Source organism: Mesocricetus auratus, unplaced genomic scaffold (assembly GCF_017639785.1).
Source record: "Mesocricetus auratus isolate SY011 unplaced genomic scaffold, BCM_Maur_2.0 Super-Scaffold_100001, whole genome shotgun sequence".
NCBI lineage: Eukaryota > Metazoa > Chordata > Mammalia > Rodentia > Cricetidae > Mesocricetus > Mesocricetus auratus.
The window spans coordinates 5,055,083-5,127,171 of NW_024429187.1; positions in this window are offsets into that span (position 1 = coordinate 5,055,083).

Consider the following 72,089-nt stretch of genomic DNA (forward strand, 5'->3'; position numbering starts at 1 on the left):
TCTTAATGTTGATATTATGTGATGAGGGCATAGGAAACTATTGCTTTGTAGTGGTCCTGAGGAATCTATCTGCCTAGTGTTAAAGTATCTGACCCTGTACAGACACAGTGGACTCCACACTTGGAGTGGGAAAAGGAGTCTCAATTCAAACGCTGTACAAGGACAGAGGCACTTGCTTGCTCTGCTCAATAGTTAGCATAGAAAGTTACCACGGAGTCGTTATGGAAGACCAGGGACTTTATTCCTTATCCAGCAATGTGTTGATATCTTGTTTATGCTGTAACGAATAAAGAGTGCCTGAAGATCAGAGTGCAGAGCTAGCTACTAGTTAGCCATAGAGGTCAGGTAATGTGGCACACACCTTTAATCCCAGCACTCGGGAGGCAGAGGCAGGTGGATCTCTGTGAGTTCCAGGACACACTGGTCTACATGAGATTGATCCAGTCTAAAAGAGAAACAGAACCAGGCAGTGGTGGCTCACACCTTTAATCCCAGCACTTGGGAGTCACACGCCTTTAATCCAAGCACTGGGGAGGTGGGGACAGGAGTGACATGGCTGGGAGAGGACTATAAGGCTGGAGGAGACAGGAGCTCATGGCATTCAGTCTGAGGATTCGTAGGAACAGGATCTCCCCTTTGGTCTGAGGATTCAGTAGAGGTGAGAACTAGTGGCTGGCTGCTCTGCTTCTCTGATCTTTTAGCATTTACTCCAATACTCCATTTACTCTGACTCGGAGTTTTTATTATTAAGACCAATTAGAATTCTCGTAACACAGCAACACCAGCTTCTGGTCTCCTGTTCTCATGTCTAACTTGATTGGGCCAGATGACGCCATCACACACAAAAGGACTGTCTTATAGCACTTGGAAAGTGGCAACAGGAGGATCAGAAGTTCAAGGCCGTCCTCAGCTACATAGAGTTCTAGACCAGCTGCGAATCCCTAAGATCTTGCACCCAAAAATATATAAATATTAATTACAATGTGTGGCACCTGGAGCCAAGGCTGCCTCCCACCAGCCATTTCAACTGTTTTTACTGAGTTAGGAACTAACTTTAACCCCAGCTATTTAGGAGGCTAAGGCAGGAGAATTAGGAGTTCAAAGCTCACTTGGAACCATCTAGATCCTGTCTGACTTTTCATTCTTATATTTGTTAGAATATGCCCTTTCACTAGACAGCTATGTACCTGGATATTACTCTGTCCTTTATAGAAATGTCTCCAGAAACTGTATTTTAATACTGTGCTTCACTTTCTATCAGAAATGTGTTCACATGATACAAAAGAGCACCTTATTTTGTTAAAGGCATATTCACCGTCTTGGCCAACAGCCCTGAAAATTCACATTTTTCCCCTTAGGGTTAAACTGCAGGAACACATTTGTCTGCTATTCTTCTTCATTTTAGGGGTCAGAACTTTGTGACCCAGTATGATTCATTCTGGAGCCTGGCTAAAAGGAAACCCAGAATTACCTCTTGTCGCTAAAAACAGACATTTTCACCAGGGGTGGTGTGGCGCCTTCAATCCCAGCACCCGGAAGGCAAGAGGCAGGTCTAACTCTATTTTGAGGCCAGTCTGGTCTATACAGTGAGTTATAGTCATTGCACATATACATATAATCTACAAAAGATCTAGGATGAGGCTGGGTGGTGATGGTTCATGCCTTCAATCTGGGTACTCTTGAAACAGAGAGAGGCAGATCTCTGTGAGTTCGAAGCCAGCCTGGTCTACAGAGCTTCCAGGACAGCTAGGGCTATTACAGAGAGGAATGCTGTCTTAGAAGACTGAAGGAAAAGAAATTAGGATGAGTCTGGAAGTTCAGATGTGGGTCATGAGGCCTCCGGGGTAGGCAAGGGGCACTTCTACATGCAGACCCATAACTTTTTGCCCAGCTCTGTCTTCATGAGTCAAAACCACAAACGATTGCCTGTTCAGTGAAAACTTTGATCCTCCAAGACTCACAATCTCATCCAATGCTACACACTGAATCCCTGCCTGGAAATTTAAAAAGTAATAATAATTTGTTTTCTTCAACCCAGGTTTGTAGAAACAATTACTCAATATCCTTCATTACTTCATCTTTACTGGTATTCTTCTTCTGGGGTTTTAAAGAATCATGGTACACTGTCTCAAATCATGTTTTAGAAAAAAAGGAAAAATAATAAATATGTGAATAAGCAAAACTACCCAAAGATTGTGTTTTTATCTCATTTGCTATTGTTAATATTTTGCCAAAGTACCCAGAAAGCTTTTTCATTTGAAGACATAAACCTCAAATTAGTTTTAGACTCACAAAATATAAATCAAGATCCCAATAGTTAGTTTGTGTGCCTTATGAGTTCTCCTGATGATGCTGTTACTGAGGTTTAATCAGAGAGCATTGTAAGGCTTTCTAATCTGAGTTCTAAGCGTTTGACATTATTAAACAGCTGAATGAGAGGGAACAGAGGAGCTGCAAAGTAGAAATACGTTTATTTTTAAATTGAATAACATTATAAATGCAATAACGCTGAATGCTAAGAAGCATTAGGAGATGCTGTCGGCCTCTGCTTCATAAAGCGGACATGAAAATGGAGAGCACTTCCGAGACGCCAGGAGGCAGGGGTCTGGCGTCTACACAGGGCAGAGATTCCTAGGTACCAATGAAAGTCGGTGGAAAGGTTGTGTTGTTGATGCCTGACGCTGCCCAGTGTGACAGACTAGCCACGGGCAGGTTACTGCGCAGACACACATCATCTACAGAAGCCCTAGAGTGTGTCTGGAAGTTGGGCATGAGTCATGAAGGCCCTTGGAGGGCCACAGCCAGCCCAGGACATTTTGTCCAGCTCTGTCTTCAGTAAGTGAAAACAGCAAATGATTGTTGGTCTGCTCAATGAACACTCAAATCCTCCAAAACACGCAATCTCCTCCTGAGACCTCTTGTCCCCATCTGTCTGCAAGTGTCCTAAGTGGGGGTGCCGACTCGTCAACCACAAATGAAAGACAACAATCACAGTTTTCCAGACAGAAAGACACCCACCACTTGTTTATGCTGTCTGAATCTCAAGCTCTATTTGAGAACTTAAACGAGAAGTATTTTAATACTTCCCTCCCAAATTAAGCATTGGACCCCACCTATAGCCAAGGAGGTATTAGCCAATGGCAGGGGGTGGAGGGGATTCTTTTTCTTCAGTGGTGAAGGACACTAGTAACTTGTCTATGCCCCAGAAAATAAACACAAGTACCACAGAGGGAAAAATGAAAACAGATGGTATATGGGTTGCACTGTGCAGCAGACCAGAAGACCAAACCACAATTTTTAAACACCAGTAGCCTGGCGAAGGTCAGCTGTTAGAGGACTTGTCTAAGGAAGCCCTGGGAGGACTGTGGTGCTGCAACCCTGTAGTCACCACACTCTGGCCGTGTAGCAGGAGGACAAGAGCAGAGCGTGAAGTCAGAGCTGGCTGCAGGCTTGCAGCAGCTGAGCTCAGAGCACCGGGTCAGGCAGTCCTCTCTTCCAAGCGATGCATTCACCTCCACCTCAAACACAGCTTCAGTCTGCCAGGAATTTGCTTGCTCCGTAGCTCTTCCTGCTGAAGATGGGTCTTGTAAAGTGTCGGCAGGGGGGTGGGGGCAAGTTGTAGCCCTTTCGTGGAGAGATCTGGATTCCAAAGGAATCCTCTTGAGAACTAAGATGTTTTTCAAGCCTCCAGTGAGTAAGGGTTAGTTAGGGTTTATCCCCTCCCATGAGACAGAGGTGTTTTGGGTGCACTCCAGAGGAGGGGCTTTCAAATGGTTCTACCCAAGCTTGGGGCTACTCAAGGCACAACAGGTAACTGTGTGCGATAGGATTTTTCCTAAGAATCTTTGCCACTAGGAAGAGAGTACTTTCACCTAATAGTCAAGTTAGCATCAAGAGTTGGCTGGTTTAGGGCTGGAGAGATGGCTCGGCGATTACTAGCATCTGTTACTCCTGAAGAGGACCCGGGGATAGATTCCCGGCACCCCACATGATGGTTCACAAACATCTATAACAGACGTTCTAGTGGATCTGACTCCCCTATCTAACCTCAGTAGGCACCAGGCAGGAAAGTTGTACACAGACGTAAATGTAGGCAAAACATACATACACATAAAACATAATGAGAAAGAATTATAAAAAGAGAGCCTGTCTCCAGAAACACACAAGAACAAAAAGAATGGCTGGTTCAGTTTGACAAATATCCAAGGACATCTTCTTGGGAACTTTGGCATGAGACAGCAGAGCACACGAAAGTGAGTGGGACACAAAGCCAGCCCTCAGGGGAGGCAGTCACATAAACAATAACTTAATACAGCCACGTTGTGACGGCTGTGTGTGCCTGTGCCACTATCAAAGACGGAGCAGTGGATGAGGCCGCTCCCAGCATCAGCCACCACAGGCCAAATGTCTCCATTCTGGAGGGACTAAGGTCTCACACAAGCTGAAGGAAGAAAAGGCAGGGAATGCAAATTAAGCCTATCCTATGGCAAAGGCTTCTGCTTTTCAAACTGGAGTTCATGTCAGTTACAGACTTATTAACTAGATCACAAAAATGAGAAAGTAAATAGAGCACACACAATGACTGTGCATGTTAATAGTCAAACTTAGTGTCACAGAAATCTTAGCCATTGAGTGTGTTTAGGGTTAGAACTAAGGAACCAGAAAGTGAACAGAAAGAAAATTGCAACGTGGTGGGAAAGGCAGATGAAGGAAACCAAGGCAGAGACACAAAAGGCAGGACGCAGGGGCAGGTGACTTACTAGCAGAGCTGCCCAATTCAGTGCCGTGGATAACTCCAGGTTACAAAGGCAGAGTAGCAACGGTGAAGTGAAAACACAGAGGATCAGGGCTCAAAGACCAGATGTTAGCTACAGACACACGCCTGACAGCCAAGGAGACCTCTGTGAAGAGCTGAGGGACACTCCTGACCCTTTTAAGTTCTTTTCCACATCAGGAGGAAAAATAAGATTGGAAAGAGCCAAGTCCGACGGCACATGCCTCTAGTCCCAGCACTCAGGAGACTAAACCAGGAAGATTGCCATGAGTTTGAGAATAGCCTGGGCTACATAGTAAGACTTGTCACAAAGAATTAGTCTCTCTGTCTCTCTGTGCCTGTGTCTTTTTCTGTGTCTCTCTCTGCCTCTGTGTGTGTGTATGTGTGTGTGTGTGTGTGTGTGTGTGTGTGTGTGTGTGTGTTAGTGCTACTCCATGTTGTATATATATACTCCATGTCATATATATATAAGACAGTGGTTTTTCAGCCTGGGCCTTTCTCTCAAAGACTCCATTTTACAAACAGTGGTGACCTCCGTTGTGAGTCCAAATGCAAAGGCAGGATAATTCCACACTGGTAAGTGATAGGGGATGTCCTTCTGTATGCTGTGAATATATGTTTCTCTGATTGGTTGATGAATAAAGCTGTTTCAGGAAATGGACAGGTGGGATTTGGCCAGGCAGGAAATTCAAACAGGGATAGAGAAAGGTTGTAGGAGGAGTCAAGGAGACACCATGTAGCTGCTGAGGAAATGCGTTAATAATTAAGAGAGAGCTGGCCAATGAGAAACCTGAGCCATCAGCCAAACAGTTTATAATTAATATAAGCCTCTGTGTGTTTATTTTGGACTAAACAGCCATGGGACCTGGAGGGACAGAAACTCTGTCTACAGGTGAGCAACATTTGGCTCGGTCTGCCCAGCGCCCCCATGACACACAGAGCGATGGGTAACTTATCCAAAAAGTAAAAAGGTGCCACACTATCAAAGTCATTCCAGGCCATATGAGCTCATGGGGATGTTAAAATCATACCAGGAAAAACAGGCCTGTGAACTTATCAAACATATACTGAAAGGGTACAACCTTGTGATGGTGATGGCCCCAGCAGACACATCATCTGGCATGGACATGCCTGCAGAGGGCGATCACCCCACCGCACTGGGAACTTCAGCTTGAACTGCTGAGTCAGACGACTTGAACTGCTGTCTGTGCATTTGCCTATCCCTCCATCTGGACTGACCACCCATTCATCCGCCCATTCATCTGCCTGGCCCAGTCTTCTCCTTCATCTCGACCTCCCTCATTTGCCTAACTTGGCTTAAACGCTGAGGTTCAGCCCTTACACACACACACACACACACACACACACACACACACACACACACACACCTCCCTTCTGCCACTCAGCTCTCCCCTGAGGTTCACCTCACCTCGACCCTGCAGCCTGACTTCACAGCTAAGGCTGCATCAGAGCTCCAACAAGGTCCCTTGTCAAGTACTCTCGGAGACTCCCTGAACACTGCTTAGACCTCTTTAACTCCCAGTAGCCATTCTGTAACCTACACGTATATAGTTACTGTGTGATATGTAATGAGTGTAACTTAGTTGTCAGGTCAAGAAATTTAAATTTATTTTCATAATGGCTAAGAGGTTTATTTTTAAGCTGAGGATATGGTGGAAATAAGAATTGAGGTTTCAGAGGCAAAATTATGTCAGCAGCCACAGGTGCATGTCAGTACATATCGGTAGGACAGTGTTGGAACCTGTGACAGTCATGGACACTCCATTCTGTGAGTTGGAGGGATGGACACTAGGTTACTGAGCTACCATCATACCAGCCTGCTATTTTCTCTCATTTCTGCTCTTGAGAGCACCCTCTTACGTCCTTGGATAGGAGGCAGTCAAGGAATGCGGGGCGCTGGGAGTGAGGAAGGAACAGAAGATCAGCACTTGGCAGGACTTGACTGACAAGTACTTTCGTGCATGGCTATGCTAAGTCATCTTCATTACTATACATAAAATACCTAAGGTGGGATGCTGTTAATGAAACAAAATGTCTTTGGCTCATTGTTTCAGAGGAGGGGATGATAAACAGCATCACGAAGCCTCTGAAAGGCCCCAGCCGTCCCACCCGGAGTTAGAAGCCCACGTCAACACCACTCTGTGTGATCTCTTCAATCCATATAAAAATAATCATGAGGGCTCCACTGCCTGAAAGACTCACATCTAAATACCTTGTCTGGACTGCATATCCGCTCTCTTACCACCATCAACAACACTTGAGCGGACACCAGGGTAGGGTGGTCCATGACTGTACCTCAGCACTTGGGGGACTAAGAATGGGGGATCAAGAGTTTGAAGACAGCCTGGATGGACTACACAGTGAGTTTCAGGTCAGCCTGTATGCACAGCAAGACCTATCTCAAAAGCAAAAGAGAAGTCTTAACTACTTTAAGGCTGCTGAGTACTTCAGGAGGATAAATGGTACTCCAACCACAGTGCTGACTTTCAGGCACCCTGCCGTGTGCTGGGGAAGAGTCAGAGAGACAGCGGTGGGCATCTTAAGATCAGTAAAGCCCCAGGTTCTTGTTGTTTCTTGCTGTTCAACCCCACTGTCATGAAGTCACAACACAGATACCAGATACTCTGTATTTCTCCACTCAAGAGTATGTCCATATTCAAAGGGGATCCTCACCCAGGGAAGGGGAAATAGATGAGATCTCCTGGGTAAACTGGGGCTGGAAGGGTATGGAGATGGGAACATGAGGGAACAGAATGGTAGAGTTAGAATAGGGACAGAGCAGGAGAGCAATGAAAGAGATACCTTGATAGAGAGAGCCATTATGGGGTTAGGGAGAAATCTGGTGCTAAGGAAACTGCCAGGAATCCACAAGGATGACCCCTGATAAGACTCTAGCAACAGTAGGGAGGGTGCCTGACCTGACCTTCCCCTGTAATCACATTGGTGAATATCCTAACTGTCATCATAGACCCTTCATTCAGTAACTGATGGAAGCAGAAACAGATTCATAGTCAAGCATCAGGCCAATCTCCAGGAATCCAAACAAAGAAAGGGAAGAGGGATTACATGAGCAAGGGGGAGTCAAGACCATGACAGGGAACGCTACAGAGACAGCTGAACCAAGCTTGTGGGAACTCATGAACTCTAGACCCACAGTTGTAGAGCCTGCATGGGACTGAACTAGGCTCTCTGTGTGTGGGTGACAGTTGTGTAGCTTGTGAGGGGCCCCTAGCAGTGAGACCAGGAGATGGCTTTTTGGAGCCCATTCCTAATGGTGGGGTGCCTTGCTCGGCCTTGATGCGAGGGGGTGGGGTGCTTGGTCCTGCCTCAATATGCCAGGCTTTGTTGACTCCCCATAGGAGGTCTTACCCTTTTGGAAGAGTGGATGGGGTGGGTAAAATGTAAATGAATAAAAACTAAAACACAAACAAAGAGGATCATGAGGGGAAAACTGTGGTGGTAAATGGGACAGATTCTAGACAGCATTGGAAAAGAATATTTGGTTTTGATTTTGTTATCAGGAGTAGGGGCTGCTTTGAGACGGGGCCTCTCTATGTAGTCCTGGCTGTCCTGAAACTCACTGTGTAGACCAGGGTGATCTGTAACTCAAGAACATTTGCCCCGTCTCTGCCTCTCAAGAGCTGGGATTAAAGGTATATACCGCCATGCCCAGTTTAAGAAATATATATATATATAGTGACACACACCTTTAATCTCAAAACTCAGGAGGCAGAGGTGGTCTGATCTCTGTGAGTTCCAGGCCAGCCTGGTCTACAGAGCAAGTTCCAAGACAGCCAAAGCTATACAAAAAAAAAAAAAAAACTTGTCTCAAAAAAATTTCTCTCTCTCTCTCTCTCTCTCTCTCTCTCTCTCTCTCTCTCTCTCACACACACACACACACACACACACACACACACACACACTTGAAAAATTCTTTTAAGTAAATTAGAAAAAAAGGTTTACTTTGGCTGGCAGTTTGAAGGCACTGTGCAGCCAGGAAGGCAGGGCGGCAGGAATATGGAGTGGCTGGTCACATCATATCAGCAGTCAGGAAGCACAGGGATGAGGGCTGGTGCTCAGCACATTTTTCTCCTGTTTACTAAGCCCAGTACCCCAGCCCATGGATGGGTGCCACCCACGTTTAGGGTGGGTCTTCCCATGTCAATTATTCTAGAAACCCTTCACAGATCTGCTCACAAGTTTGTTTCCATGGTGATTTAAATCTATCAAATCAAGACCAACCATCACATTATGTCATTTGTTCCCTCCGTGGTATTACTTCCTACTGGAGCATTCTGTAACAGGCTGAATGATGCCACCACCAAGCTGCTTGAGCTAGGGGCAATGAGCCTATCTCTCCCTGTCCCCAAGCCCAACCAGTCACTGCACTGTCTGTGCTATCTCATGAACAATGCTCCAAGCAGGGTGGTCCCTTCCATCGTCACTATCCCAGTCCTGGCACACTTCTGTCTGTTACCTGTATCCTGGACCAAGCAGGATGCTTGCAGTGAACGCTGTTTTGCCATGACTGTGTCCAAGTCCTCGCAGGAAGCAGGCTGTGCACTCCAAGGTGCCGACTGAAGACACTTAGCTGGTAGGTTTATCACACAGATCCGGGCAGGTGAAGGGGATGGACAAGGACGGTGATACCCCTTCAATCTGTAGGAAGCGGCTAGTTATTGCACTCGTTGAGTCTGATGGAATGGGAAGAAAAGAGAACTGGACCCCAGAATAAGTTGTAGCCATGGAAACCGGGTCACCTGTTCCCACCACAAAATAACTTGTGAGGTATCAACTGTGATTTATGCAATACACACACACTTCAAAACAACATGTTATACTTGCAATTATGGGTAATTTTTACCTGTCAGGTTGAAGAATGAAAAATTAATAATGAATGAGAAAAAGAAGCTCCTAGTAAAATGAGCTCAGGGAGAGCCATGGGCAACCTGAGGCCTAGTCAGAGAGGGGGTCACAGACTTCCTGCCCCTTATCTTCCTGTCCTCTGACCCATGTAGCGGTACCCTACTTTGGGATAAACCTAACAAGAAACAGAAAGTAAGGGCACCTCAAGAGGAAATTTCTAGAAAGCCAGCCTCCTGAGGCCAGGCTATAGGTCCATGGACAAAAGAAAGCCTACCGGCCAGTGACATCCCCCTGCACTTATTTGAACAGCAAGTATTTTTAAGAGACCTCTGAAGAAGGAAAAAATCCCTTCAGATTTGTTTTCCTGGCTGTTTTCCTGATCTCTCTGAATTGAATCTTGCCCAGCTGCATCTGCTTCCTAATTGCAGCCATATATAACTCCTTAAAGCACAAATCTTTACAAGTTAAATCTTTGCAAGTTACTCCTCTGCTTATAAATCTGTCAACAGCTCCCCTTTATCCAGAGGACTGCGTCTCCTAATCTTTACACTTGGAACCTGTTCCAACACGCACAGAGACCATGCTTCCATATACCATCCCTGCCTCCAGCCACTGAGCCGCAGGCTCGCTGACCTCCTCATATGTCCTGATCCGTGACCCGATGCTGCCCTTCCGTCTGCAATCACCCACAGTAACACACGGACTCTCTCCGTGATACTGCTAACACGTGTCCACAGCCACCAGCCATCCCTTCAACAGTTTTAATGCTTTGTGTGATGTGTGTATTTGACCCAGTGTTTAAACTAGAGGGTCTGGGGGTTATGAAGGGGAATGAATGTGCATGTTCATACGTGTGTGCACACTTGCATAGGGTAAACATGCACATTTGTGTACATACAGAGACCAGATGTCAACACCAGCTAGCTTCCAACAACACTCTCCACCTTGTTTTTTTTGGGGGGGGGGGGGTTGCTGATTTCCTATTTAATTAGTCTGTTGTTGTTGTTGTTGTTGTTGTTATACATGTGCGGTATGAATTAAAGTGTGCACAGTATAGGGGTGTACATGTGTGTCCTTGTTTGTAGAGGCCCAGAGTTAACACTGGGGTGTCTTCCTCAGCCCCTCACTATTGAAGGAGAGTCTTTCACTGAACCCAGGGCTCACCAATTCTGAACAGTCTAGCTACCCACCTTACCCTGAGGAGCCCCCTGCCTGCTTTTGAAGGGTGGGGACTAAAGAGAGCCCCCATACCTGCCAAGTTTTTACATGGTTTAGGGATCCCAAACTCTTGTGTGGCAGTCCCTTACCCACTGAGTCCTCTCCCCACCCGCCACTTTATTTTTTGAGATGAGGCCTCTCGTTAAATCTGGAGCCAATTAATTTGGCTAGGCTGACCAGACAGTGAATGCCAGCGATTACATGTCCCTCCCCTACCCCCAGCACTTACCAAGCAAGTGTTTTAGATGGGTGTTAGTGACCTGAACACAGGTCCCTGCGCTTGTGTGGCTGCTGACATTTTCCTGGCTAAACCATCTCCCCACCACCACCCCATCCCTTTAATTTAATCTATTTATTTTTCTTCAGAAAGGGTCTTGTCTATATAGCCCAGGCTGACCTCAAGCTTATGGTGACCCTCCTGCCCTAGACTGTCTACTGCTGGGATTACCAGCATGAGCTACCCCCCCAGCTGAGATTTCTTGACACTGGTGGCTATGGCTGATGGTTCTCTAACCCTGGTATCCACTGGATGGCAAGGAATAACAGCTGCCCAGAATTCCTCCTCCAGGTAACAACCACAGAGCATGATGTTAGAAATGCCTGGCAATGCCTTGATTTATAGGGAACTTCCCAATAACTACATGGGTTTTCCTAGCCCTGAAAAATCTGGAGACCCAACCCTGGGCCTCACACAAGCCAGGAAAATGATCTTCCATGAGCTACACTCCAAGTCCAGGAATTTTTATCCCTTGAATAGCTCCTAACTCTCTGTCTGTAAATCCCTGTACCAGAATCTATGGAAGGGGCTCTCTGCTCAAGGGGTCAGACCCAAGAGTGGTGAGGAGCTACTGGGCTCCCAGCAGACTCCACCCTTTTCCCAGTTCCTTGAACTAATCGACTTAAAGATGCACATTTTCCCATGTAGATCTGGGCCATGAAGCAACCAGCCCGCAGGAGCAGAAAGGGAACCAAACTCTTCCAGTTATCCTAGGAGCTTGGAACACGGCTCAGTCAGTAAAGTGCTCACTGCCCAAGGATAAGGACCTGAGTTCAAATCCCCAGCACCCACATAAAAGCTGGCGTGCCTGTAACCCCGTACTGTGCAGATGGAGACAGGAAGATCCCTGGGGTTTTGTGGCCAGGCAATCTAGTTGAATCAGTGAGCTCCAGGTTTCTCAAGAAAGCCTGTCTCATAAGTGGCATAGGCACAACGCTCAGTCGTCAAGAGCACTTCCAGAGGACATGACTTTGGTTCCAAGTACTCACAATGGACAGCTCATGACCACCTGTAACTCCAGTTCCAGGGGCATTCGGTAACTCTGTTCTCCACAGGGACCGGTACTCACAAGCATAACCCCCACACAGACACACAAGCATACGTGTAATTCAAAATAATAAGAATAAGTGTTTTAAAGGGTGACAGCCACAGAGGAAGACATGATTTCAACCTCTAGCTTCTGCAAGAGAGTATATACCTATGAGTGTAGACCTATGGACATATTAAACAAGTACACACACAGATTTGAGGCGGGGAGAGAAAGACTGAGAGAAAGAGAACTGCCTGCCACAGACATGACCCCAGACACCTCAGAAGGGTGGGAGTTGTTACCCAGCACACTGCTGGTCTACATCTCACTGTGGTGGAGTAGATGGACCAGGTATTTCTGGATTACAGGCCGGATAAGATGGCAACAGCAAGGGATGAGGGTGATTCAGTCCTGACTCTGCCTGCACTGGCTGTGTGACCTTGACCAACCTACCTGATGTGGTGACCGCCAGCATTGCCAGAGCTCAGGCCTGAGAGAGACCGCTAACAACTAAGTGTCTCCCTCCCCTGCGCTTACCTTAGCTACTTCTTCTTTTGAGGCCATCTGGCTAATTTTAGAAGGAGACAGGTGATTTGGATGGGTACAGTGAGGCAGGCTACCTTGTTTGTTTAAAAAAGAAGGAAAAAGAAAGAAGGGAAACTTAATTTCAAAGCTTCCTTATGGCAATCCTGTGACAGAAATAAAACCAGGCAGTTGCTGCTATGCAACGTCAGTAGCTTGCCCAGGGACTAGATACATCTTTGCTGTTACTTATCTTTAGTTGAATCTTGAGTGATATTTTTCTGACTACCCAGCATTAGCCTGCTCTCATTACATAAAGGCACCGTGAAGAAGGAATGTCTGGGAGGGAGTCCTGCCCTGAGGTCCGCTGAGGTCCGCTGTCCCTTGGAACCAGATTTCTGAGTCCTCTTCTCATTTCTGGTTCTTTTTCCTTATTTTTTTTTCTCCCACTTTCTTTACTGTAGTTAAAGTGAAGATTACAAGTAGCCAGGTGTGGTGCAGGCCTGCTGTCCCAGGACTCAGGAGGCTGAGGCAGGGGAATTGAGGGTTTCAGGTCGGCCTATGCTACAAAGCAAGAGCCTGACTTAAAAACTAAGAGAAGGGTCACTGGGTACAGGTGCCCACCAAGCCTGAGACCTGAGTTCGATCCCCAGGACCCACATGGTGAAGGAGAGAACCAGCTCTAGTTGTCCTCTGATCTCTACACGCGCACAAGAGCAGAGAGAGACAGAGAGAAAAAATAAATAGCAAAATGGAAAGATGTGAAAAGAAAGAGACTGTTTCTCTTAGCCCTTTCCTTGACGTCTGCCTTCTTAGTCACGGGTGACTAGTAAACTGTTCACTTTGCATAGTTTGAGTGGGTTTTTTTGTTTTGTTTTGCTTTGATAGTCTTGCAAGGCTTTGGCCTGGAAAGTACTCTATAGCTAAGACTGGCTTCCCACCAGTGTTTCAAATGGATTCTGTTGGCTGTTGCCTCCCTCAGCTCTCCTGGTACTGGCTGCATCGAAGAGAAATGACTAGAACCAGAAGGGATCCCCAGAATGTCTGCTCCAACTCCCAGGCACTGCACAACCCGAAGCCCCAAACCTAAGAGAGGCCGGCTGCTGCCACACGGCTTGATCCCCTCCCTGGGCCTCTGTCTATCTGTGTGCTCTCTTCCTTGCTCATTCCTGAGTCTGATCTGTCTGTGTGCTCCCTTCCTCACTCATTTTAACTGTTCGGCCAGTGAGCCACATTCCCAACTTGTTTCTTCTAACTTGAGACAAATTCTCCTGCAGCCCAGGCTGGCCTCAAACTCACAGTGTATCTGAGAATGACCTGGAACATCTGATCCTCCTGCCTCCACCTCCAGAGCGCTGGAATGGAATTGCAGACGCATGTCACCATGCCTGGTTTACACAGTGACGGTGATGGCACCCCACACATGCCAAGCAAGCCTTTAACAAACTGAGCTACAGCCCTAGGCCAGCCCTAGCCAATTAGGACAGAAAACCGCCACTCAGTGTTGTAGACCCGACCTTGAGAGGGCTCAGTTTAAATAAAGGCCACCTTATGGCCTAACTCATGGCTAATTAGTTAACCAGTTAACCTCAGAGAGAGGGCAAAGAAGATCCAAAGGAAGAATGGGTGTGGTTTCAGGCTATGGAGACCGTTGATAAACTGAGGTACAAGGCAAGCAGGTTCTCCTCTCTCTCTCTCTCTCTCTCTCTCTCTCTCTCTCTCTCTCTCTCTCTCTCTCTCTCTCTCTCTCTCTCTCTCTCTCTCTCTCTCTCTCTCTCTCTCTCTCTCTCTCTCTCTCTCCTTGGTGTGCCTTGTCCCTGGTGTGTCTTGTCACACTCAGGTGACAATACAGGTTAAACACCTACTGTCACCACATCTGGCCCCAGACAGTGGGGTGTGGGTGAAAAAGCTCTGTCCAGTCCCCAAAATACTTGCAGATCCCTGGCAAGGTCAAATCTCACATGAAGCAGAACAAAGACAGAACTATGGGGGAAATTCCTGAGAAAGAGAGACAGAGACAGAGACAGAGACAGAGACAGAGACAGAGACAGAGGCAGAGGCAGAGGCAGAGACAGAAAACGATTAAGTCTCCCTGGGAAGAGGAAGGTAGTCTAACAGAGGTGAGGTTTGAGGTCTTAAAACGTGAATGGCAGAGGTGAGGAGAGTGTTCTGTGATGACCAAGATGGGGGGGAGGGTGTGGGGCAGAGCTCAGGAGGATGGGGTGAGAGGGGAAAGCATGGGAGACAGCTGGGAGCGACGACAAGGGTTTGATTACTAGATTTATTTGCACACTTTGATTACTAGATTCATTTGCACATTTATAGTGCACTTGAGTAAGAGAAAGATTTTAAGGTATGACAGTTGGGCTTCTCCCGAGAGCCACGGGGAGTGAAAGGGTCTTAGTGATGGGTGCAGCACCATGCGATCTGCACTTGCATGGCAAAGCCTTTCAGAGTCTCAAGACTGACCCTTCAGACGCTCAGGGAGATGAGCAAATCTTGCATCTCTCCATGGGAGAACAGACTAAAGCCTCAGCTGCATTTACAAAGTGGGGGATGTTTCTAAAGACAGGGCTTCCTCGGTCTGTTAAATTCTAAATACCGAGGGTCATGAGTAGGATAAGAAGGAAGGGTGGAGAATGTGACACCTGAGACTCTCCGGGAGCCCCTGAAGCTTCCGACCATGTAAAGCTTATATACATATATATCACAGAGTGTCCCCTTAGCTACCCAGATAGATAATAGCAACCACCAACGTTTGTAAAGCTCTCCACATCAACAAAAGGTATGCATTGCATTGTCCCTCTAGGTTCATACAACTGCATAGAACAATGCTCCCATCTTACAGGTAGGAAGACTGAGCTTCAGGAAGACAAACTGACTTGGGGATTGGCTCTGGGGTCTCCGGGGTCTCTCGCTCTGATTGTCTTTCTTTTGCATCCTGCTGCTGACAGCAGTGTGACTGTTAGTTACCTTCTTCCTTGCTGTGACCAAACCCCAGGTAAAAGCAACTTAAAGAATTAATTTAGCTTAGAGTGCAAGGACATACAGTTCCTCATGGCGGGGAGGGGCTCACAGTTTGAAGAGTCACAGTCCATCGTGAATGGGAAGACACGGAGCAGGAAGATGTGGCAACCGGCCTCACAGCATCCACAACCAGGAGGCAGAGAGTAGTGAAGCTGGTGTGTAACTTCCCCAGGACCTCAGTCCCTGGACAGGCACCTCTCACATTTAGGGTGAGCGTTCTCACCTCAGTTGACAATATACAGATAGCATACAACAACATAGCCTTCGTAGAGAAGCCTAGAGGTTTGTCTCCTCTGTTACCATCTGTCATCCCATCAGGATGACAGGATTAGCCATCACAGGGACAAATGTAACAGTCAAGTCACCTGCATGGAGCTGAGACAGTATTCTGTACCGAGAGCTGCCTCACCTGACCATAGTGATAACTAACCATGGCTCTGTCCCACAGAAAGTGTAACTCCTGCTGGCTGATGCCAGAATGTTGTAAAGCCCGTATTCCCCTCTGCAATGTGCAGAGCAAATGATGAGCTTGTCTGTACCCATTCGGCAACAGTGCCTGTCCCTCCCCCAAAGCCTAGACAGTCATCGGCATATTAAACTTGATGACAAACTATTTTCACCTTGAACTTGCCACTGTTGTGAAGAAAGAGAGAAAAGGAGGTCTTACCTCCACGGAGTGCCTCTTCCAGGTGACAAAAACACAAGTGTGTGCTTTTACAGCCAGTCACAGTGGCGTACACTGCAGGAATTTTATTTTAATTTGTATTTGTCTATTCTTGGTTTGCTGAGACGGTGTCTCACATAGTCCAGGCCTGCTTCCAATTCACCATTCCCCCTGCCTTCACCTCCCATTGCTGGGATTACAGGTACACATTGTCATGCCTGCCTCTAAATTGGAAACTTGAAAACGTCATTTAAAGCTGGAATATTAATGGTTGAAGTTACTTTACCTTGCAGGCCCTGAGAGACCTCATCTACAAAAGAATGGAGCTGAACCTGTGAACTCTAGAGTTCTTTTCTGTTCACAGGGAGAATTATTGTTTGCATAAGTGAAATAGATATGAATTTGGTGAGACAGATTGGTTTTTTGAGTGGGATATCTTGACACATGCCTGCAGTCCTGTCACTGGAGTCCAAAGCAAGAGAATTGTCTATTCCAAGCCAGCCTGAACCACATAGTGAGAGCCTGTCTCAAAACCACACACAGACATATGCACAGCCTCCAGGGGGGTTACTGGGAACAATTTTGTCTGTCTGTCTGTCTGTCTGCCTGCCTGTTCATTGTGGGTTTGGTTTTTATTCTTGTTTGCCTTTTAAGAAAGTGTCTAAGTAGCCCAGGCTGTCTTCAAGTGCATGGCAATCTTCTTACCTCATCCCCTTGAGTACCCAGATTAATGCCTATTTCTGCATTTCTTCCTCTGAACCTTGACCCACTACTTCCTACCTCCAAGAGCAAGAAGGCCTGAGCTGATTCACCCACAAGCAGCCATAAGAGGAAGGTCAGAAGTAGAGGTGGTCTCTTGAATGGTGCAGCTGCAGGAAGAGAAGCCCTGTTCCCGCTTCTGTCGGTGACAACTGGGGGAGAAAAAAAAAAGGAAGTGGCAGAGATAGGCACACTGATTGAAATGTGAGTAAAGAACTTCAGTAGACATTTCTCCAAAGAACAGACCTAAATGGCCAATCAGCCTATGAAAAGGTGCTCAGCACCATTAGTCATCAGAGAAATGCAAATCAAAAGATATGTCACACAATGTCACACCTGCTGTGACCAAAAATACTGGGGATGTAGCGGGGTTAGTACAGTGTTTTCCTGACATGCAAAAAACAAACAAACAAACAAACAAACAAGCAAGAACCTGTTTGGCCTCCAGCGTCACACAAAAGGAGACATGAAGGCACATACCGTGGACGTCTGCACTCAGAAGGTAGACGCAGCCTCATTAGGGAATTCATGGTCATCCCAGGCCCCAAAGCAAAAGCAAATTCCAAGCCAGTCTAGGCTACCCTGTCTCCAAAGTGCCAGTGCCACCCACCAAAACTAACAAGCAGTAAGTGCCACGAGGTCACAGAGAAACTGGACTGGTCAGCCGCTGTGACTAGCTAAAGTGGTGAAATGACCAGAAGAAGGTAGGGACGTGCCACCATGTTTCCCAACAGCTTTGTGTCTGACTCGGTCACTGGGAGACATGGAGAAGTTGTTCTTTCCATCTAGATGCATGGACCGCCGACCTAAGATGAGTCATGGGGCGGGGGGGGGGGGGGGAGGTTGGACCTTTAAATTGATGTGTCTAGTGTCTGAACCCTTGTGTCCCTCAGAACTACATGCTGGCACCACTAACTGATGGGATTAGAAGACACTATCATTTGTATCTACTAAAGGGATTGAAGGAGTGATTCAAATCCTCAGTCCCTTCCACTGTGTGAGGACACAGCTTCCAATTTCTCCAGAAGACACTACAAGACACCGTCATGAAAACAGGGTAAACCCTCCCCAGCTTCATCCTGGACTCACAAGCTTCCACCTCAGTGAGAGATACATTCCCATTCTTTGGGAATTACCCAGGCTGGGGTAGCTTGTTGGAGCAGCAGGAATAAGCTAAGATACAGCTTTTAGAACTGGAAGGAGATTATTCTGAATAGACCAGAGTATGAGGAATTAGCGAGTGGCTCACCACGACGGGAAGCAGTTCTTAAGTGGCTCCGCAAAGACAAGTCGGTGGGTGTTATCAAACAAATAAATCACTCATATTTATACAGTAGTGAGTTCAGTTGGTCTAATAAACAACGTTAGAGGAAATGTGTGCCAGGGTTCCCCCATACCCATTCTCCAATGTCTTCCTTAGTAAGAAACTTGTTATTGTCAGCTAAGCAGCTGTCCATTCAGACTGGCTGGCGCCTCCACTTGCATCATAATTTCAAGTAAAGCAGATACAAGTTATAATGTCACAACCAGCTGCAAGTGCAAATAGAAAAAAGGGACCTGTTCACCAATGTGTGTGGAGGGAGACCTTATGCAAGAAACTTTACCAATGACTTCTGGGAAGTTTCTTTTGACTTCACAACAGCAACCCCTCATGCATCAGTCTTATTTCCACATTATGAAGATGAGAACCTGGGCCCAGCTTTTAAAAGTTAAGGAACTTGTCCAAGGTCACACTGCCAGTATTTGTACCTGAGAAAAGTCTGTCTTGTTTCAAAGCCATGTTATTTGCTTTTTAATTTGTTTGGATGTGTCTTCGTTAGGGTTTCTACTGCTGTGAAGAGACACCACGACCATGGCAAGTCTTATAAAGGAAAATATTTAATTGGGGGGCTTACAGCTTCAGAGGTTTAGTCCATCGCCATCATAGCAGGGTATGGTGGCGTGCAGGCAGCCATGGTGCTGGAGAAGAAGCTGAGATTAGAGAAGGAGCCACATCTTGATCCCACAGGCAACAGGAAGTGAACTGTCTCACTGGGTGTAGCTTGAGCATAGGATACCTTGAAGCCCAGCCCCACAGTGACACACTTCCTCCAACAAGGCCACACCTCTCATCAGTAACACTCCCTTTGGGGGCCATTTTCTTTCAAACTACCTCTGACTGTATGCGTGACATATGTATGGTTGGTTATGCTCATGTGTGTGAGTATGGATACAAGCATGTCACAGTGCATGTGTGGTGGTCAAAGGAAAAATTCAAGCATACTACCACCTTGCTTAAGGCAGGATCTCTGTGTCGTTTGTCAGTGTGCAGAAGACTAGCTGGCTGGTGAGCTTCCAGGAAGCCTCCTGTCTCCATTTCCCATGCCACCGTAGGAACAATGGATTACAGATGCACTTGGACTTATGTGACTTATGGGGTTCCAAACTCAGGTCTTCATTCTTGCACAGCCAGCACTTCACCTACAGAAACATCTCCCCAGCCTCAGTGTTATATTCTTACCCACTACACACCACAGTCTGTTTGTGTGGCTGAACTGTACAAAGTCTCTTTGAATTATTCTAGTGTACAGAGGATGGATCTGTTAGTGTTGGGTGATGAAGATGACAACAGAACACTATCAGATTTGCTGTCTTTGCTGCCACCACTCACAACCCAGGTCTATCATAATGTTTCTAAATAAGATGTAGGTGATTCATCCTCAGGTTGCTTATAAATTCATAATGCTGCACTCTGATGTGAACCTAAGATCCTGTTGGGCAATATCCACTGAACGATGGAGAAATTCTAGATGTGATTTGCGATAGTCTAATGAAGTGGGTTGCTGGAGCTTAGTCTCCATTGTAACCGTATTAGGTAGGATCACTGGGAGAATGTATGAAGACAGTTTTATGTTGGATAGGAAGCCCATCCCAGGAGCTCTGAAAGAGTTTTCCAGCTGAATTGCACTGAATTTCATCGGTGAACAAACATCGGTATTGTCCTCACTGGTCCTGCAGAGAACATCACCGCGACCATTATCCCTTTGCTTCTCCCACAACCCTTGCCTTTCTGTTCGCCCGAGACCCCCTTGTCTCCCACCCAAAGACTGGATGAAGCCACTCTCTCTCCACTGTTACAGCTCTGGTAAGGGTACCTCTCCTCTCAGCTTCCTGCCAGTTCCCCACTTAGAGTATGTTTTGAATAAGCTCTCTTGCTGTTAAATTTTAGGGTATCAGAGTGATTCTCCAAGAGCCCAAATACTAGTTCCAAGGTCATGCCACCATTTCTTCCAGCTGATACAGTATGGGGTTTGTGGCCAGTACTCAGAAGCAGCAGGGATCTGCTCCCTGTCAAAAGATCTGTCTCCCCTTACCTTCAAATCGAACCCTTCATGGAGCTGTTTTTGTAGAATTCATTGAAGAAACTGTTCTGTGTATGAGAGGGGGGAGGGAGAGAGGAGAGACAGAGAGGAGAGAGAGAGAGAGAGAGAGAGAGAGAGGGAGAGGGAGAGGGAGAGGGAGAGGGAGAGGGAGAGGGAGAGGGAGAGGGAGAGGGAGAGGGAGAGGGAGAGGGAGAGGGAGAGGGAGAGGGAGAGGGAGAGGGAGAGAGATTTCTTGCTTTGGAGGCTGGCCTTGAACTCACACCCCTCTGGCCCCCACCTCCCAAGTGCTCAGATTACAAGCACACATCAACACACCTAGCTTGTGTGTGTGTGACTCTGAAGTGATTTATGCCTCAGAAATCTCAATTTGCAGAGAGCACAAATCCACTCTGTAGGGCCTGATAGAGTCTCCTCAGACAGCGAAGCAACACTACTAAGCCTGGGGCTCACGGGAGCCTAAGTCCTGATTACTTTCCTCCCACGGCTTGCTACATGGATGTAGCAGAGGCTTTTCGTCTCTGCTTCCCCAGAAAAGGCCTGGACTTCAATATCCACATATTTTCCTCCAGTCTTAACCATTGCTTCACTGGACATTGACATTTTCCCTGGAGCTGTTAAGACACATGATGTCATTACTGCTGCGCTTTTTTTTCTGTTTTAGCTTCATGTAAGCAACACTGGATGGCGTCAAACTTACTATGTAACCAAGGATGACTTTGAACTACTGATGTCAAACTTACTATGTAACCAAGGATGACTTTGAACTTCTGATTCCAAATTTACTATGTAACCAAGGATGACTTTGAACTTCTGATGTCAAACTTACTATGTAACCAAGGATGACTTTGAACTTCTGATGTCAAACTTACTATGTAACCAAGGATGACTTTGAACTTCTGATGTCAAACTTACTATGTAACCAAGGATGACTTTGAACTTCTGATCCTCCTGCCTGCACCTGTTGAATACTAGTATTACAGGAGTATACAACCACATGCAATTTTTTAGGTGTTGGAGGCTCACACCCAGGGCTCCATGCATGCTAGGCAAGCATTCTAGCTGTGTCCCCAGCCCCATACTGTACTTTCACATGGTGTCACATGATGCAGTACAGGATGAGCAGGGCTGAGTTTGGGCCTCCGTGCTCTCATTAAGCAACCCTGTGATCCTGAAGTCATTTCATTCTTCTATGCTCCCATCTGCTGCTAAAATGCGGAAATCCATACACAGTATCCCTGGGGACCCTTTTAAAAATAGCACTCAATAAGCCTCTTAGGTGGACGGTACTTTATTCAACGCACACTTTTCTAAGTTTTTCTACAGAAAAGAAATATCGGCTCTACCTTACAATTATAATATAGACTGAGAGCACTGGAAGCCAAGCATAGATATGTATTTTTTAACACCTAGATCCCCAGCACTCAGGGATTCTTAAAGGGAAGATCACAACTTTGAGGTTTATCTGGGGCTACTTCAAAAGAGCAAAATGAAACAAAATGGCTTGCGTAGGGACTGAAAAGATGGCTCTGCTGTTTAGGAGCACTTGCTGCCTTGCAGGGGCCCTGGGTTCAGTTCCCAGCATCCACAAAGTAGCCTACAACCATCTGTAATTTCAGTTTCAGAGGATTGGATGCCCTCTTCTGGCCTCTACAGGCAACTACACATTTGTGGTACAAATACACACATGCAGGCAAGCATTTGTACTCATAAAATAAAAACAAATAAGTCTCTTTAAATACTTGTGTTAGACCATTTTAATTATGTGAGTGATCACTGTCCACTCATCACCATCAGGACAGGAGAGCACGAGTGGAGGCTGAGATGAACATCTCCACGCCCTGGTGGAGACAGCAAAAAAAGCAACTCTCAGGGTCTGGCAGGGAATTCGCTGCGTTTCTGAGAGTCCGTTTTATGTGTCAATTTAGCTAGGCCACAATACTCGGGCATTTTGTCAAGCACGTCTTCCTGTGTCTGTGAAGATGTTTTAAAATAAGATTAGCACTTAAATCAATAGACTTGCAGTGGAGGACACTGCCCTCTGGAAGGAGGGTAGCCTCATCTAATTAGCTGAACACCTTAAGAAAACGTCCGGGATTTCTCAAAGAAGAGGCATTTTGCCAGCAGGCTGCCCTCAGACTCAAGCTGAAGCATCAAGTGGACCCTGGCACTTGCCAGTTTCCATAATAGATAAGAGAAGGGAGAGAGGACAGACAGACAGACAATAGAGAGATGATAGATACATACATACATACAAGAAATAGTTAAATATGACATGTGAGAGATCAATAATAAATAAATAGATGGATAATTATATAATTATAGAGAGACAGGTAACAGATACATGGATGGTATAATAGATATGGAAAGCACAGATGGAGAGATCACAGGAAAGGAGAGGGAGAGGGAGAGGGAGGGGGAGAGAGCCTGACTCATGGAGGAAGGGTGATCCAACCACACTGCCCTGATCGCCTGTCCTTATCCTACATTCTTTGACTCAGGAAGGTCTGTCCCCTGTGAAACGGTCCACCGCCTCAAGGCTAAGTGTAAGTGAAGGCACTATACACAAATCGTGAAGCGTTGTCACACGAGCGCTGCAGTAATAACGCTATCATCATTTTCAGCTATTGCCCATGGAAACACTAGGTGTGCTCAGCGTTATGTAATGTGAAAGGTTGAAGTGCTGAAGGCAGACAGCACACAGGGCCGGATGGTGATGTGTTCTGCTTCCACAGCCCACAGCCCAGCCACACACCGGATCATTAGGACTATCCTGGGAAAGAACAGAGTTCGTTGATCATGCATTTGCCCCACATAGCTCTTGGCTCTAGCGAATCTCTACACCTCCGGAGACTGCTCGTCTTCCTCATCTACATTATCCAGAAAAGAAATAAAGCCAGCTGTCAGAGGGAGTGAGCTTTTTAGCGCTTTAATCAAAACCAGCCTTCCTGACTCCCTGACTTCCTAGAATAAATGCCGTTCCCTCCCCAAACCTCATGGCTTATCAGTGCGCTGACTCCACCTAGTGACAGATGGAGAGAATGCACCAAACTTGCTTTTGATTTGCAAGCCTAAAAGCCTTCCCATATAAAATTCAGGTAACGCGGGTTTAAATTCCAGAGACTTCCAGGGAACACTGCACATTGCTCATTTTAAGACTGCATAGAGAGCTGGGAAGACGGCTCAGCGGTAAAAGCATGTGCTGCTCTTGCAGAAGATCTGGGTTGGTCCCCAACATCTACAGCAGTTGGCTTCCGACTGCTTGTCACCGGGAGCAGGCGCTCTCTTCTGCCCTCTGCAGGCACATGGTGCGCATACTTTCAGGCACACACACACACACTAATAGAAAATTTTAATCGTTTTAAAAATACTACTGAGAAGGTTTAAGTGTATGGACCTAGCATTCAAACACCTCTGAGCTTAAATTCCTATTTTAACTGCCACTGTGTTCTGCCTATATGACTTTGGTGTAGATAAACAGACAGAATGCTAGTAAACTAGTCCACCCAGGATACCCAGAAACCATAGTTCTTTCCATTAACTAAATGGAATTTATGCAGAATACCCTTTCTCTCAGCTTGACAGTTTCCGGCCTACTATCAGTTAATGACGTAATCACACTTTGAAACAAATGTTGATATTATCACAATCAGGTAGAGGAAGATTTTCCCTACAGCAAATGTGTGTTTTTCTGTCCATGTCACTGTGCAGAAGACACACTCTAACAAATCAAGGATAGCATTAAATGTTATTAAATGTGTGCTCTGTTCCTTTTGCTGGTCCGTCTTTTATCTAAAACCTTGAAGTGACCTGTGTCCATCCCTCAGACTTTCCTTCAACATAGTTTTTATTCTACTCTGAATGAAAATCAAGACACTTCCTTTTGTTTCTTTTTTGTTTGGTTTTGGGGGGGAGGGGGAGTTGAGATAGGGTTTCTCAGTTGTAGCCTTGGTTGTCCTGAAACTATCTCTGTAGACCAGGCTGGCCTTGAACTCACAGAAATCTGCCTGTCTCTGTCTCCCAAGTGCTGAGATTAAAGGTGTGCACCACCACCGCCCAGCAAGACACTTCTTTTTAAAAACATTTATTTCTTATGTGTATGTGTCTTACTTGTCATATATATATGGGCATCACATATGTACCTAAAGTGGCCAGAAGAGGGCAGCAGATTCCTGAGAACTGAAGTTACAGACCTTTGTGAGCTGCCATGTTGGTGCTAGAAAATGAACCCAGGTCCTCTGCAAAAGCAGCCAGTGCTCTTAACCACTGAGCCATCTCTCCAACCCCACCCAAATCACTCATTAGTGCATAAGGAGGCTTTGATCAATGTTAGACACCTTACTTGACCACAACAAACCCTTATTCTGTTCCATATCCAAGACCCGCCTCCAGAACCCGTCCATTCTAAACAGCACTGTCAGACGAGGTCCAGTCTTCCTTTTCTTCACTCCTAGCAAAGAGCTTAACATCAGAAAGTGGCTGGTTACCCTCATCATAGTGTGACATTTTCACAGCAGTGGGTCATCTTAGCTGGTGGGTAGACAATGTGGGGTTGACTGGTGATTCTTCCCCAATTGTCCGGACCTTCCAGTACCGTGAAAGCTAGCCAGTAGGAGGAGCATACAGCTTAGTGACAGCTAGATTCTTCTATGCCCTGCAACCAAAGTTTGTGGTATCTTCAGCAATGATCATGTTTTAAACCAGTGGTTCTCAACCTTCCTAATCTAAGACTCTTTAATACAGTTCCTCGTGTTGTGGTAACCCCCAACCATAAAATTATCTCATTACTACTTCATAACTGTAATGTTGCTGTTGTTATGAATCATAATATAAACATCTGTGTTTTGCCAGGCAGTGGTGGTACACGCCTTTAATCCCAGCACTTGGGAGGCAGAGGCAGGTGGATCTCTGTGAGTTCCAGGTCAGTCTGGTTTACAGAGTGAGTTCCAGGACAGCCTCCAAAAGCAACAGAGAAACCCTGTCTCAAAAAACAAAATAAGTATGTGTGTGTGTGTGTGTGTGTGTGTGTGTGTGTGTGGTGTGTGTGGTATGTGTGTGTGGTGTGTGTGTGTGGTGTGTGTGTGTGTGTGTGGGTGTGTGTGTGGTGTGTGTGTGTGTGTGTGTGGTGTGTGTGTGGTGTGTGTGTGTGGTGTGTGTGTGTGGTGTGTGTGTGTGTGTGGTGTGTGTGTGGTGTGTGTGTTTTCTGATGGTCTTAAGTGAACCCTGTGAACCCAAAAGGGTCACAATCCATAGGTTGAAAGCTACTGGACACACTCACTTTCCAGAGGGGAGCACAGTTTTAGGAGGTTTGGGGAACTGTCTGGGAGAAGTGGTGCTTAGAGGCTGGATCTCTGCTTCCTGGTCCGCCATGCTGTGATGCTGAGTCTGTAGCACAGGCTCCTGCGGCCATGAACTTCACCTCCTGACATGATACGCTGAGACCCTCTGGAAACACGGACCAGGAATAATGTCCCCCCATTCGTTGTCATGCCAAGCATTTCGCCAAAAGTAACTAATGTGTCTTCTCTATTCTCTGTCCTGGATATGTTTTCTTTCTATGTAGAACAGAAAAGAAAGTATTGTACAAAGGCCATGGAATGTGCCAGCTCATCTAATTGAACCAGTTTAATTCAATGGACCATATACAGGTCATAGCCCAAGTCTGTCTTTTACATCTGAAAAATAGGAGTATTTCTATTTCACCCTATAGCATTATGGATGATATAATTAGTTTTGAAGTCTCTGTACTTTGGCATGTATTACAGAAATACAAAATTAGTGGTCAGCCCAGCATCGGCACTAAAAGTTTGAGATCCATTACCAATCTTTATTTGGAGTGGGAAGGGTAAGGCAGTGTCTCATACAGCCCAGGCTGGCCTCAAATCACTACAGAAATGAAGGTGACCTTTAGCACCAGATCTTCCTCCCTCCCTTTCCCAAGGACTGGGATCACAAGTGTGTGTGAGCACACTCAGCTCTGACATCTTTTAATTGTAGAAATTGTCATAGACGTAATTATATTTTTACTTTCTACTGATTGAAAACATACTGGTTTTAATTTGGATTAATCCCAAGGACCCCCCAGAAGGGTCATGGTTAGGTGTTCAGAACCATTGCCCAAACCCATAAAAATACTAAAACCAGATAAAATGGTTCATACCTTCTGTCCCAGTAGAGGCAGAGACATGGAGATCACAGGTTCAAGGTCAGACTGGGCTACATCATGAGACCTTGTGTCAAGAGATTAAGAGCTGGCAATGTAGCTCAGCAGTCAAAGAGATTCTGCAGTTTATGCAAGGCCCTGAGTTTTGTCCCAGCCACCAACAAATAAGCAACAAATAAATATAGAAATGTTATCAGGAGAAACTTCAACACTTTGCGATGCTTTCTTCTCATTTCCACATTTCCCTAAACCAACAACTTCCTTCTCCTGAACACCCTATTACTTGCTCCGACTCCTTGTCCCTTCTTTGGTAGTTTCTGATAGTATCCCATCAGCCATTCCTTCTATAAGGATAACTATACTACCTTCTAACAATTATTCCTAATTAAACCTATTTAAGCATGCACCTCAATAGAAGAAAACAAACTTAATGTCGCACATGGGGATGGAAAATTTGGGTCCAAAGTACAAAACTATTCCCATTGCCACTCCTTGCATTATTAATTATCTTGAGGTTGCAGTTTGCAGACATCTGCTGGATAAAAGAACGGATTAGAGGGAGGCAAGGAAATCTGCCAAGGCCTGAGGCAGATGCCTCCTCTTAGATTTGGACCTGTTTGCAATGCTACATGTTCTGTCTTTTCCTTGGATCTAAGTCCTAATATCACATTTCTCTGATACATCAAAAATAACTCCAGAAGAGGTAGAACTTCACCGTGAGTCTCCAGCGTCTCTGGGATACATCACACATTTGCTGAGAGGCAATAATTAATTGAGAGCCTGGTCAATTAGCTAAGATGTTCCAGGGCTGAAGATTTGGGGATAAAAGAAACAGTTCCCACCTTCCTTCCACAATTGCTCTGTCTCTTCTGGGGATTCAGTTTACAGCACAGTGTCAAAAATTCTGTGGTAAAAGGAATCCAAGGTGGCCTGAACTCTTGGATCAGAATTCAAACCAGGAGTGATCAGGAGTCGAGTGATTGTCCAGGGAAGGTGGTGTCTGAAGGAATATTTGAAACCCAGACTCATCGGAGAAGGGGAAAGCAAGTAACTCCAGGCAAACAGCGGAGCTCAGAGAGCTGAGTGGAGACATGGCTCTGCAGTCAGAGTGCTTGCATAGAAAGCAAAAGACCAGTGCTCAGGGCCAAAAGACGTGGCTTGGGGGTTAAGAGCACTGGCCGCTCTTCCAGAGGTTTCCCACAGGTCCTCTGATTGCCACATGGCACATGAGCACATGCCTACACATAAAAACACAAACAAAAATGTAATAAACTGTTCTAGATATTCTAGAATGTTCTGAGAGGTGGCTCAGCCAGCTAAGAAAGCACAGTGCCATTTGCAGAGGACCTGAGTTCAATTCCCGGCTTTCATGTTGGGCAGTTCTCAGTTACCCATAACTCCAGCTCCAGGGGTAATCCAACATCTCTGGCCTCGTGGTCAGTGGTGTTCATGTGCACATACCCACAGAGACACATATCTTAAAATAGTACAGAGGCCTGGGCAGTCTATGGGGTCACTGGCAGTGGAACCAGTACTTATCCATAGTTCACAAATGGACTTTCAGAGCCCATTCCCCATGGAAGGACACTCTCAGCCTAGATACATGGGGAGGGCCTAGGCCCTGCCCCAAATGATGTGACAGACCTTGATGATCCCCCATGAGAGGCCTCACCCTCCCTGGGGAGTGGATAGGGAGTGGATGGGGGTGGATGGGGGGGCTGGTGGAGGGCATGGGAGGATGGGAAGGAGAGGGAACTGTGATTGGTATGCAAAACAATATTGTTTTTAATTTAAATAAAATTTATTTTAAAAAGAATCTTTAAAATAATAAGCAAAGAATATTCTACTTTCGTCAGCACACAAGTGAGGTCACTGTACCTATAGGAAGAACTGCTATCATTGTAGATTGAACTTGAGGCTCAGGTCCTATGACATGGAAGTCATAACAGCACGGGTCCTAAAAAGACCATGTGCCTTGGGCCCTGCCTCCATGGCTGCCAGTAGAGACGACTAGCAGAGACTCAGAAGGCTTCTTTGGCATGTAACTTGCAGGTGATCCCAGCATCAGCGCGCCACACAGAGGAAAATGCCTGTCCTAGTGGTGACAGAGGGAATTTTCATTGTCTTGGTGGAATGGGAGTTCAGAGTTAGGATTAGCATAACTCACATAAATAAGCAAAATGGTGAAAAATGAATTTAGTGCCCATCCGCAAACAGCTGGCAAAAGGAGATCGATGTTGTGGTAGGTCGGATTACATTGATGTCAGCTACCTGAAGCAACATTGCACGTCTACGACTTTCTGTGGTATCAGGGCGGGTAGGGAGCTTGCCTGTTCCTCTGACTAGTGGGTCTATGCAGGTAAGCTGTCACATGATGGTCAATACGGTGTTCATAGGTATGATGTGAGGGAGACCGTGTGTTTTCCTGGTGTGCTGGTAACCCCATGAGGACAACAGAGTCTGGTGTCCCCTGCCCCTCCAAAGGACAAAGCTGCCTCAGTCCATCTGCAGACCTGTGACCCAAGTCAAAGTCACCTCAGTTCACCCATAGGTGTACAAGGGGGACACACAAATGCTCATTATTGTACACTGCTGATAGTCAATGGCTGGTTGTTACCCAGGAAACCTGACTGATACACAGCTCATCTGAGTAATGGAGTATTCTCTAGCTATAGAATAATAGCTGGATATTGATGAACTGATATAAAATGGCTACAAGTACACAGCATTTTCCTGGGTGGGGGGAAGAATGTGTTTATGTATTTATTTGAATGATTCTAGACTGTATCTAGGAAGGTGCTGTACTAGAAAATCAGAACCGATAGAATAAACATCTTTTTAAAGAAATTTTTTGACTTTTTCAAGACAGGCTTTCTCTGTGTAGCAGCCCTGGCTGTCCTAGAACTCGATTTGTAGACCAGGCTGACCTACAACTCACAGAGCTCTGCCTGCCTGTGCCTCCCAAGTACTAGAATTAAAGGCGTGTGGCACTACATCCAGCAGAATAAACACATTTTAAAAGATTAGAGTAGCTTGTTTCTGGAAGGGGCTGGGTCATCCCATATTGGCTGTCTGATCCTGGGGGAGGCTGAGAACCCGGTGGTTGCTCAGGTCATGGGGCTGGATGCTTTATGGGTCCCAGTCTGGTCCTGAGGACCAGGGTGATCCTGGAAGAACCATCAGTCACCAGAAAGAAGGGAAGGCAGGCAGCACTTCCTTTCCTCATTTCCTCTTTATTTCAGGGCAGCACACACACACACACACACACACACACGAGTACACGCAGGTACATACAGACATGCACATACACACAGACATGCACACATACAGAGAGAGAGGGATGGAGGGAGAGACAGACAGACAGACAGACACATACACATACACAGAGAGAGAGAGGGAGAGGGAGAGGGAGAGGGAGAGGGAGAGAGAGAGATTGATAGAGATATTGATTCCACTCTCGAGCAAGAACTAAAGCAGAAGTCATGGAGGAACTTACTGACTTGCTCCCCCTTGGCTTGCTCAACTGCTTTTTTATATCATCCAGGACCACCAGCCCAGGAATGACACCACCCACAGTGGACTGGGCCCTCCTTCGCTAATGACTAATTAAGAAATTGTCCAGCTGAGTGGTGGTGGCTCACGCCTTTAATCCCAATACTCGGGAAGTAGAGGCAGGTGGATCTCTGTGAGTTAGAGGCCAACCTTGTCTACAGAGTGAGTTCCAGGACAACCAGAGCTGCACAGAGAAACCCTGTCTCAAGGGAGGAAAAAAAGGAAGAAGAAAAAGAAAATAAAATGTTCCAAAGTCTTGCCTACAGGCAAATCTTATAGAGGCATGTTCTCAAATTGATGGTCCCTCTTCCCAGATAACTCTAGCTTGTGTCAGTTGGCATAAAACTGCCAGCACAATGATTAACCATGATTGTTACCAAAGACCTGCACTGGTTGGCTGAGGGACAGAATGAGACTAACGAAACGAGCCCTGAGACCTTAGCACAGCTGACTCCTTGGTAGAAGCATCGTTCTGGCCTTGGAGCCCAGCACATAGGTAGTTCCACCAGCCAAAGCAAAAACAAAGACCTAATCCATCACAGTCTGTCATTCTGGGCAAGCCTTGAAATGTGGTCATCCTTCTGGCTGCTGTAGTTCTGCATCCAGCTAACTGCTCTTGCTGAATGAGGTGTGTTGGCCCATGACGTGTGGTCTTTGAGCCTAAAAGCTCACAAAGGCTTGGAACTGCATTCAGTCTCAAACACCCGGTGTAGTCACCAGCCGGCTAATAAAGACTTTACTGGCTTGAACCTGTGTCCAGGTGGTCTTCTCTGGTGGACGCCTCGCAGCAGTGGCAAAGCACGAGTATTTCGGTGCTTAGCAACCAGGAAAGGTGGTCCAATCCAGCTGAGCATCTATGCTTGATGGTCACAATCTAGAAATAGCACTGATTCCCACACATTTTCTTTTTTAAATTGATTCCTGCACAACATTTCTCTTCTTTAATGTATGTATGTATGTATGTATGTATCTTTACTTATGTATATGTATGTGCTGTGTGAGTGTATGCCACACGTGTGGATGCCCATGGAAGCCAGAAAAGGGTGTCTGATCCTCCGGAGCTGGAATCACAGGTACTGGAAACCCTACAGAAGCACCCAGCACTCTTAACTGCTGAACCATCTCTCTAGTCCCATGAGTCATTTTCAGTATTGTCTGTCTAGATAGTGAGTGATACCTAGGTCCAAGGAGGACTTAATTGGGCTGATAGAGATCATTTGACAGCACGAAGGGACTAAAAGGAAATTGTGCTAAAAATGGGTTGCCATCCACACTTCTTAACAAGCCACCTCCTTCATTCCCAGCTTCCCTCCCTCTCTGACACCATCCCTAACCCGGGAAGCCATCCCTCAAGATGACATCATTATAAGTCACAGCATCAAGAAAGTAGATTCAACTACTTAGAATAAACATGTTTAGAGAAAAATATTAAGTGACCAGAGATACAATTTTTTCTCACACTGTGGGGAGAGGTGTATATTCCTTTCTATATTTCTATATTTCTCATAGCCCAAGAACCACTGTGAGAATAAGTGCATGTTGCCATGGCAACTAGATGTCATCATTACCATCATCAGCAATTACTAAATGCCTGTTAATGCTGTTCTGAGTTACTTCCTCCTTACCCTGGAAAAATAAGAGATGATGTTTGCTGCAAGAGAATGTCTAATTATAAAGACCTCTAGAATAGAGCATGCTGGGTAAGGAAAGGATGACCCTTTGTTGTTCATCACTGCTGGGAGCTAGGGATTAGGAAGAGTCAACTCCTGTCCGCATCGTTCAGGTGGAGGCAGAGTAAGAAATGAGTCCTTACTAGACAACGTGGAAATTCTGGGACGGCCCCAAAGTCATGGAATTTGACACTAGAAGCACACACTTGCTCAGAAATAAAAGCACTGTGTTTATATTCATCAGTTACCTCTGAACATGATGTCTGAAGACTCATAATGCAAAAAAGGAGAGTTCCTATGTCTCCTCTAAACCCCTCCCCCATCCAAGTTGTTGCCTTCGTGAGGGAGAGTCCCTCCTGTCAAACGCAGACAGCACCCCTATAAAACATGTAAAGAATGGAAGTGTGGCTTCAGCAAGCTGTTACGTCACAGAACTCGTGAATAATTTAGACTCCACCAACTGCCAACGAGCCTCTGATCCAAAACTCTGGGTCCAAGGAGCCAATGATGGGCAGGGTACCTGGGAAGGGTAATACGGTGCCCTGGGGAGTGATTAATCTTTGTTTATTCTGTGTTGTCAGCAAGACTTGATACAGGCTGCTGACTGCCTGTCTGGATCTGCAATGCTCTTGGATCACCCTCTCGGGCCCTACTTCTGTTTGTAACCTCTTGCCAGGCCTCTGTGGCATTGCCAACCCCCTCACCTCCTACATCCCATCCACACTGCCCATCTTCCCTTCCACCCACACCTTCCAGCACCTTCCACGCCCCACCTATGTGTCTGCCACAAGTAAAGATTCACCCAGGAGCATCAATTCTCAACCTGAGGGTCATGACCCCTGCATATCAGACAGTTACATTACAATTCATGACGGCAGCAAAATTACAGCTGCAAAGTAGCAACGAAATAATCTTATGGCTGGAGTCACTATGACATGAGGAACTTATTAAAGGGTCACAGCACTGGGGAAGTTGAGAACCACTGTCCCACAGGGTAGCGTGCTGCAGGGGCTCCCCCTCGACCCACATTCTACTAGGATGGAATGAGAGTGATAAAGTCCTTACATAAAGTGGCTTTCTCTAGAGAAGGGAAGCAGAGGGTGCAGGCACGTGAGCTGCACAGGCCAAGCCTGTGGAATGTTGCGGCCTGACCCATTTCCACGGCTTCTGGAGCTCTTACAAGAAACGCAATCCTGAGAACCCCAGGCCCTTGAGGCCATGAAAGCTCGTCTCCCTTCTAGGCAATAGTAAGGTGATACTTAAGGGCTCGACCAGTCACGCCCTGCTTCCTACAGGGGGGGAAGGCTAGAGGAAGACCCAGAGTTCAGTGTCTACAGTGGGTTTAGAGGAAGAACTGTTATTGGGCTGACTAAAGGCCAGCTGTGTCGGCCTCAGCAGCTAAGTAAACTCAAATGTCACTCCCTTGATCAGCGTCTCTGTGCTCTCCTCTTCCTCTAAGGGTTATTATACACACAATCCAACGTCCCTGTGTCACTGACAATTCACCTGGTGACGCCTTCCCTCATCCACTCGGGGCCTAACATGTCCCACCCAGCCTCCAGGCCTCTGCCAGCAATGCTCCCCCACTTTACCTGAGTGTGAGCACTGCTAAGTGTACCCCCAGAGTCTTCCACATCCGGGCCACGGTACAGAGAGAGGAACCCAAAGCAGTACGTCAGCGGGGTCATGCAAATATTCGGGGAAGCCAGGGCAGCTGGAGTTCTCCGGTAAGCCAACACAAGGAACTCCACCCATGTTAGAAGGGCCTACCAAATATCCCATGGACTAGGAATATTTCCTTGTGAAATAACCACCCCCTGCAAAGGACTAGAGGATGGAATGCCTGGCCAGCAACGTGACTCAGCAGGGAAAAGAGCTCACCTGGCCATGAACACACACACACTTCTGTCAGGGAGGCCCAGGCTCGGGGGAGGCTCACATTTCTCACCCTAGGAGCCCAGGGCCCTAAACTGTGAACCAGCTTGGCTTGTCCATGATGTGTGGCGAGGCTGTGACAGCATACAGAATGTACTGCCGTTACGTCCGGGGCGTGGGGGCGGGCTCTAAGATTCCATGCCATACTGTGGTCTGCCCAACTGCACATGGTCTTTTTTTTTTTTAAGACTTATTTATTTATTATGTACACAGTGTTCTGCATTCATGTATTCCTGCAGGTCATAAGAGGGCACCAGACCTCACTACAGATGGTTGTGAGCCACCATGTGCTTGCTGGGAATTGAACTCAGGACCTCTGGAAGAGCACCCAGTGCTCTTAACCTCTGACCCATCTCTCCTGCACATGGTCTTAACAGCAGCAATCGTGTAAGAGGGTTGGGGAGACTGGCTGCAGATACCATAGCAAGTGACACAGAGAAACTTTGACGTGTAACTCAGCACACTGGCAAGTTATCATGGAAGAATGCCAACAAGGGGTGAGGAGCAATGGCTGGGCAGTTAAGAACACTGGTTGCTCTTGCAGAGGACCAGAGTTCAGTTCCCAGCACCCACATGGGGGCTCACTACTTTCTGCATCTCCACTTCCAAGGGATAAAGGCCCTCTCCTGGTTTCCATGGGCACTGACATGCACTTACATGTGCATAAAAATAAATCTTTAAAACGAAAGAAGAAAGGTGGCTGAGCAAACCAGTAAGCAGCATCCCTCCACGGTCTGCATCTCAGCTCCTGCAATGGCTTCCCATAATGCATTTCTCCATGGTCTCTTCTTCAGTCCCTGCCTTGGCTTCCCACAGTGATGACCTGTTACCTGGAAGGCGCTATAAACCCTATCCTCCCAAAGTCAGTTGTGGTCAATGTCTTATCACAGCAACAGAGAAGCAAACAAAGGCAATTAACTTTCTTTTTGCTCTCATCAAATAACTGACAAGGAGCAACTTAAGTTGGAAAGGGGTTATTTCGGCCCACGGCCCACATTGAGGCGCCATCTCCTAAATGCTCCACATTCTTCCAAAGCATCACCGTGTAGTCTAAGTGTTACTCAAACTCACAAGCCAATGGGTCATCTCTTACTCAAGTCACCACACAGGTCCATACCAAACACAAGTGAGCAAGACTTCTCAGTCTGCAGAGATTGGATGATATCTGCGCTGGGCAGCCGCCAACAATGTGAGAAATAAGTTTCTTATCTTTATAAACTATGCAGCTGTTGTAACAAGAAAAAACAAAGACACATAATATGTGAAATGATACATTGTAAAATAGGCTCTAAAATGTTTATTTATACGCATGTATATATGTATGTATATTCACAGAACACACATTCATATTTCTTTTCAGGACAAGATCTCACTATGTAGCCCTAGCTAGCCTGGAACTCAGAGTGATCACCCAGCCTGCCTCTGCCTCTGCCTCTGCCTCTTGAGTGCTGGGATTAAAGGTATGCCACGTTAACGTTTCATAACTTTTTAAAATACGTGTGGGTGTTTTGTCTGCAGGTACTTCTGTCCAGTGCTCAATACTGCAAAAAAGAAAAGTTTGCCTCCCAGAGTGCTGATACAGGCTTGTGATTCCAGGACTTAGGAGGTGGAGGAAGGAAGATAGTGAGTTAGAGTCTAGTCTAACTGTGCATCTAGACCCTAAGTAAAAAATAACCAGTCCAGGCATGGTGGCACATGCCTGTAACTCCACTAGCTGGGAGTTGGAGGCATAAGAATCAGGAGTTCCCTGAAAGAGGATGTCAGTTTAGAGGTCTGGTTCATCTATGGGGTCTCTAGTAGTGGATCAGTATTTATCCTTAGTACACGAATGAACTTTTGGAGCCCACTCCACATAGAGGGGCTAGACACACGGGGGAGGGTCCAGGCCCTGCTCCAAATGATATGACAGACTTTGAAGTCCCTGGGGAACAGAAAGGGGATAGGAGGCGGTGACATGAAGGGGGGGGGGAGGGAGAGGGAACTGGGATTGACATGTAAAACAAGCTTGATTCTAATTTAAATTTTAAAAAAGAAATCAGGAGTTCAAGGTCATCTCTGGCTACCTACCAATTTCAAGGTCCAGCCTGAACTATAGGAGACCTTGTCTCAAAAACAAAAACCAAAGAATAACCTCCCAACAAAACAAAACGAACAAACAAAATAAACAACCACAGACGCATCCACCCAAACAATAAATAAATAAATAAATAAATAAATAAATAAATAAATGAACACAACCTCCCAAAACAGAGCTAGAGAGTTGAGAGTTTTGACCCAGCACGCATGTAAAAGCCTGGAGCCCCAGCACTGAGGGGGTGGAGATGGAGGCTCTCTGACATGGAGGGTGTAGTGGAGACTGTAAAATTGCTGCGTCGATATTAACACGGGAAAGAAAGCAGCCATTAAGGACTGGACGGCCTTCCACACTAGGGTTTCAGTCAGCGAAGGAAGCCTGCCCAAGACAAGCCGTGGTGACAAGCTCAGAGAGGATGGGCTGTAACGCAGCACTCCTGAAGCATAGGCTGCCCTGCTCGCTGCCCACTCCCACTCCAGAAGTGCTCTCTATAACTGTCTCTGTTTCCAACCAGGCGTCCCCGGTCCAGTTCTTTGTCCTGGGACGGCACAAGGAACTGGCTACTTGAACAGGAGATCTGGGACTCAGATCCACTCCTGTAACCCTGGGGCTTGCTGGCTGCCAGCTTATCCTAAAAAGCATGAGTTCCACCAGGCGGTGGTGGCGCACGCCTTTAATCCCAGCACTCGGGAGGCAGAGGTAGGCGGATCTCTGTGAGTTTAAGGCCAGCCTGGTCTACAGAGTGAATTCCAAGACAGCCTCCAAAGCCACAAAAAAACCCTGTCTCGAAAAACAAAAAGCAAAACAAAAAAAACATGAGTTCCAAATTCGGTGAGAGAACCTTCCTCAAAGGAATACAGGTAAAAGCAAGTTAGGACTACCGACACCCTCCTCTGGCCTCCCCACACACCCCAAAGTGTTTGCACCTGCACACACAGGCACACAGGTGTGCACACACCACGTATACTTACACACATGCACGTGCGCGCACACACACAGAACACAAACTTCCCCAAACTAACAAGACTGGTTTCCAGTGGGGCATGGAGTCACTGCCTATAATCCTAATGGCATGAACACTAGGCTGAACTCTTTCCAAAACAAAACAACAAAACCAACAACAAAACTAAGGGCAGTGGAGCCTGAAGCCAGGCTCTCTTGTCTGCCTTCCAACAGGGCCAGGTTGAGTCATGTTGAAGCTTGGTAATCATTGTGCCTTTTGAATCTAACAAAAAGTTGGAGTGGCATTGCCTGCCTCTGTATACTTTCCATTTCATTAAGATGCCAGGGCTGAAGAAACAAATAATGATAAAAGATGACTACTAATACATAAAAAAATAAAAATAATAAAAAATAAATAATAAATAAATAAAAGACGGCAGGTCACAGGCATTTTGAGAAACAACGCTTTAGGTCACACGGGAGCTCAGCGTCTCCCTGTGTGTTGGCTCGGGGCTGCTCCACTTCTGGAGTCCCGCTTGAGGGGTGGAGCAACATTCCTGAGTGCCCCTCCCCGACCCAACCCATCCAATACTCTCTGCACACAGGAAGACTGCCCCTCACTCCCTCTTCCTCTGACCGCTTTCTTCCGGTCTCACGGCCCCTCAGGTGGGGAAAGATCATTACGCGCTTGACTCCATTCCATCTAGCTGAAATATGGCCCCTCAGATCGGGCCTCTCATAGACTTAATGGGAGTTTAAAAAAAAAAAAAACTAAAAGAAGCCTTTCTTTCTCAGCTCTACCTGCTCCCTGATCTGATCTGTCGTTCTGCGGTGGAATTCTCATGAATAAACTCCTGCTTTCTAAAAACTCTTGTTGAAAAACCCCACTCAAAATGAATCTCTGTCCCCTTTCTTCTCCCCCTCCCTCCTCCCTGCCCCTCTCCCTTCCTTCCCCTTCCCTTGCTCCTGCAACTATTTCTCTCACACACTCCTCCCTCTTCTACTGCCCGTCCCCCAAGGTTTCATAGATCACAGGCATACACCACCATACCAGCCTCCAAACCCCCATCCATCTCTCTCTGGATATTTCTAAAACAGAAACTATAATCATTATGTTTAAAAATCTTTCCTTGTATCCCAGAGATAAAGGGACCCCGTCACAGAGCCTAACTCACACTCTGTCTGCCTCTGTCGTGTAACATAAGGTGCACATTAACTAGGCCTGCTTCACCATTAAACATTCCCCCCCTTTCCTTGAAACTTGTAAAGACAAAGTGCCTGGCTTCATCTTCCAGGGCCGCACCGCCTGTGGTCGGGGTTTATGCTGCATTCATACACATCTGGCCTGAACTCTCTCCTCTCCCTTCCTAAAACCCAAGACCACATCTTCCTATGTGGCTTCTTCTCAGCCCGAATGTCACTTCTCAGACACTTTTTCTCAACTCTTCTAGATAATGTGTCTCCCTGGCCTGCTCATTTCCCACGCGGTGTAATCAAAGCATTGTCTGTGTGTTTGTTTACTTGCTGTCTTCCCTATAGATATGTAAGGTCCATGAGGCCAGGAGATCTGTTCATTATATTCATAATTACATGCCAAATGCTGAGCACAGAGAGATGGGTTTGTGGCAGATGTTTAAAAGTCTTAGCTAAGTAAGCAAAGCTTAGTAGTGCCTAGTGGGTCTTGAGGTGGCGGGTACCAATGCAGTAAGAGCTGGAGATACACTACCACCACTCCTGCCCTGGGCTCCCAGGGTCGGGAGGTACTACATCTCACTCCTCAGGAAGCAGGAGGGGTGGTCTCAGATTCCATAAGAGAAGCTAGGTCTGAGGAGAGGGCTCAGCCTATACACAGCTTCCACGCAAGCATGTGGACCTGGGTTTGATCTCCAGGATCCATGAGGAAAGCCTGGCCTGCCGGCATACACTTGTCATCCCAGGGCTGAGGGCTGAGGAAGGGATACCCTGGCCCTCACTGGACAGCCATCCTAACCTAATCACCAATGTAACGAGAAGCTTTTTTCTTGCTAGCCGCTTTGGTTTATCCCTTGCCAGTCGCCTGGGCTCTGCCGCATTGTAGTCCCCAAATAAACACACAGGAGGCTATATTAGTTATGAAGCTGTTGGCCTTGCTTGTCTCTTACTGGCCAGCTCTGCTTTAAGTAATTACCCCATAATTGTTAATCTAAGTATGTCTCTTACCGGAGAATAGTTCCGGGCTCCTACCCCATGGCAGCTACATGTTGACTCTCTCTGTTTCTCCTTCCCAGAGTCCTCCTGGACTCCTAGTCCCTCCTATCTAGATTCCCTATTGGCCAGACAGTGCTTTATTGGCATAAGACTTCCCCAACACACCAAGCCCCAGGTTCCTTGTGTCTCAGCAAACAAGGTGGATGGTGTCTGAGGCATGACTCGAAGCCAACCTCTGGCCATCACATGCACATGTATGTTGTAATTTAAGAAAAGCTGCACACAAGAGAAAGATGACGCCATGCCTGAGGGTTCAAGCAGAGGGTTTTTTGTTTTTTTTTAATTAGGGAAAGGGATCATAAAAAGGGGAAAGACTGGCCTCCGAAGACAGGAGCATCAGGAGAGAGGAGAGAGGAAAGAGCAGGGAAAGAGAGGGAGAGAAAGAAAAAGAGGGGAGGTGGGTGGGGCCCTTTTAAAGGGAGCATATTGAATGTGTACAGGTGGTGCTCTTAGTGGCTGAAGCTGAGGGTGTGTCCTGCCAGAACCCCAAGGACAGGCCAGTGCAGGTGCCCGAACACTAACAGTACACACACACACATACACACACACACTCTAACTAAAGAAACAACACAGAAGAAACCAATGGGCGTGGGGGTTGTCAGGGAGAAGAAAAGTGGCTAAAGTGGTTAAGGGGATGGCTCCACCCTTCAGTGTTTGGAAACACCAGGACGGCTGGGTATGGTGGCAGAGTGCTGTAATCCCAGCACTTAGGAGGTGGAGGCACAGGGATCAGGAGATCAAGACCAGCCTGGGATATACAAATCCTATATTCAAAAAGCTAAACATATAATTTTTTAATTAAAAGAATAAAAAAGAGGAGGTAATAGGCATGTAGCAAGCTTTCTTCCCACCAGCCTGGTCCCAGTGCTGCATCAACCCCAAATAGCACACAGAGACTCTATTAGTTACAATGCTGTCGGCCAGTGTCCAGGGCTTCTCATTGGCTAGTTCTGTCTTAAGTATTAACCCATGACTACTAATATACATTTCTATAAGGACTTATCTTTCTGAGGACGCCCTCCTGACACTTCCTCTCTTCCCCGGGATCACATGGCGACTCTCCACCCTTGACTACATTTCCCAGAATTCTCCTCGACTCCTAGTCCCACCTGTCTTGCTTCCCAAATGGCCAACAGTGCTTTATTTATCAACATATACACAGAAGGACTTCCCCCATCAAATGGGACCCTTAATGAAGTCAGAAGGAACGTGTCCAGGATTCAGAAGGCTCTGGCAACTGTGCTAACCACTTGATTTGAGGATTATTTTTGTATCCCAAGAGCTATCTTCGCGAGTAATCAAGGAAAACAAGTGCTGAAGATGAGCACCTATTGGTGACCAGGCCAATGACCAGATGGAGTGGACGACCCAGCATATGCCACAGGCCGGGAAAACCGGCTGCACAGCCTGTCACCCTCTAGACCGCATGCCACTTGGAGAGTGCAGCCAAAGATGACGCATGCTGTTTCCCTGAAGGGTCTGTGAGTCAGAGAGGAATCCACCACAGCTGCCCTACTGTCAGGCACCCCCTCCAGAAATGCGGGTGCAGCCCTGGTCTCCACCTCTCAATACCTGCCCGCAGTGGTCGGTAGCCATGGGTACTGATGCCACCTCCAAGTGTGTCCTGATTCTGAAGTGCTTTTCTCTTTTGTAGCATGAATAAAAACCCACAGACAGATATTGGGGTTCAAGCTGAAGATCAGAGAAGCAAAGCAGCCAGCCACTTGAGAGATCTACCAACGCTCAGAAGGGGAGACCCACCAAACCTCAGATTGCATCTCCAGGCTGCACCGCTCCTCAGCAAATCTCAGATGCTCCTGAGACTGCACTGAGCTCCTTATGTTCTCTCTAGTGCTGAGATTAAAGCTGTGATCTCTGTTTCTCTTTTAGACTGATTCACTCTCTTGTAGCCCAGGGTGACCTTGAACTCACAGAGATCCATCTGCCTCTGTCTCCTGAGTCCTGGGATTAAAAGTGTGTGTCACCACTGCCTAGCCTCCACGGCTATGGCTAGTTTTGCATTCTTATTTCCAGGCAAGCTTTATTAGAAAATATAGTATATCACCATACTCTTCCAATTTCCTTTTTTCTTTTTTCTTTTAAAAGCAAAAACAAAAATAAGGTACTGTAATATCTAGGCACTGGACAAACAGGGAAAATCTAACTCAATTAAGAAGAAGAATGAGCCAGGCGGTGGTGGCACACACCTTTAATCCCAGCACTGGGGAGGCAGAGGCAGACGGATCTCTGTGAGTTCGAGGCCAGGCTGGACTGACAGCCTCCAAAACAATACAGAGAAACCCTGTCTCGTAAAACCAAAAAAAAAAAAAAAAAAAAAAAAAAAAGGAGGAAGGATGAACCAATTGCCATCTTATTCTTAATGACTGCAAGAGCTTCCTAAAAGTTATATCCAAGTCAATGCTGGTGGTTTCAGTCTAACCTTTCACAGCTCTGTCACAGCTGTTAATGTTAAATCTCACCATAGATTAACTGTCATAGCACTGGCTCCATAATTCAAATGTGCCATCTCTCTCCTTATACATGTTCCTCCTTTTTTATTTACTCTTTAAATATGTGTATATAGGGGGAATTTACATGTAAAAATGCCCTGAGTTGAGATGAAAAGAACTGAATCCCCTGCAGCTGGAGTTATGCATCACCTGATGTGGGCACTGGGAATCGAACTCAGGTCCTCTGAGAGAGCAGCAAATACTCTTAACCACTGAGCAATCTCTCCAGTCTCTTTTCTTTAAAAAAAAATCTTATTTTTAATTATATGCATATGTGTATGTTTCTGAGTATGAATGCAGTGCCTGGAGAGGCCAATAGAGGGCGTTGGATTCCCCTGGAGCTGTTGTTAGGGCTGTTTTGAGTCACCCAATGTGGTTGCTGCAAATCAAACTCAGGTTTTCTGCAAGAGTAGTGTGTAGGCTTAGCTGCCGACATCTCTCCACACCTTGCTCTTAGTTAGTTTCCCTATTTGTCCAGTTCTTAGAATTTTCAGTACCTTCTTTTTGGTTTTGGAGAGAGAGAGAGAGAGAGAGAGAGAGAGAGAGAGAGAGAGAGAGAGAGAGAGAGAGAGAGAGAGAGAGAGAGAGAGAGAGAGAGAGAGAGAGAGAGAGAGAGAGAGAGAGAGAGAGGGAGGGAGGGAGGGAGAGAGAGAGAGAGAGAGAGAGAGAGAGAGAGAGAGAGAGAGAGAGAGAGAGAGAGAGAGAGAGAGAGAGAGAGAGAGAGAGAGAGAGAGAGAGAGAGAGAGAGAGAGAGAGAGAGAGAGAGAGAGAGAGAGAGAGAGAGAGAGAGAGAGAGAGAGAGAGAGAGAGAATGCTTTGGGGGGCTGGAAGATGGCTGGGTAGTTAAGAAAACTGGCTGCTCATCCAGAGGACCCAGGTTTACTTCCCAGCGCCCTCTTCTGGTCTCCACAGGCACTGCACATGAAATGCGCAGAAATACGTTCAGGAAATGCGGCCATTAGCATAAAGGAAAGGTAAATGAACAGTGCCTTTGCATGGAGCTTGCAATTTGGGTAGAGTCTTGGTGTATACTGGCCTCCTTCTCTGAGACCCTGTTAGCCAGCTCTCATTTCAGTTTGCTGTTTTAAAGACGTCCTAGGAATTTTCACAGAGACAGTCATGTCGTCTGCTAAAGACAGTTTTCTGTCCTCCTCCACACAGTACTCACGTCGCTTCTCTTCCTTGCCTGATTGCCTGACCGAGACTCTCTAGGCGGGTGTTAGACGGGACTCTCTAGGTGGGTGTTAGACGGGACTCTCTAGGCGGGTGTTAGACGGCTGTAGGAAGGTTGGACAGCCTTCCCAGCCACAGGAGAAGAGGCCCAGCCGTCAGCCTTCAGATGATGCTGTGGCTTCGGGCACTTCTGATCGAGTTGAGAAATATTCCGTGAAACTCTTGTTTGTTGAAAGATTTTTAAAACATTTTTTATCATAAATGGGTGATTTTGTCAAAAATTGTGGATTTTCCCCCAACTATCAAGATAGTTGTTTGCTTTCATTTTCACAGGAACTGATTTTCAAATTGCAAACTAACCTTGGATTCTAGAATGAAATATATTAAGACTCAGCTGAGGAGAAGACAAAATTTTCCAGATTGATTTGTTTTGTTCACAGACATGCACACATTAAAACATTTTTATTTAAGATGGATGTGGTAGTGTACGTCTTTGATCCCTTCACTCAGGAGACAGAGGCAGGAGGATCTCTGTGAGTTCAAGCCTGTTAGGCCTAAAAAGACTTGGATGTGAGGCCTAGTGTAACTTCCTGAGCCTGGCTAGAGTTTAGCGACCCGTCTCTGACCTGTAACCTCCACATGGGGGTGACTCAGCCAGACCTGATGTAAGATTGTCCCCTGCCTAGCTACCTGCCTGCTTGGTGGAATATTATTGGTCCTTAACTCCTCATGTCACCTTACCCTATCCTAAGATTCCCATCCCCTACCTCAGCCCTGTATAAGTTCCTGCCTGTTTGAATAAAGCGAGATCCTGCTTCGACAGACTCTCAATTGAGTGTGTGTTTTTTCTTCCCAGTAACTAGGAGGGGGGAGGATCTGAGTCATAGACACTTACCATCCTGCTCACCTGTTCAGCCCTGGGGAAGAGACCGGCTGGACCAGCCCTTCCCCAGCTCTACCTGCCAGAAAACTCCGCACAAGGCCAGCCAGGGGTTCACAAAGAAACCCTGCCTCAAAAAAAAAAAAAAGGTGTTCCCTGTGCGTGCATGTATAACAGGTATGTGTAGGGGTGGCTCATTGAAAGGTCAGAGGTCAACTTGTAGGTACTAGTACTCCTCCCTTTCCACTAAGTGGGTCCTGGGGATTGAACTCAGGGTTCTAGGTTTGGTGGCAAATGCCTTTACCTGATGAGCCATTTTTCTGTCTCTCTCTCTCTCTCTCTCTCTCTCTCTCTCTCTCTCTCTCTCTCTCTCTCTCTCTCTCTCTCTCTCACACACACACACACACACACACACACACACACACACACACACACACACACACGTTTGAGACAGGATCTCAAGTAGCCCAGCTTGGCTTCAAATTTGGCTATGCGGCAAAGATGGCCTTGAACTTCTGATCCTTCTGCCTTTACCCCATGCCCAGGCTACGTGGCACCGGGTCTTGAACCCAGGCTTTGTGCACTCAGGCAACCCTGCCAGCTAAGCTCCGCCCCAGCTGCTTGGCTGCTTTTTATCTCTGTGTTAAGGAAGGCTGATGTTACACCCCCTTCTCTTTTGTAATACCTTTGTCTGGTTTAGCTATCAAGTTAACAGTAGCCTGAGAAACGCTTGGGAGCATTCCTTTGCCTCCCTGGTGTAAGAACCAGTCTAGAACCAGCGCTGCTGGTGTGACAGTCATGGCTTTCATCCCCGTTGCTACCTGGGTCTAGACTGTTTCTGCAGGAAGGTTTGTCGCAACAGCTTTAGCGATGGGTGCAGGGCTATAAGGTCATCAAGTCCTCGAATGAGCTTCGGCAGGGTTAGATGTTGAGGGAATTTGTCCATTTCATGTAGCTTATTAAATTTATCAGCATGAAGTCTTTTATAATGTTTCCCCTCATGTCTACGGGATCTACAGCGATATCCCCTCTCATTCCTGGTAGTTATAAATTTTGCAATTGTCTTCCTGGCTTTAAGTCTGGCTGGAGGCCCATTGATTTTATTAAATTTGAAAGAAACAGCTTTTGCTTTTATTGGTTTTCTGTATTAGTTTTCTCTTTTCTATCTCATTGATTTCTATACACTTGTATATTACTCCATTTCTACTGCTGTTCGGCTCTTATTTGCTTTTCTTCCTCACGATTCCTACAGTGGATGACTAGGTCCCTTTGCTTTTCAAGCAGATGTACATATAATTGCTATCTACGTTCCTCTGTTGTAGCTCCGGCCCACAATTTTGAAATGTTGAGGTTTCGTCATTTTTTTTAACTTCAAAATGTTTTTAAGTTTCTTTGGGGGTTTAATCCCCTGATCTTTGGATCATTCCTATTTATTTTAAGAGACTTGCCAGATATTTTCCCATTACTGTTTTTTTTTATTAAGTGTGGTCTAAGAACACACTGCATATGGTTTAAGGTCTCCTAAATGTATTGACATCCTTTTAATAGCCAAAAAAAAGGCTCATTTTGGTGAACGCTTCATAGATTTTGAAAAGTCTGTGCTTTCTGTTTCTGTTGGTCTACAGGAGTGAGTCAGGTGGCCTTGGTCAACAGAGATGACCTTGTGTCTACTTTCCATGTGCTGCCATTTACCAAAGGGCAACACCTAAGGCTGGGATGTGTTTATGGTGTCTTCTGTGTCTCCTGCAAATTATATAGACTCTCGCCTTGTATACCTTCAGGTCCTATAAGTAGGTGCATATACATCTAGAATTGCTACATTTTCGTAATGAATTGCAATTGGCTACTTTATTATTAAGAAACATTGTACTATTTATTATAGATGGGGAATAGCAAGATGAATTCTTGGTTAAGAGCACTGGCTGTTCTTCCAAAGGACTGTGGGTCAGTGCTCAGTGCCCACATGGTGGCTTACAACCATCTGTGACAGCAGTCAGTCCCAGGGGATCAATGCCCTTTCTGGCACCAGAATTATGCTAAGCAAGCACTCTACCGCTGAGCAATATCCCCAGACCTTTTAAGGTCAATTTTTAGAAAGCATGGAGACCCTGTGATTCCTGTCCCTTCAACGGTAGCTTCTAGTGTCCAGATACCGTGACTAAGTAGGTAATCTTCGTCATCATCAAATGGTGTTTATGAGGACAATGAGCAAGGGGTTGGGACTGACTCCTGGGAGGGGAAAGGGACAAGAAGGACAGACAACAGCCCCAAGGAGAACAGGATTGTTTTCACGCTGGAGGAAGCCTGTAAAGCTACGGCCTCACTAACCAGTCTGCGAGGCTGCATGATTAGCAGACATTGTTCAAGATCCCCTAGCAGCTTCTAAACGGCAAGCGTACAAGCAATCACTTGACCACGTGCGCAGAGCCAGCAGCAAAGACTGGCTTGTGCTATTTCATTCCCGGAAGTATGTCGGCTTTCCGGCCTCGGGCATGAAAGAATAAGTAATAGAAGGCGGGGGCAACTCTCTCGGGTTCACTACTAGACCTGATTCAATGCCATAGTATTTTATATTTAACATCGTTCCTTTTGAGGCAAGACGAAGAGAGAAAGAAAATTTGACGGGGTGGCCTCGGTATCAGAAACCCTGCCTGAAGGCAACCATCGCCTCCTCTTTCTGGCTGCGGGGCTCCCCTTGCTTCTGTTCGGACACAGTGCTGATTGGGTTTTGTCAACTTGCCACGAACCTATATATATTTGCAAAGGGGGCTCTCCACTGAGGAACTGCCTCCATCAGATTTCCCAGTGGGAGAGTCTGAGGGGCATTTTCTTGACTAATGATTGATGAGGGAGGGCCCAGCCCACTGTGGGTGGAGCCATCGCTGGGCAAGCGGTCCTGGGCTGTTCCAGAAAGAAACCTAAGTCATGGCAGCAAGGCAGTGAGCAGCCTAGCTCCCCACGGTCTCTGCTTTAGTTCCTGCCTCCGCGTTCCTGCTTGAGTTCCCACATTAACTTCCCTCAGTAAGAGACCATGGGAGCCACGTAAGCCCCTTCCTTCCCTAGGCTGCTTTGCATCAGAATATTGATAACAGCGATAGAAAAACTACGAGCCGTCACCTGCTTTCTGTCCTCTGAAAGAGCAGACAGTCCTCTTAACGTCTAAACATCTCTCCAGACCCAGCTCCAGAAAATATAGACCCACTCATCAATATCCAGCCTCGTGCTTGCCTGCCCTCCCGGCTCCCATCGCCTCTTCCCCGTCCTCCAAACACACAGGTATCCCCTCCATTTCCAGCATGGCTGCCCGAACACTGACCTTTGTCTCCCGGCTATATTTTCTGCGTGTTTGCTTTTGTTTTGTTTGCCACAAAATTCAGAGACAAAAGGAGTGTTTCTGGAGAATCAATGAAACAGGGCACGGCAAAGGCTCTGTGAGTTTTCAGGGGAACGCGGTGCTCACAAAAAGGCCACTAGATCAGGGACAGGAAAATAAATAGGAAACGTGCGACAGAAGGTGTTGGTGGGCATTACAAAGGGCTTTGGACTAGAAGGGGAAACACTAGACAGGTGTGGGGGCACGTGCTTGCAATCCTAGCTCTTGGAAGGCTGAGGCAGGAGGATTATAGATTAAAGGCCAGCCTGTTCTACAAAGCTAGACATTGGGAAGAGGGGAAGGAAGGAAGCAAAAAAGGAAGGGATTCCTGGACAAGAGGATGGGAGGGAAGAGGGAGGGAGGAAAGACGGTCAACTAACTCCGCTGGGAAGGGTTTGGAGGAGAAGGGATGAAGACAGTGTGCAGGCAGAGGAGAGAAGGACGTCTCAGGCAAAGGCGGACAGGGCATTCCACTGCAGCCTGGAAAGCAGGGGCTGTCTCCAAGCTGCACAGAGAATGAGCTCCAAGAGCAGATGGGGTGGGTCGCAAAGGACTTTGCATGCCACCTTCAGGACCTCAGCTCCTCGGGGTTGCTTTCCCAAGGCTGTGAGAATTGTCGAGTAACGGTGTAGTCTGCTGTGGAGCAGCCTCTCGGTACACCGTAGAGTGTGCCACTCTCATTGGTTAGTGAAGAGCTGAGTGGCCAATAGCTAGGCAGAAAAAAAGCTAGGATTGGCCAATAAAAAGAAGTTGGAGTTGCGTTGCCAGGAAACACAGAGGAAGCCCGAGATGAATGTGTAGTTCTGAGATACAAAGCCACATAGTAGAATATAGATAGAAATATGGATTGATTAAAGTTGTAAAACTAGCTAGTAGCAAGCCTAAGCTATCAGTCTAGCCTTTATAATGATAATTAATAATAAGTCTCTTTGTGGTTATTTGGGAGTGGCTTTCAGGACAGAGCTGATCAGCCAGCGGTCCTGATGGAAAAACTCTGCCTACAGCTGTCCAGGGCCACTTTAGATTACTCACACACTGATGTAAGAGGCTGGGAAGAGAGAAATCAGAAACTTTCTGAGTCTAAAATATTCTGAAAAATAATTATTTTGAAGCACATGGGAGTTGGTAAGAGATCATAAGCCTGCAAGGAATTCTCAAAAATTTGAGTGAGTATGGCTGGAAAGTTCTCCACTGCACTGCACAGAGAAAGTCTCATTTTAGAAGGAAATAAAAAAAACAGTAACATCTGGAGAATTCAAGAAATGGAGAAATACTGGAGGCAGGAAAGGAACTTCCTACCACAAATCCTTTGGTTTCTTTGTTTAATCATATTTATTTGTTTGTTTTTATTTATTTTATTTGTTTGTTGGAGCATGTAGAGGACAGAGGACAACTGTGGGAGTTCCTCCCCCAGGATCAAACCCAGGTCACCAGATTTGGCAGCAGGACCTCTACCCTCTAAGCCACCTTGTAGACCCCAAATCTAATCCTAAACCACTGAATTCAGTGTATTTTTATCAATGTTATAAGGCTAGAGAGATGACCCAGCAGTTCACAGCACCTACTGACCCATCACAGGGACTAGGATTTGGATCCCTGCACTCACGTCCTGCAAATTCCCTGTAACTCCAGCTCCAAGAGATGCAATACCCCTCTGTGGTCTCTGCAGGAGCACAGATAGAGACACCTGCATAGGCACACACACACACACACATAAATAAATAAAATATTTTAAAACATATTATGCTAATAAAATGAAAGGATTGTGAAATCCAACCCAAGTTTTCCAAGAAAAGAAACAAAACAGAACAGGTATGGTAGTGCACAATTTTAATCCCAGCACTCAGGAGTCAGAAGAGGAGGATCTCTGTGACTTGAGGTCAGCCTGGTCTACATATTGTGTTCCAAGACAGACAGGGCTACATAGGGAATCCTGTCTCAAAAAGGTAGGAAGGAAGGAAAGGAAGGAAGGAAGGAAGCAAGGAAGGAAGGAAGCAAGGAAGGAAGGGGCCAGGTGTGGTGGCACATGCCTTTAATTCCAGCACTCAGGAGGCAGAGGTATCAGAATCTCTGTGAGTTCAAGGCCAGCCTGGTCGATCTACACAGTGAGTTCCAGAACAACCAGAGCTACACAAAGAGATCCTGTGTCAAGAAAAGGAAAGAAGGACAGAGAGAGAGAAGACTGATTCCAACTTTCCCCCTAAAATAGTTTAAATAGATGAACCATCACAATACCCATGAGAATACACAGATTCCATGTGAAAGTCATTGGCAAGGAAAATTGAACTTAAATATTAACCTCACACAAAGCAACCTTCAATCCCATTGCTAATCATTGCTAGGGGTCTTCAACAAAAACACGGTCCAAGTAATCTGGGATGATGCCCGCTCCACTGTTTTCAGCAGACCATACTCACTGCCGTATTTCCCATCTTCCTTTTCCCTCTCCTCATTCTCCCAAGGGAAAGATTTTTCCCCTAATTCTCCTCTAAGGAACAGTAATAGACTTGGCACCTGAAAGGGGAAGGATGACATTGTACCCTAAATGTGAAGCTGCATAAATATCACTTCACATGGGGTTCTGTGAGGTTTGTTATTTGGAGGGAAAACCAGATATTCAGAAGAGTTTGTTCATTTTTCAGATTTATTATTGTTATTGGGTGTGTGTGTGTTCGTGAGTGTGTGTGTACATAAATGTGGGTGCCTGAAGTGTCAGACTTGGAGCTGGAGTTCCAGGAAGTTGTGAGCTGACGTGCATTCTAGGAACTGAACTCAGGTCTTCTGCCAGAGCAGATGTGCCCTTACCCATGAGCCACACCTGACCCCACCCTGACACACACACTGTCACACAACCTCTTTGTGTGTGGTGTGGCGTTGCTGAGCATGGCTGCCTTCCAATCTTGCCTCATTCGTGAATTTCTTCTTGCATGGTGATAACCTGAAAAATAGAGGCCTCCTAGGGCATTGATGGGGGAAGTCCTTCTGTGTATATGTCAATAAAACACTGTTGGCCAATAGGGAAGCAAGATAGGTGGGACTAGGAGCTAGGAGGATTCTGGGAAAAGTAGTGAAGAGTCATAGCAATGTGATCCCTGGAGGAGAGAATGCAAGTCTGGCATTCTTGGAAAGAAAAGTCCTTACACACACACACACACACACACACACACACACACACACACGCATATATGTATGTGGGTAAATAATTAAGTCAGAGATAGCCGATTAGAAACCATAGCAAACAGCAACAGCTTCATAATTAACATAGTGTCTTGTGTGTTATTTGGGGTCTAAAGCAGCAAGGGACCCAGGCGGGAATCCCGCAACAGGGCATACTTTTTTGTTGGCTTGCTTGCTTGTTTGACCTATTACAGATCCTCATTAGGGCCTTCGTTGGGTTTGGTCACTCTTCTAGAAGCTTTTTCAGCTCAGTGGGTTGCCATGTTCCTTAATCCAGTCAGAGGTGTTGACTAAACATCCAGAGCTACATCACTGAGGAGCCCTCCGTCCCAAAGCTGAAGGAGCCACCACTGCGAGATGACTTCTCTTCAGTTGCTGCTGCTTAGAGAGGGGTGGGTTAGTTCCTTTCGCTCTGAAACTCCTCGTCAGCTCTGTTTCCAAACAGCCTGATTCCAGTTTACTGCACACAGTTCTTTCTTGTAGTGCCTTACTGTCCCCAGCCTATGATTCTAACACACAGCTTTGGGTCCTCCTCCTCAAAATAGGAAGCCTGTGTCTACTATCTGACATACACCAATAAGCTCAGCACTTTAGACTGGAGCTGAAAGGTCTAGAGTTTAGAGCTAGCCTGAGCTACTTAGTAAGATCCTGTCTCAAATTAGAAGGAAAAAAATCAATGCCAAAGCAAGTATATTGTGAATGAAATTATATATTTAAGACTTGCCCATTAAGAAAAATCTATTTTTTAGACAGGATCGTATGTGGTCCAGGCTAGCCTCAAACTTGCTATGTAGCTGAAGATAATCTTGAACACTAGATCATGCCTCCACCTTCCAAATGCTGGGGTTTTAGGCATGCAGTACCGTGTCTGGTTTATGTAGTGCTGGAACCAAATATAGGGCTGTGAGCTTCTAAACAAATACTTTGTCAACTCAAAGGAATTATGGACAGTGTTTAGCATATACAACAGTGTCTACAGGAAGAGCACATCGGAGCATAAATACACATAAAACATCTTGGGCCGGGTGTTGGTGGCACACACCTTTAATCCCAGCACTTGGGAGGCAGAGGCAGGTGGATCTCTGTGAGCTCGAGGCCAGCATGGTCTACAGAGCGAGTTCCAGGACAGCCTCCAAAACAATACAGAGAAACCCTGTCTCGAAAAACCAAAAAAAGATCTTTTGTACCTTTTCAATACATGCTATATCATTTATGATTCCTGAAAAACCTTTTCTTTTTGCAGAGTTTCATACAGAATCCAGGCCCTTGAACATGCTAGGCAAGCATTCTACCACTGAGCTACAGCAACAACCTCCCAAAATAAATATTAATAACTACCTTAATAAGCCTCAACACTCTCATTTAAATATATGCATGAAAATAAAGCAGAACTTTCTTCTAGAGTCTGTACAAAAATGTGAGCTCACCATGAACAATGCTTGCTATCACACTGGTGTGCCTGACTTACATGCTTCTCATCTTTAGTACAAGAATATTTCTAGAACATTTTGAGAACACACACATTTAGCCTTATCACAATGAGTTGTGACTTTCATGAGGAAGGGAGACTTCCTGGATCATAGCAGGGTGCAAGAAACCCATATAAAAGTCAAACACCTCAAGAAATGTAAACATCAAGGATAAGACTTGGGAATCTCACAGGATATGCAGGCCCACATCCTGGTGTTGGTTTGTGTCTATCTCTCTGACCCTTTCTGTGCCCTTCTCTGGTTCAGCGTTTCTCACCTTCCTCCAGCTCAGATAAACCCCAAGTCTCATTCTCTCATGCTTAGCCAGGGATGAATTCCCTAGAGGCTCATAGATTAAAAATTTTTTATTTCCAGAGTCTTATATCAGTTGTACTTGGGGGTGTGGCCTTTAGAAGGTGATCAGGATTAGAAGGGATGCAGAAGGTGAGACTTCTGTGGTGACATTAGTATCTTTGTAGGAAAGGCAAGCATGCATTGTCATGCATTTGTTCTCTCTGCCATGGTATGGCATAGCCAGAAGGCTCTTCTTTGTCAGACACAGTGTGCTGTGCTCTTGACTGTCCTGGTCTCTAGAAGAATGCATGCCAAACAAACTTCTGTTCTTTATGCTATTCAGGTGTGGGTACGTTGTCATAGAAAGTGAAGGAAGACTATGATACAGCATACTATAACCAACACTTCAGTTCTTTTAATTTTCAGGGTTATTTATTTCCTTAAAGACTCGAATGATGGGGGAAGTCCTTCTATGTATATGTTTATCTTATTGGTGGTTGAATAAAGCACTGTTGATCAATAGGGAAGCAAGATAGGTGGGACTAGGAGCCGAGGAGCATTCTGGGAAATGTAGTAAAGAGGAGTCACCAAGTGATCTTGGGAAGAGAGGACGAGTCAGGCTGGCATCCTCTGTAAAGTAAGTCCTTATAGAAATATACATATATTGGTAGTCATGGGTTAATGCTTAAAGACAGAACTAGACAATGAGAAGGCCTAGACATTGGCCAACAGCACTGTAACTAACAGAGTCTCTGTGTGTTATTTGTGGTTGACAAGTCTCTGGGACCAGGTGGGAAGAACCCCGCTATACTTGAAGAATAGACCCTTAAGGACAAAAAAAAAAACCTTTAGAGGAAAAGAAATGAGTCTCTAAGGTTGGGTTCCAAGGATTCTTGAGTCTTTCCCCCCACACATCTTGTGATGGCTTCACTTGGCTGTCAGTTTGATAGGGTTTAGACTCGTGGGAAATTCTTGACTGGGTTAGCAGAGTTGGGAAGAGCCGTCTTGAACATGAGCACCACATGTACATGGTCCCAGTCTGAGTCAAGAGGAGAATCTAGCTGAGTTCTGGCATTTCTCACTCCCTGCTTCCCAATTGTGCATTTCATGTAAGCTGTTGCCTCTACTTCCTCTGGCTTAATGGACTATACTCTAAAGCCAAGAACCAAAATAAACTTTTTTTTAAGTTGCTTTCATCAGGTGTTTTAAAAAAAATTGAGCTCACATAAATTAATATACATTATTAAGATGTATCAACTTCAGGAAGTATAACATATTGACATCTCTATATTTTGTTATAATAATTTTGTCTCAGGGTGTTGGTGGCACACGCCTTAAATCCCAGCACTCGGGAGGCAGAGGCAGGTGGATCTCTGTGAGTTCGACGCCAGCCTGGTTTACAGAGCAAATTCCAGAACAGCCTCCATAACAATACAGAGAAACCCTGTCTTGAAAAACCAAAATAATAATAATAATAATTTTGTCATTACTTTGGTGCTTTTTTCTTTTTTTATTGCTTGTTTGTTTAGCTTTTTTAAGGCAGGGTTTCCCCTATGTAGCCAGACTACCCTTAAGCTCATTTTCCTCCTTCTGCAGCCTTGAACCCTGGGATTATAGTCATCCACCACCACACCTGGCTTGCTTCCTGTGACTTTTATGTTGTTAGAAGATTCTTTTAGGGGGGTGAAGAGATGAGATGGCTCAGTGGTTAAGAGCACTGGCTGCTCTTTTAGAAGTCCTGAGTTCAGTCCCCACGTGGTGGCTCACAACCATCTGTAATGAGATCCAGTGCCCTCTTATGGCCTGCAGGCAGACATACAAGCAGAACAATATACACATGATAAATAAATCTTTAAAAAAAAGATTATTTTCAGAATGTAATTCAATTAAATATTTTCAGCAAAGGACACCACAAAAGGGTTCTTTACAACACAGTATGAGAATCATTTCAAATTTACTGCCAAAATAAGAGCGTAGTTACTACTTGGGAAATAGACTGGGCTTTGGAAAGAAGGATTCAGGTGTTGAACCCAGGTCTTTTGTGAAAAGAGCAAGTGATCTTAACCACTGAGTCATCTCCCCAGTCCTTAATCGTTTTCTTTTTTAAGTGAGGAAGGTCCTAAATCCCAGTACACATACACATAAGCAAGCACGCACGCACGCTCGCGCGCGCGCACACACACACACACACACACACACACACACACACTAACAGAAGGAAACGCAGGGAGGCTGTAGTTAAGCGGAGTCGAGGGCTGAAGAAAACCTATAGCCTGTACACTTGCAGCCCTCTGAGCAGCTGGGGATACGAGAGCTTCAGGCCTTGCCTTGGAAGGATTTGGTCCATGCAGCCTAGCACCCACTAAAATCCATTCCTGAGCCTCTGAGATCCACCTGTTACAACCCAGCTCAAAACACCTGGATCTGAAAGCAGATCCTCGGAGTTTGTTCACCTGTTGGTTGAAACAAGGTCTTATTCTGTAGCCTAGGCTGGCCTGGAACTCACTATGTAGCACAGGCCAATTTTCTATCATGCAGGAGGGAGGGGTTCACAAGGCCACGGCCTTCAATGTCGTCATTCTCAGTTATGAGTCTGCGGTCATCGATACCACTATAAATGAAGCCTCATTGCCCATACAGTCAGTGGCAGCATGGATCACGAGCCTCCACATAGTCTCTGACCGCACTGCTCGTGGACTTCAACTGGCGACAGCTTGGATCATGGGCATCGACCAGCGCAGATCACACACATCACCATGCCCTCTAGTGGCAGCGTGGATCAAGGACATCACTCCGCAACAGGGACCGCAGGCATCAGCATGGCCTCTGGCAGCATGGACCACGAACGTTTTTCAGGGAGATTTAATCCAGAAAAAAAATGAGCCATTCTTTATCTCGGATATCTTGTTGCTGCCCAGAGTTGGGCAGCAGCGTGTCCGGGGACAGGACTTGGGTGCGCTCCAGGCTGCTGTACACTACCTGCCTTTGGCGCTGGCCGCCCTGCTGGTACCCCAGGGCAAACAGCATGAGCCGCAGCAGCAGAGGAGGCTCCATGCCACCTGCTGGCCAGACCAGCTGAGCAGTGGCACCGGCCCAGCAGGCGGCAAACGGGAGGGGGGGGGGGGCAAGGCTGGTGGTGGCCTGAAACTCCCAGTGGCCCCAGGGCCAACCCTACTCAACAGTGAGGTGCTCCTTTGTCCTGGCTTCCACACCTGTGGCTGCCACCTTGTCTCTAATTCCCCTCTCTATGCTGTTCCATTCTGCCAGTTTTTTTCTTTTTTCCCCAGTCAGGAGATGCTGTGCACCCTGCAGACTCATCCTCCCCCACCATACCTCCCCTCAAAGCCTCCACGGGTCTCTCCAGTTCCTTGGAGTGGCCCTGAGGCCCAGAGGGTGATGGCAGCTGCAGCCAGATTTTCTATCCCCTCTCAACTTTCTTTTTTATCTCAAAGATCTCATGTTAATATCATAATATAAAACATTATACAGAGAGGCATGGTGATAAAGGCCTTACTACCCACACTTGAGAGTCAGAGACAGGTGGATCTCTGAATTGTAGGTCAACCTGAGTTCCAGGAGAGCCAGGGTTACACAGGGAGACCCTGCCAATAAAAATAAAACACTAAAAGATGTAACAGTATGAAAGTCTTTAAAACATCAACAGTTTAAAAAAAAAAACCTATGTTCTCTTTATGAATTCAGTCTCTTAGCTGTGGGTTCCTGTAAAATCAAAAGCAGGTTACACACTTCTTATTGCAAAAAAAGAAATAACTAGGGCATAAAAATTATCAAAGCACAACCATCCAATATCCAGCAATGTAAGTCCAAAACAGGTAGCTCAGTGTCTGACGTCTGGGACTCACTTAGAATCTCTTGGCTCCAAAAGCTTGGGCAGCTCCGTCTGTCCAGCTTTCCCATCAACAGCACAAACAGCGTGACTCATAGGCTTAGGTCAACCAATTCACATCTGCCACTGTCCTCCGTGGGCCATCATGTGGTGCTGGCATCTCCAACATCCTTGGGTCTCTATTGCAAACGAAACTGCGCCTTCATCAATGGCATCTCTTGACCTCTTCACAGACACCCCAATTTTCCATACAGTGACAAGCCTCAGCCACTCCCCATGACCACCTCATATGCCTTCAAAACCAGTACTGCCCTGGTGAGTTACATACCAAGTGCCAAGTTCTACTGCCATTTGGACCAGCTCTGTGTGCTGACGCTAAGGGAGTATTTTCCTACCATGCCCATGGTACTGATCTCTTATTTAATGGCAGCTGGTTCTTCAGTCCAGGTAATTAGCTCACACAGATTCTTCTTAGCCAAAATGTCATACAAATGGCCCCAGCCAAGCTCCAATAGCATCCTTGCCCCACCTCCAAAGTTCACAAGCCTTCCCAGCTAACATTCTCTCAGCATCACTGTCTTCCAAGCTCCCCCCAACAAGGTTTCTTTGACTTATGAACACTCAATGGCTTTTCTAACCAAAGTCCCCCACAACTCTCCAACAAAAAATTCAAATGCGTTAAAAAAAAAATCAGGTGGTCAAGTCCACACAACTGCAGGCCAATTTCTGGTACCAATTTCCATTCTAGTTTCCTTTCTGTTGCTGTGATAAGACACTCTGATCCTAAGCAACTTGGAGATGAAAGGCTTCATTTAGCCTACACTTACTTCATGTCACCTTCTCAAGGCAGGTGAGAAGCTTGAGCAAGAACTTGAAACAGAACCACAGAGAAACATGGCTTGCTGACTTTCTCACGGGGCCATGCTTGTCTAGTTTTTTTTTTTTAGTATTTATTTATTTATAATGTATATAGCGATCTGTCTGCCTGTAGGCCAGAAGAGGGCACGGATCTCATTACAGATGGTTGTGAGCCACCATGTGGTTGCTGGGAATTGAACTCAGAACCTCCACCTCTGGAGGAGCAGCCAGTGCTCTTAACCACTGAGCCATCTCTCCAGACCTTGTCTATCTTTCTTATACATCCCAGAACAACCATCCTAGGGAATGGTGCTGCCCACAGTGGGCCGAACCCTCCTCCATCAAGACAATCAACAATGCCCCTAGAGAAATGCCCAAAGGCAAATCTGATTTGCTAAATTTCTCATTGCCACACACTATTCAGGTGACTCTGGGTTGTTTTAAGTTGACAGTTAAAACTAACTAGGCAAAACAAAACAAAACAAAAATACCTAACTAAAACAGACTTTACATAAGAGAGAGAGAGAGAGAGAAAGAGAGAGAGACAGAGAGAGTGAGGTTTGTATTTGTACCATCATACCATCCATCTGTCATGGCTGTAATAGAGAACAGACCTCACATATCTGGACAGCATACAACACACCAGCATACTTTCTAGGTATAATGTCAACCTTAGCTCTTTTCCAACCTATATTGGCTCCCATGTGGCCAGACTCTACATGAACCCAGTGAGCAGCCTCTAGGTGCTCCTGAAGGCAGATGGCCTGTATTTTAGTAAGGGCATCTGCTTCTTGGTTTCCAGGAAAACTCAATGGACTATGGGCTGCCATATGGGAAACTACTGTAAGTTCTGATTCCTGTTGAACTCGGTTATATATTTTCTTCCACATCTGTTGTCTCCATGGCAGCTGACCCAGCAGCTACCGATTTTCTTTTTCCCTATCAGGCTGGCCATAAAATTAGGCCTCTGGATACAGACCAACTGTCAGTACAGATGGCCACAGTCCAAGTAAGCCTCATCCATAATGAAGCCCATGGGCTGTTCTTTCCTTCTCTCTGCAGCCCCATGTTAGCGGTGTTTATTTGTATTGCGACAGTCACAATTCCCACCCCGTGCCTTTACCTGAGCCACCAGCGAGCCAGGCATCCTTGAGAACTGTCAGAGTTCCTTCTGGCTTGGTTGTTGGTTCAGTTACTGAGCAAAGCTCAGCGGCCTCAAAAGACACTGATCCTGTGGCTAAAGAGACGGCTCTGTGGCTAAGAACACTTACTGTGGATTGCAGAGGACCCAGAATTTGTTTCCATAACCCACTCGGTGACTTGCAGCCACCTGTGACTCCAGTCCCATGGGATCTGATGTCCCCTTCCAGCCACTCTGGACTCCTCCATGCACGCGGTTCAGAGACATACATAAGCATAAATTAAAACGGTTTAAGTTTAAAAGACGCTGGCTCTGGCCGGCATGCAGGGCATCAGTGGCATGAATGAGCACTATATCAGTTGGTCACTTTCCCCACTGCGGTGACCGAACGCCTGGTACAAGAACTTCACAAAGGGAGCCTTTACCTGGCAGCTTCAGGGCACGGGAGGGAGGGCGTGGCAGCAGGATCTGGAGGCAGCTGGCGGCTTTTCATCCGCACCCAGACTGCATGCAGTGATAAATGCTGGTGTTCAGCATTTTTTCCTCCTTTTCATGCAGTCCAGGACCTCAGCCCACGGAATCGTAATGAGCACATTCGGGACGGATCTTGCCTCAGATAACCGAATTATGTAATCTCTCACAGACGTAACCAGGGGCTAACCTAACCTAGACGGAGGTTTATCTCTTCAGCGATTCTAGAGGCATCCGTTCACACCGATGGCAGCGTTAAGCATCACACTGTGAATGATGGCACACATCTGTAATCTCAGGATTTGGGGGGTGGGAGAGGTAGTGGAGGATCAGGAGTTCAAAGCTATCCTCAGCCACATAGTGATTTTGAGGCTAGCGTGGGCCTACATGAGATCCTGTCTCAAACAAAAATGACTTAGTTGGGAAGCGGTACATGTGCCACACCAGTTTCCACTAATTCATACTGAGGAAAGTTGGTCCCTCCAACACCAACGAACGCTATAGTCCAAGCAGATATGATAACACCCGTGACCCCAGTAATCAGGACATCGGAGCACGGTGATTGAGTTCTAGGCCAGACTTGACTACATAAGCCCGAAACTGTCTCAGAACAAAACAAAAAAAGTTGGATTTGATGTCTGTTCTATACCCTGCCCACTGCCTATCTCTAATTCTTTAATTCAATTTCACTTTATTCATTATCTATGTGTGATAGGTTCCAGTAATACAATGATGAATAAAATTTTCTGAATTAAAACTGTGTCTCCCACCAAAGGAGCATCTCTCTGTGTGCCTGTTCCTGAAATAGCAACTCCGAGAGCGAAGCTCCGCCTGGGCTAAAGATGCTGCAAGGACCATCGACTAACCAGAACCGCCCTCATTTTGGAGAGCTGAATGCTGCCCTCTGGAGCCGCATTATCTTGGGCTATCTTTAGTCCCCTTAATAGACCTTCATTGCTCATCTCTGCGTTTGACCTAGCATCTCTGTGACATTGTATACATCCTCCTGGAACATCTACACAGACCCCACCCTCCACCAACATGAAGGCCAAGAATGTCATCAGAGGCAGCTGAGGCCTGGGGCACACTTTCCCCCACTTGGCAGTAACGTGCCTGCCTGATGTTTCCACTGATAGATTCTTAAGCACCTTGATTTATGACTTTGCTCTGTTACTATAAAAACTTCACGAAACTGTTACTCTGGAACGTGGTATTTGGGGCAACCTGACTCGCTGTCCCCAGGGCATGGTCATTCACATCCAACTCCAGAATAAACCACATATGATTCCCTTTCGGGTGACAGCCCACATCTGATTCCATGGTGACAGCCATGTTTCTATGTCAGCAGTGCCAGCAATCCTGAGGGTCCAGGTTCTGCCTCCCTCCCATCTCTTGGTCTAAGCTCCGCCAACCTGATGCTCTCTTCCAAGAGTCTGGAACTGCATGTGTGGATGCCAGTCAGTCTTTCCCATTTTGTCTTACAGGTTAGAAGCCAGAGAAGACATAACTGCCTCTGACACGTGGTGAAGCAGCAAGAGAAAGAGCACCAGATAGCATATCTGCAGAAGGGACGGAGGAAGGAGACAGGCTGTCCCGTGCAGAAGGGACACAGGAAGGAGACAGGCTGTCCTGTGCAGAAGGAATGGAGGAAGGCAACAGCCGCCCTGTGCAGAAAGGATGGAGGAAGGAGACAGGCTGTCCTGTGCAGAAGGGATGGAGGAAGGAGACAGGCTGTCCTGTGCAGAAGGGATGGAGGAAGGAGACAGGCTGTCCCATGCAGAAGGGACACAGGAAGGAGACAGGCTGTCCTGTGCAGAAGGGACACAGGAAGAAGACAGGCTGTCCCATGCAAAAGGGATGGAGGAAGAAGACAGGCTGTCCCATGCAGAAGGGACACAGGAAGGAGACAGGCTGTGCCATGTAGAGACAGGCTGTCCCGTGCAGAAGGGACACAGGAAGGAGGAGACAGAGGCTGCCCTGTGCCAAGACATCCCCGGTACAGTAACTGAGGTCTCAGACACATCGCCATTCTGGTTCGCTTGGCATTAGGTTCGACCGGAGGCGGGCTCCCTCATGTGCCTGGGAAAATGAACACCATGCCAATTGCAATATGCTCATGCTACACCCCATTTCCAACAACACTGAAGTGAGGGAGGCTTACCTTTCCCTTCAATGACCCCAGAGTCTGCAGGGTTAGGAAGGTTTATCTTTGTTACATGAATTCTAATAGGTCTTACTAATAAAAAAAAAAACCTGGAGACAGATATTAGGGGATGAAAGCTGAAGGGTCAGAGAAGCAGAGTAGCCAGCCACTAGAGAGTTCTTACCTCTACCACTGCTCAGACCAAAGGGGCGGTTCTGTCCTCAGATGGCTGCATCAGACTGCCACCTAGAGGGCCACGAGCTCCTGTCTCTTCACACTGTATATTCCTCTCTCTGCCCAGCCACACCACTTCTGCCTCCACCTCCCTAGTGCTGGGATTGCAGGCGTGTCAATCCAAGTGCTGGGATCACCTTTGTGTGAGCTCTGTTTCTCTTTTAGACTGGATTAATTTGTGTAGGGTGCCTTGAACTAATAGAGATCTGTCTACCTCTGTCTACCATGTGTTGAAATTAAAGTGTGGCCACCACTTCGTGAATTCTATGGTTAACTAGTGTGGCTAGCTTTGCACCCAGATCTTCAGGCAAGCTTTATTTGTTAGATCATAAACAAAATATCATCACATTTCTCCTTTTTTGTCTAAAAAAGATTATAACTAATATAAGAAAAACTATATGCAATAAGCACAATAACTATATATAATATATACAGTCAATAAGTATATCAATAATGTCTAGTCCAATTGCATTTGACAAATTCAGAGAAAATACTCCGTATCTATCCTATTTTGGTGAGTTCAAAAGGTTGTACCTAATTCACTTTCTATTGTAATTTACATTATCAAATTATCTTTTAATGCCTTTCAACCTTATATACTTTACATTTCTTTAGTGAATTTCTTTTCTGAGTCTGGTAAACAATGAAAACTGTAACTATCTAGTCTTCAACTCCCTCAGAGACCCAAGAAGGAAATAATATTAATGAGTAGGCAGGAAGTGCAAGCAAGCGACTTCCAAAAAAATGTGAAAAATGAGAGACAGCTGGCTGCCTGGACAGTCACCCAAGGTTCCTCTGCAATATTGGGGCATCCATCTTTTTGCCTACAGGGCTAGAATATTTGACATGCTACCATTTAAAGATATTAGCTAAAGCTTGACATTCCAGATCATTTCAGATCACTTTGTAATCAAAACATACTAAAGGAATTTCTTCTCTTCTGAAGGCCTGTGGGACTAAAACAAATGCTTTGTATTTTTACTGCTTGGATGGGTATGGAGGGGGAACTTCTGCTGCAGCTGTGAATCTACAAGTCTCTCAGCTCAACTGATTTATGCAGGACCATGGATGTGGGTTTGGGTAACCAATGGGGAAGGGGCTCCTGGTTTAGTTCAGTTTTGCCCTTTTGACACAGGGTCATATACTGTTACTGGGAAAATCAGGATCTCCTCTTGGTGGTCTTAGTCTCATGGTAGAAGAATTTGAGAATGGACTCAAATCAATACTTCAACTTCTGAGAGAAGACAGAAGGAGGAAAGGAAGAGAGAAAGCCATACCATAGTTAGCAGTCACATAGTGGAGAGGTATATAACTTAGAGGAAGAACAAGAAAGCCCAAAATGTCTGGGAAAGTATGCCCAGGCTTTGGCAAGCATTGCAATAAGAAAAGGGAGGGAGTTTTGTTTGTTTAAGAAAAAGTTATACTCTTTTGAGTCAGGATTTAGAAAGATGGGCAGACCCAACAGAGCCTCATGTTGGTGCTATAGCAACTGCACAGAGGTCAGGAATTCTAGGAAGGACAAATGTATTATCTTATGAAAGGGATAAATATTCCTCCCATTCCTTTAGCATGCTACCTGGTGAACACATTTTCCCAAGAGGGTCCCATCTTCCTGAGAGGTAGTCTCTATACAGGCAATAGACCAGCTCAACTGGAATGTGAGGTCTCAACCCAGACTAGAGATTTCATTGTCTTGGTGAGAAGGAAATAATTTTCCCACTTAATAGTTCTCCAGTCCTACTGTAACCATATAACCCAGGCTGGCTTTGCCTGGACTGTAGAATAAGACTGCTTCAGAAAGAAAAAGAGCTAAAGCTATAAAAATGGTTCAACAGTTAAGTGATTGGGGGACGTCCTTCTGTGTATATGTCTGTCTTATTGGTTGATAAAGAAAGCACTATTGGCCAATAGAGAAGCAAGATAGGTGGGACTAGGAGTTGAGGAGGATTCTGGGAAAGGGAGGCAGAGTCAGTCACCATGTAGGAGATGTCCAGACCCTTTTTCCGGTAAGAGACCACCTGGAAATACTCAAATTAGCAGTTATGGGTTAAAAATTAAGTCAGAGTTAGCCAACAAGAAACCATTACAAATGGCCAACAGCTTCATAATTAATATAGCACCCTGCGTGTTCATTTGGGACTTAACAGGGTTCTGAGACCTTTACAGTTACAGTTAAGAATACTGATTGCTCTTTCAGAGGTCCACGGTCCTGGGTCCATCTGTGTTGATGTCCATGACCCATGTTACCACCTGGAGCCAGGCAAAATCATGCCTGCTGAAATTGCAGGGCCAGGCTGAGCCATCTGGTCCTGCCCCTTGCTGGCCAAGAACTGGTCCCACCCCCTCATAGGTGAGCTGGCCTCACCCCTCACCATGAGTACAGGAGAGCAAGCTTTGACCATAGCCTGAAGGGAACAATTCCAATGGCGACCTGGACTGACCAACTCAGCTACCTCCCAGGCATCCTAGCATCCCCTGAATCTACGAGCTACTGGAGCACGTGGAGGGACTGGTCCTGTGGATCCATAGCCACAGGAGATTGCAGGATCTCTGGACAACAGCAAGCTATCCTAGAGGAGGCTAGGTGTGGGTCCAGTGTTGACGGTGTAGCGGAAGCCAGAGGCCCTGACAACTCATTACCATGAACATTTGCAAGTAAAGCTGTTTGAACAAAAGGGTGCACTGTGTGACACACTACAGCTCCCGATGCCACTAATGGAAGGTTCAGGCAGTACGCTGGCCTGCCCTGTTACCTGGCAGAATGCACTCAGGCAGCACTCTGGCCAGCCCAGGGCTCCATGAGAACCAGTCTGCGCATGTGCAAAGGACCCCTTTAAAGGACACACCCAGCCCACTTATGCTCTTTTATCTCACTCTTACCTTACTCTCATCCTCTCTTCTCGTCTTCCCTCACTCTCTCCTCTCCTCTTTCCTCGTGTCTGTCTCCCGCTTTTGGTCTCGCTATAATAAACATGATTAATATGCTCTCCATGGCTTGTGCTCTATTGCGCTGGTCTCAGTTCCCGTCCCCCCGGTTCCTGTCCCCTGCAACACTTTGATTCTCCTTTTTTTCTAATTTCTAATCTTAATCAAAATAACAACTAAGATGAATGAAGAGGTGCTGGAGAGGCGGGAAAACAGAGGAGCAAAGTAGGTTTTTGTTTGTTTGCTTGAATTTTTTTAAATTTATTTTGATGGGGGACACTTCAAGGGTAAAGGGCAGATATGAAGGGACTCAGAAATGAGGGACTGGGGTGCAAGATATGAAATTCCCAAAGAATCAATAAAAAAAATTACCTTAAAATTGTGTAGATCAGCCATATTTACTCACAATTTGTTAATAAATTTGCATGCAATTTACGAAAGACACAGGGTTTTTTTCTTTGTTTTTTTTTTCAAGACAGGGTTTCTCTGTGTAGCTCTGGCTGTCCTGGAACTCACTCTGTAGACCAGGCTGGCCTCAAATTCAGAGATCTGCCTGCCTCTACTAAGATTAAAGGCATATGCCAGCACCACCAGGCTTGTGACTCAGCTTCTTGAAAGGAGCAAGTTCCAGGACAGGTTTCTAAAGCTACACAGAGAAACACTTTCTTGGAAAAAGAAAAGGAGAGAAAGAGAGGTCGTTCCAAGCCAGCCTGAATTACAAAGCTAGATCCTGTCTCACAAAGGAGGGGGAGGGAGGGGAGGAGGGGGAGGAGGGGGAAGAGAAGGAGGGGGAGAAGAGGAAGAAGGAAAGGAGGAGGAGGAAGGGGAGGAGGGGGAAGGGGAGGAGGGGGAGGGAGGGGAGGAGGAGGAGGAAGGGAAGGAAGGGGAGGGAGGGGAGGAGGGGGAGGAAGGGGAGGAGGAAGGGAAGGAAGGGGAGGAGGAGGGGAGGGAGGGGAGGAGGAGGGGAGGGAGGGGAGGAGGGGGAAGACGAAGAAGGGCAGAAAGAGGAAAAGGCTTTTCTGAGGCACTAGAGAGAGAGGAAAGGAAACAGGGGGAGGGGCATTCATGGCTAAAATTCACTAGCCACATTCTGTTACCCACTGTCCCTTGCACCAATCCCACTCTGAAGCCATTGGAATGGACACTGGAAATAACACTGCTGAAGTCATCGTCGCATGGATCAGTTCTCAAGAAAACTTTGTCTTTCTAGGCTCTGTTTTTCCTAAACCTGTCGCAATAACTTCCTTCCACAGGCGCCATCCCACCAGTTGCTGGCTGTGAATGTATATTAGAGTGAAAGAAAGAGGATTATGAAATTGGGTTTAGTATTCAGAGTTGGTCACTTGCTCAATCAAATTACACACTCCATATGCTGTGAAATCACGGTCATTATCCCAATGTTCTATCCTAAACGTATTAAATAAAAACTCTTAATGGCCAAACGTAAGAGGTCGGTACAACTGTGTCCCTTTTCTTTCTCTGCTGTCAGTGTGTGCCCACAGGTCAGTGTCCCCACAGAGATCAGTTTCAGATTGCCTTTCACATGCCCATTTGCTAACAGTTACTGGGTACAGTCGTGACCCCATGAGGCTTATCCTCTGGAAAAATGAGGATCGGGAAAGATGGGGTCCAGGTGTCAACCAGAGTATCAGCAAGCACAGAGCAGAGCTACTATTGGCGAGAGGAGGTCAGGAGAGGTCAGGAGCCTTTGGAATACGGGAGCTTGCTAAAGTTGAGGTCTATTGCCTGGGCTTGAGGATGGCCAGGGCAGTCCCCGCTCCGGGGTCCGCTGAGAGGTGTGCAGGCAGCCTCGCCCTCCCACTCACACAGTCTCCGGAGGCTCTTGCTGCCGTGCCCTCCCTCCGGCCACGCTGACAGCAGACAAAGAGGGTCTAGAGAACACCAAGCACATTCCGGCTGGGACCATGACAAACCTAGTTGTCTTAGGGTCACTACTGCCGTGATGAGACACCATGATCAAAAGCAACCTGGGGAGGACAGGGTTTATCTCACTCTCAGTTCCATGTGACAGTTCATCAAAAAGCAGTGAGGGCAGGACTAACCCAGGGCAGGAACCGGGAGGCAGGAGCTGATGCAGAAGCCATAGAGGATGCTGCTTACTGGCTTGCTCCCCATGGCTTGCTCAACCTGCTTTCTTATAGAACCCAGGACCAGCAGCCCAGGGATGGCACCACCCACAAAGGGCTGGGCCCCATCAATCACTAATTAAGGAAATGCCCTGACAGGTTTCCCTACAGTCAGACTTTTCCTTTTCATTTATTAGTTTCTTTTTTCATTTATTTTGCATCCTGACCACAGTTTCCCCTCCCTCCTCTCCTCTTGTTCTCTCTCCCCCTACCTCCCCTCTGCCTCCCTTCCTTTTCTTTTTTTTTGGGGGGGGGGGTCGAGACAGGGTTTCTCTGTATTGTTTTAGAGGCTGTCCTGGAACTCGCTCTGTAGACCAGGCTGGCCTCGAACTCACAGAGATCTGCCTACCTCTGCCTCCCTAGTGCTGGGATTAAAGGCATGCGCCACCAACGCCTGGCCTCTGTTTCTTTTCTGAAAGGGGGAAGGCCTCCCATGGGTGTCAACAAAGCATGGCATATTAAGTTAAGGTAGGACTAAATTCCTCCCTTTGTATTAAGACTGAGAGAAGCAACCCAGTAAGAGGAATAGGTTCCCAAAAGTCAGCCCTGCCCCCACTGCTAAAAGTCCCGCAGATAGACCATGCTACACAACTGTCACACGTGTGTAGAGAGCTTAGGTTGGTCCCATGCAGGCTTCCTACATGTCCAGAGTCTGTGAGCTGCTATGAGTCCGGGTTAGTTGTTTCTGTGGGTTCCCTTGGGATGACCTTGACCTATCCGCCCACACACACCTGGCTCATACAGTCCTTCTTCCTTCTCTTCAACAGGATTCCTGAGTTTGTTCCAGTACTTGGCTGTAGATCTCTGTATCTATTTCCATTAGTACAGGATGAAGGCTCTCTGGTTGCAATTAAGATAGTCACCAATCTGATTACAGGAGATGGCCAGTTCAGGCACCCTCTCCTTTATTGCTAGGTACCAATTTTCTCTGCAGGGCAAAATCTCACTACCTAAACATCTATATCTCTTTACTTCTCAAAAAAGTTGTAGTCCTGACTCAATTAAAACTCAAAGCTGGCTTGGAAATTGGAGTGTGGCTCTCGCCTTCTCTAAATTCAAGCATGTTGTTAAAAGAAAAATTCAGAATTTCTGTCTCATATCAGAATCGCGCCTGGTGTGGAACAGAAGATAACCAAATATCCAGGAACTATTGTCAAAACTCTGCTATCTCTACAAAATTCTATCTCTCCCCATACTTATTTTCGTCTCTTTGGTACCTTTCTCTGGATAAATATCTATCGAAAATTTAAACTTCCCATTTTGATATTAATAATCTTTAAGTTTTCCACAGTGAACAATAAATTTTCCTAATAGCAATCTCTGAAGTCTCCAGAAGGAAAATGGGGCCCCACAACGATTCCACCTAGTTCATAAAGATGTCATCGAGTTGATAAACACCATTCAAAGATCAGCATTGGACTATAAACTGCTCATGACAATCCCAAATTGGCTAGCTGAGATGGTCCATCTTCTTACACCACTCTAGCCAGACCTTCAGACTAGAACTTCAGATAAGCCTTACCCACTACTCAGAGACTGGCTACAAATGTCACAGCCAAGTCCTCTTGGGACTTAACCATTGCTTTAGTTTTTCACAGGATCCCATAGAGATACTGTCACCGCCTAGAAGCAGGAAGCAATTCTAAGAAAAGGATGCCCCTCTCCCAACAGATTTTGTTTTCTCAGAGTTATGGGTAATTGTCATCTGCTAGGGGGTTGGTAATAAGTTTCAATAGGGCTGGAGATGGAACAATGAAGTTTAGACAAAGGAATCTCTTTTGAAAAAAAAAGGGAAATAGATAAGATAGGATAATAAAGTAGATTAGTGTATCTGCTTGTAAACTATTTTAGCAACTATTAGTTTTAGACAACTTACATTGGTATAGATTCTTGTATATTGACACATATGTAAAAATTATTTTTACATTCCTGTCTAAGATAATTTGCATATTGATACAAATTCAAAATTATGTTTGTCATATTATTTATGTTCCTATTTCTATTTACGTTTTTGTACATAAATGTAAAATTATTCTTATACTGTATGTGTGTTTCTACTTCTGCTTAAGATAGTCTGTATATTGACACAAATTAAGGATATTTTTGTCATATTGCACTATACATTTCTACCTCTGATTAAGATATTTTATATATTGTTACAATTTCAAGGTCATGCTGCACATGTGTTTAATGATGTTTATTCTTATAATGTGAAGCTCTAGTCTTTCAGCTACATAGATTATAAAGAATTACAGGTTTGTCATACTTGTGTTAGTTAGATGCACAGAATGTACTTGGCACAGATAGGTAATCTTCAAATACTTCAAAGGCCTATAGAATATGGATGGCATTTAAATGTTTTAATAATTTAGAATCCTGTTGACATGAGACACAACTGCTCCTGGCAGCACAGAGCTATTCCCAAGAGAACAATGGGCACCAGAGATACTCCATATGGAGTTTGTTCTCTTCTTTGTAAAACTGGCCTATCAGGCAAAGCCTTACCTCAACCTCTGACAGTAAGCATGCAGTCCAGTCTGGTCAAGCAGGATACAAAGAAAAGCGACTGCTCAACCTTGCCAAGACAGGGTAAGAAAGTCTTTCTAATTTTCCTGCTTCTGAAATTGGTCTGTCAGATATTCTAGGCCTATAACCAAAGTTGGTTGCCCCAACATTGCAAAGAGACTTTGGGTGACTCTCCAGGTAGCCAGATGTTTCTATCATGTCTTGCACCTTTTGGAAGTTGCTTGTTTACACTTCCTACTTATTCAGATAATATAATTTTCCTTCTCAGGTCTTTCATGTGGTTGAAGACTAGATAGTCACAGTTAGTATCCTTTCATATCTTAGCTAAAGCATATTAGGTACAACACTTAGACTCTTCAGAATAGGACAGCTAATGGAATAATTTCTGATATTTGCCAATTAACTATAGTCTGGACATTTAGTATATGTTTCTTGCTTGATGTTGCTCTTGTTTGTTGTAATTCCATTTTTGTTATCATTTCTTTCTCCTGGAAAATACTTGATAACTTTTCTTATTTTATATAGATTTGTACTAGGTTTAGAACCCTCTTATTTAGACTAAAGAGGGAAGGGTTGTAGGAACTCACTCAGCATACAGCCTTGGGATACCAGTCAGTCCTAGGGATGGTCTTGCCTGCTACATAACTGATAAGCTGGAGGGGAGGTCTCTCTTGCTCTCTCACTCTCATGTTTGGTGTGATCAGATACCAAGCAGTGGAGAGGTGTCGTGGTTGGCGGCAGTTGGTGCTCTTGACCCCTGGGCAGAATAACTGGATGAAAGCAATGAGATCAGTGGTAGTGTCTGCTTTACTCTGTATCCATGAGTTTGTCTTTTCATTGCACCCCTTAATAAATTCATTTTTATACTTTTGTGGGTTCTCACTTCACCCAGGAGTCTTAGCTGGGGTCATCCCTGTGGATTCCTGGGAGTTTCACTGGCACCAGATTTTCTTCCTGACCCCAAAATGCCACTCCCTATCAAGACATCTCTTTCATTACTCTCTCTATTCATCCTGACCCCAACCCACCCAACCCAATCCCTCATGTTCCCATCACCCTCCACCCCCAGTTTATCCAAGAGATTTCTTCTATTTCCCCTTCCCAGAGAAATCCATTTATCCCTCCTTGGGACCTCCTTGTTACTTAGCCTCTCTGGGGCTGTGGATTGTAACATGGTTATCCTTTACCCTACAGCTAATATCCATTTATGAGTGAGTACATAACATGTTTGTCTTTCTGGGTCTGAGTTACCTCACTCAGGGTGATTGTTTCTAGTTCCATCCATTTGTCTGCAAATTACATGATGCCATTGTTTTTTTATTGCTAAGTAATACTCCATTGAGTAAATGTACCACATTTTCTTTATCCATTCTTTGGTTGAGAGGCATATAGGTTGTTTCCAGGTTCTGACTATTACAAATAATGCTGCTATGAACATAGTTGAGAAAGTGTCCTTGTGGTATGATTGAGTATTCTTAGGGTATGTGCCCAAGATTGATATAGCTGGGTGTTGAGGTAGATTGATTCCCGATTTTCTGAGGAACCATCATATCAATTTCCAAAATGTACAGCCAGATCTCAGGAAAAGCATTTTTTTTCAGTTGAGGTGCCCTCTTCTCTAATAACTCTAGTTTGTGTCAAATTGACACAAAATTAGCCAGAATAGCTGACCCCTTGTCAAGTTAATACATAAACATATCACTGTTAAGCCACAACTTTCCCTTTCTTGTCCATCCCAAGATTACACAATAATAAATATATCACAATATAAAACATTTTTACAAATTTAAAAAGTCCCACAGGCTTATGAATCCAAACACTTTAAAAGTTGTATCTTTGCTGGGCGGTGGTGGCGCACGCCTTTAATCCCAGCACTCGGGAAGCAGAGGCAGTCGGATCTCTGTGAGTTCGAGGCCAGCCTGGTCTACAGAGCAAGCTCCAGGACAGCCTCTAAAACAATAGAGAAACCCTGTCTCAAAAAACACCAAAAAAAAAAAAAAAGAATATCTAGTCTCAGGGCTGGAGAGATGACTGAGTGGTTAAGAGCACTGACTGTTCTTCCAGAGGTCCTGAGTTCAATACCCAGCACCCACATGGTGGCTCACAATCATCTGTAATAAGATCTGGCCCCCTCTTCAGGCATGAAGGCACAACATTGTTTACACAATCAATAAATAAATCTATCCAGATAAATCAAGTACTTTCTTACTTCAAGAGGGAAGAACAGGGCACAGTCACAGTCTGAACAAAGCAAAACCTAGCTCCACCAGTGGAGATAACTCAATGCCCAATGTCTGGGGTTCACTCAGGACCCTCTGGGCTCCTCCAGAGGGCTTGGGTCTCTTCCCCAACGCTGCCCTCTGCAGCCCACACAGCTCATCTTCTAAACTCAAGGCAGCTCCACTCCACCAACGATGCCGTCCTTGGTGGTCATCTCATGGAACTGCCATCTTCAAAATGCCAGGGTCTCTTGCTGTAACTGGGCTGCACCTTCACCAATAGCCTCTCCTGGGCTCTTCTCATGGTGCCAAACCTCACCTTCTCTGAATCTTTTACCCTGGGCCATCAATTACTGCTGTGAGTGCACATTCATCCATGGCCTCGCCTGGCCTCTCACCTCAGCTGCTCTCCCTGACCCCCCTCCTGCCGCCAAAACCAGTATCACCTGGGTGACTTTTAAACTACCAAGTTCAGCTGCCTGTGCAAGGCAGCACAGCATTGATCACCCCTGGAACACAACTTCTGTGTGCTGACCCTGAGGAACCACTTGCCAGAAGATTCCTCCTTGGGGATGGTCTCTTCTTCATCATAGCTGGTTCTTCAGCCCCAGCTGACCAGCATCCATTGTCCCAGCCAAGTGAAGATTTTACTTCAGCAGTCATGGTCTCTTGTTAATCAGACCTGATTCTTCAGCTCCAGCTGTCCAGACTACCACAGATTCTTCACACAAATGGCCCAGTAGAGTCTTGGTTTCCTTCTGAAACTTCACAAGCCAGGCCTCCATCCTGTACACTGCTCTCAACATTCTTACCTCCCAAGCTTGTACAGAACAGTTCACTGAGCTCCCAATACACAGGACTTTTCTAGGCCAAAGTTCCAAAATCCTTCCATAATCCTCCCCCAAACAACACGATCAGGTCTGTTACAGCAATATCCACTATCCTGGTACCAACTTGTCTTAGTTAGAATTACTATTGCTGTGATTAAAAAATAAATAAACAAAATCAAGTAGGAAAGACAAGGTTTTTTTTTTTTTTTACTTATACCTCTGCATCGAAGGAAGTCAAAACAGGAACTCCAACAGGGCAGGAACCTGGAGGCAGGAACTGATGCAGAGGCCATGGAAGGGAGCATCTTACTGGCTTGCTCCTCATGGCTTGCTCAGCCTGCTTTCTTATAGAACCCAGGACCACCAGCCCAGGGATGGCACCACCCACAATGGGCTCCGGCATCCCTCATCAGTCACTAATTAAGAAAATGGCCCACAGGTTTGCCCACAGCCTGATCTTATGAAGGCATTTTCTCAACCGAGGCTCCTTCCTCTCTAATGACTCTAGCTTGGGTCAGGTTGACCTACAGCTAGTCGGCACACTGATGCAAAATGAAGTGACTCATAGTCACACCAGTTGTTCTCAGAGTCTGACTGAGCCCATGGAATCCTAAATCCAGTCCAAGATTCCCTTTCTGTCTCACACTTTCTCCCCACAAACTATCAGAGGTTGTGGGAGGGAGCATGACTTTTCTCAAGTCAGATAACCCATGTCTAAGGGCTCGACTAGCAGAGACACGAGTCTTTCCTTGAAGAGATCCCTTCAGCAACA